The 62,671-nt window shown below is 41.3% G+C and overlaps 1 protein-coding gene across 2 annotated transcripts; it reads right to left on the reverse strand.

Annotated features, from left to right (window-relative positions):
• Nucleotides 1-7,333: 7,333 nt before the first annotated feature.
• LOC137332474 (tetraspanin-17) lies at nt 7,334-59,774 on the reverse strand. Of its 2 annotated transcripts, XM_067996349.1 has the most exons (9): nt 59,437-59,774; nt 41,342-41,392; nt 33,837-33,983; nt 25,746-25,916; nt 17,405-17,530; nt 15,392-15,439; nt 11,193-11,309; nt 10,829-10,890; nt 7,334-10,181 (listed from the first exon to the last, which is right to left on the reverse strand). In XM_067996349.1, coding segments are annotated over exons 1-9 (804 nt in total). In that variant the 5' UTR covers nt 59,518-59,774; the 3' UTR covers nt 7,334-10,180. The 2 variants fall into 2 exon arrangements, with proteins under 2 accessions (XP_067852450.1, XP_067852449.1); XM_067996348.1 differs by having other exon boundaries at nt 7,334-10,890.
• Between the last annotated feature and the right edge of the window lie 2,897 nt (nt 59,775-62,671).

A 62,671-nucleotide genomic window follows, 5' to 3' on the forward strand; every position in this document is an offset into this window, starting at 1 on the left:
TAAAAAATATTTGCCAGGAAGACCTAATATTGTCCACATTTTGAGAACTTTTTTTATATAAACTGGTTGTTTGTCATACAGTAAAACACCCCATGCATAATATATAAGCATTTAGATTCCAGCTCTAACAAAAGCAAAACATTGTATAAAGCACCAATAGAAAGTTGAGAGACACAGAATTATACAACAACAAATCAAAAACCTACATATAGCTGTGACCAAAGCAACTCCAACAAGAGCAAACTACAAGGAAGTACTGCAACAGTACAAAAGGTCACAAGGAAGGCCATGGAAATAAATCACTCTCCTCATGACAAAACAAACTGCCAACATGCTGATTGCCACCTTAAATTGGATTAAATTCATTTCCGTCAATAATGCAATTGTACAGTTGGAAACTTAAAAGCTTTTAGCCGGTACCATTATAGACTGTAGGCAATGAATAATGATCAGCTCTAGTCGCATTTTGTCTTCATTCACCCTCAGTGATCACAATTTTTCAGACTGGCCATCTTCCATAGAACCCTGAACACTCTTGGCGAATGGAGTTTGCGTAGCTACAGGCAAAAAAAAATTCTGCCATTCTTAGGGTTAATGAGTGTCACTATGTGAAGCTCTAGGAGGCAGTTTGATGGGTCTAATCAGACAGTTAGTGGGATAATTTCATGATTTTCTCTATTACTGCTTTCCACTAGGGCTGAATCTTGAGCACATCCAGCAGACATATAGGGCTCGATATTAGGAGGGAGGCGGGTTGGCAGCGGGGGGTCGACTGGGCGCGTGGGTAAAGTGCCCAGTGAATTCGGGGTGCTCCGCACGCGTTTGCAGCCCAATTGAAGCCACTTACCTTGGCTTCCGGGTTTCGCGCTGGAAAGCTGCGCAGCGGGCGGACTGCGCACCCCCATCATAGACTGTCAGCTGGAGGAGCCCTATTTAAAGGGGCAGTCCTCCACTGACTGATGCTGCAGAAAGGAGCCAAAATTACAGCATGGAGCAGCCCAAGGGGAAGGCTGCTCCCAGGTTTAATGATGCCTCACTCCAGGTCCTATTGGATGGGATGAGGAGGAGGGGGAGGACAGATATCTTCTCCCCAGCGGACGGGAGGAAGTGGCCTGCCGCTGCCACCAAGAAGGCCTGACTCGAGGTGGCAGAGGAGGTCACCAGCACCACCAACATATCACGCACCTGCATATAGTGCAGGAGGTGCTTCAATGACCTAAGTAGGTCAGCCAAAGTGAGTACACTTACTCATTTCCCTACACTCTGTCTGCCACATCACCGCCCCCACCCCACATCTCCTTCTGCACTGCCAACACTACTCTGTCACATCACCCCTCACACCCACTCAAAGCTCATCCTCATCTTACCTGCACTTACTCACCTCGCCAGTACTCATCCCGCCACTACCACTCAACACAATCTTCATACAATCTCATGGCTCTGTCTCACACCCTCTCATGCATCTCTTTCACAGTCAGCCTCACCCAACCTGCCACTACCTGTGCTGCAGCCACAGGGCATGCTTCACATATGTGTAGTAGGAAGCGTAAGGTGTCGTGAGCATGAAGGGGATGCACAAGGGTGCTTGAGGGTTTGTCATGGTTTTTACTTATATTTGATTTCTGATCAACTCACATTACCCCCATACCTGTCAAATGGATCTTTGCAGCTGCCACAGGCTGGTGGCTGCAACACGTACATTTCAACTGGGAATGTTTCCCCCAGTACGGGAAACACGCTCAGTTGAGATGAAAATCACACCCCTCCTAAAATATCCCACAAGTCAGGTCTGCTAATGACCTGAACTATCACATTAATTGCCTTAAGTGGGATCCCGCCAGCGGGAGTCCCACATGCGGGGGCTGCAGCGCATCTAAGCACGTCACTGGGGAACCCGGAAGTGGGCAGGTTGGAGCCGGGCTCCGGACCCACCCCGGGAATCCCCGATTTTCTGAGCCCCCCCCACCACGAACCCGCCGGCTCGGACGTCCTAAAATTGAGCCCATAGAATCCTATGGCAGAGCACTTGTTCACCACAATCCTCTATTTAGGCCTGATAGCTTTTTCCCCAACCCCCCAATTGAACTTAGCCCAAGGACACAATAGAATAAGCGCTTACTCCAATTGAGAGACATATAACTGGTTGAAGAAGTGACTTTAACCTTAGTGGCAATCTGAAACACTCGGTGCATTCAATTTCATCAGTCCCAGACAATATATATGTCTGTGTGTGTGTATATATACTTATCACTATAATTACATCCTCCCATGGTCTAACTAACTACTTCTCTGCTTCCCAAATGTGTAGGTTTTGCTGAACTGTGTTTTTGTTATAAATTATCGTAGGAGTGTTAGTGATATTTTTGGGCTTGAATTTTATGGTTATGTTCATAATTATATGAAAATGGTAAGTCAATGGGTCTTAATTACTATTAAAAGCTCATTTAACTAAGTGGTTAATTTATAATCTTAGGTTTTTTTTTAAAGTTCAGGATATAGTAGGTTACATCACAGGGCAGAAGATTTAAATTAATTGTTAGTATTAGTTTTGCCTGGAAAAAGCAACCATGATGAACTCTAAAAATTACTACATTTGTAGTCTGATGTTATTTAGTGCATTAAGTATTATATGGTATAAAGAACACTATTGTTTGTATTTCTAATAATCTGCCGAGTAACTTGAAGTGTACAAACACTGCTTAACATTTGGATGTAAAATGTCTCCCTCTTCTGTCAAGAGATGGCAAGAACTTTATGTGATATTTATAAAATAAGATTTTGTGTTTTTATTCAAGTCTTAAGATCAGCTGAATTGATATTCAAAATTTTGCCCAACTTAGTTGCAGTTCATTCAATAAACAACTTATGGAGTCGGATAAAAAATTTCAAGCCTAGACAAGACCATAGGCCCAAATTAGTTCATATTCTAACTGCTCCATCAGTTGTAACTGATGGCATGTTTCTCTTCAAGATATTTGCCTAATTTCCCTTTGAGGAAATCTGAGCTACTTCACCCTACAACTTTTCTTGATAAAGGAATCCAAAAACCGCCCATCTTCTCAGTGAAATAATTGTGTTGCGCCCAAAACTACCTCTCTTCAGCTTATATTCTACTATCCTGTACCAAATTTAGTCTGAATGACTAATCCTTTACATCACTTGGCTTATTTTGAATACCTCCATCATATTTCCACCTCTCTAATGAGAAGAGCCCAAGCAAATATTTTATACTCTAGTCCCATTACCATTCACATAACTCTACTGTGCACCTTTCAAAGCTTAGCTACATCCTACCTGTAGGGAGAGTTCCAGAACTGTACAGAATACTCAATACAGTGGCAGAATAATTTCCTTCAATCTATATTCCATTCCTCTTTTTACACAATCTAACATCCCATTTGCTTTCTTGACAATAGCGACATTGGCATGATTTATTGGGGGATTTATCGACTCTGATTCCCAGGTCCCTTTCCTGATTTGTTTTTGTCAGTATTTCCCCATTACTCCTATAATCCCCTCTGCTTATTTCCTATGTTTAAGTGCATGACTTTTCACTTAGTTGCATTAAGCTGTATCTTCCAATTATAAGTTCACCTGTCCAAATGCCTCTGTAACCTGTTTCTGCCAATACTGTAACCTGCTAATGTACTCAACTAGTTTTGCACAAGACACCTTATGGAAAGCATTACTAAAATCCAAGTAAGCCACATCTACGCTATCGCCCTTATCTATGCTCTTAGTTACTTTAGCAAGAAATTCTATTAAATTGGTTAGACTTCCCTTTTGTAAATCTAAACTTGCCAATTAGTTTATATTTCTGCAAATGAATAACCAACTTATCCTTGACAGTTGATTTGAGAGGTTTCCATAGTATAGATGTAAAATTAACTCGGCTACAGTTCCCCAGAGCTCCTGCATTTTGTTAACTTTGTAGCAGCAAAAGTGCAGTTTTATGTCGTACAAGTAATACATCTCCCTTGTAGGAGGCAATGCATAATTTCTTGCACAGCCCTGCTGTGGAGGCATAAATGGAAGCCTTGAACACTGTCACTCTAACGTTTATTATAGTGGTTCACAAGAAGCTATAGAATCATAGAATGGTTAGAGCACAGGAGGAGGCCATTCGGCCCGTCGAGCCTGTACCGGCTCTCTGCAAGAGCAATCCAGCTAGTCCCACTTCCTCACTTTCAGACAGCGCATTCCAGATCATAACTACTTGCTGCGTAAAAAAGTATTCCCTCATGTCGCCTTTGGTTCTTTTGCCAATCACCTTAAATCTGTGTCCTAAAGGTGTTTCAATATCAATTTCTCAAGTGTATAAATAAAAACCATACCAGGTCCTGGATTTGTTTTGGGTGATAATCTGGACTAGAACAACAATACTTTTGCAGTTTAAGTTCTCCATTCAAACATGGTTGGAGTCCTATACTCAGAAGGATAGAACGATAACCATGTGTTCAAAAGGCATCATAGAACAGGTGGGGGAATGAACTAGACACACGTTCTCACCCAAGAGGATTGTCTGTCCTCTCCACACCATTAGCAACAACTCTTAAAATAGTAATCTAGTGTCAAAAGTCTGCCAGGTAGAAAATTAAAACAATCATACATACCAACTACTGCCAGAGATGGAGACGGATGAAAATTGATTTGCTACTGGAGGCAACTCAATAGACTGGTTCGGAAATATTGAACTCAAATCTTGTCTCAAGGACCTAAGTTTCTCCTTAGTGACCCATATGACTGAAGACAAACTATTGATAATGAAAAAATGTTCTCATCAGCATATAATATTGACTGCAGAAGGAGGCCGTTCAGCCTATCGTGCCTGTGCTGGCTCTTTAAAAGAGCTATCCAATTAATCCCTGCCCTTTCCCAATAGCCCTGCAAAACTTTTCCCCTTCAAGTATTTATCCAATTCCCTTTAGAAAGTTATTATTGAATCTGCTTCCATCATCCTTTCAAGCAGTGCATTCCAGATCATAACAACTTGCTACATAAAAAAGTACTTCCTCATCTCATCTCTGGTTCTTTTGCTGATCACCTTAAATATGTGTTCTCTGGTTACCAACTCTTCTGCCACTGGAAACAGTTCCTCCTTATTATCTCTATCAAAACCTTTCATAATTTCGAACACCTCTATTAAATCTCCCCTTAACTTTCTCTGCTCTAAGGAGAACAACCCCAGCTTCTCCAGTCTCTCCGCGTAACTGAAGTCCCGCTTCTCTGGCACCATTCTAATAAATCTCCTCTGTGCCCTCTCCAAGGCCTTGACATCCTTCCTAAAGTGTGGTGCCCAGAATTGGGGACAATACTCCAGCTGAGGCCTAACCAGTGATTTACAAAGGTTTATCATAACTTCCTTGCTTTTGTATTCAATGCCTCTCTTTATAAAGCCCAGGATGCCATATGCTTTTTTAACAGCCTTCTCAACTTGTCCTGCCACCTTCAAAGATTTGTGTACATATACCCCCAGGTCTCTCTGTTCCTGCACCCCCTTTTAAAATTGTACCATTTAGTTTATATTGCCTTTCCTTATTCTTCCTACCAAAATGCATCACATCTCTCTGCATTAAATTGCATCTGCCATATGTCTGCCCATTTCACCAGTCTGTCTATGTCCTCCTGAAGTCTATTATTATCCTCCTCACTGTTCACTACATTTCTGAGTTTCGTGTCATCTGCAAACTTTGTAATTATGCCCTGTATACCCAAGTCCAGGTCATTAACATATCAAAAACAGCAGTGGTCCTAATACAGACCCCTGGGGGACATCACTGTATACTTCCCTCCAGTCTGAAAAACAACTGTTCACTACTCCCTGCGTTCTGTCCCTTAGCCAATTTCGTACTCGCGCTGCCACTGCCCTTTAATCCCATGGGCTTCAATTTTGCTAACAAGTCTATTATCAAACGCCTCTTGAAAGTCCATATACACACCAACCGCACTACCTTCATCAACCCTCTCCATTGCTTCATCAAAGAACTCAATCAAGTTAATCTAACACGATTTGCCTTTAGCAAATCCATGCTGGCTGTCATTTGTTAACCCATATTTTTCCAAGTAACAATTAATTTTGTCTCTGATTATTGTCTCTAAAAATTTCCCTATCATAGACATTAAGCTGACTGGCCTGTAGTTGCCAGGTTTATCGCTCTCCCCTTTAAAACAATAATTTTCCATATTTAACAGATTGTAAGTTTACAATATTGTTATTCATGAAAATACCTCACCCAATGCAATCCTATTAAGTATCTTCTGTACATTTGTGTATTGAAAGCCAAATAAAACATATAATTAGGATAATTGCAATAAAAAGTGTGGCTTCCTGTGATATAGAAATAACAGGAACTGGGATGGAACAATCAATATATTGCAAACCTCCAACTGGGTGTGCAATCTTTATTGGCTTTGTCCTCAAAGAGAAAGTGGTTCTATAGAAATTATATCATCTTTAGTTTGTAATGTGCAATTGACTGATGTGGTTTGTGATTATCAGTGTAACTGGAATTTTTCAAAAGTGCTATGTTTCGAATAGATATATATTCATTTCCCTTTGTGTGTTCTGGAATCAATTATCAGCAGTAAACTTGAGAAATATCTGTACAATAATAATCTAGTAAACAGCAGTCAACATGGATTCAAAGGGGAAAGATCATGCCTTGAGTTTTCTGAGGACGTGATATTCCAAGTGGACCGTGAAAAATCCTACAATGTGGTGTACCAAAACTTCCAAAAAGAATTTGGCAAAGTTCCTGAAGGAAAGCTGACCTTAAGCTCAAAGCAGTGGGGATACGGGACAGACTTTAGGAATGGATTTTAAAAAATGACTGGTGTAAGAAACAACAGGTACTTGTTAGTGGAGTTATGTCACAGTAGAGAGGGCTGATTGGAGTGCCCTAAGGATTAGCACTGGGCCCACTATGGTTTCAGTGAGTTAGATTCAGAAACTCAATCAAAATTGATCAAATTTGCAAAGGATACCAAACCAGGAAAGGCAGTTGATGCTGAGCTGACAATTTTTTTCCCCCTCACAGTTAATCATTCTTGATGGTCACTGGACAGTGAATGCCCAAGTTTGTTCATACACATCTATTAACAAATGTCTGTAACTTGTTCGTCATGGTCTTCATTTGTCTCCATGTTACTGGTCCATACAAAGGCTCAGATTGGACATTGATGTTAAAAAAGCAAAGTTTGTAAATTCAAATCAAACTTTTTGTCCAATGGACTTTTGTCAAAACTAACAGGAATTGAAATTAATACTTAATCATAAATGGGGAAGAGGAGCCCTTAGTGTCACATGTAGCGATATAGAAACATTACAAATTGGTTGAGAAATACAAAGTTTTTATTGTTGTCTAACTTGGGACAGTTACAAAAGTAAATTCACATTGAACTGACAATCCTTTCATTTATATCATTCTAAAACATAATGCATAAAAGCAATCATCCTAATGCCCATATTGTAACGGTTAACTCAATCCCATCAACAGAAGCCAAAAAGGTTGGCTGCTAGTAGGACACAAAGTAAATAATGATACAGCTTTATTGTAGTCCTGAAACCTCTATCTTCACACAAAGAATGTACACAACAGGTTAACAACTATGATAGTTTTCTAAAACTTTAATACTGTGCGAAAAGGATGTTACACAGCCTTTTATATACTTTGGGAAGTACTCAAACTAGACAATAAACTTCATAACAATTATCTAGATATTCTGTACAAAATAAGGACAGGATAAGAATTAGTTACACAATTAATTTTTTTGTGTGGGACCAGGCTTGTAATACAATAGTAAAATTATTAACAATTTTCTAAAAGCTTCAAAATGAAGCTATCACTTTGAGCATAACTTTTAATTATTGTACATCAAATGGAAAATCAAAAATGAACAACCATAAAAAGTAGCTTTAGAGCTGGACTGGATTCCTTTGTATTCTGTTTTAACAGTTACAATTGCGTTTGAGTTTCTAAAGGTCTAAAGGTAGCTATGACAAACATTACATTACCACAAAGCAGGTTACAAATAAAACACTAATGTTAGCAGGTCATAAGCTGGGTCCACTATGACTACCAATTTGCTGACCCAAGTACTGATTAGAACGTGCAATGACCACAAATTTGTAAAAAAAATTTCTAAGATTCCCTATGGCAGTTGTGATCAGGAATCAATTTCTGTTGCTTGGAAATACAGCTGTGCAATATTCCAAAGGAACTCTGAGGCAGCTGTACCAAACTGCATTAACACTATTAACGTCTATTCAAGTTACATTCTACAAACAATGATTCTGAAAAGTGCAAGTATATGAACTGAGCTTGTGAAAGATAGTACTGGTGGTATTTGTCACAGCAGAATACCAAGCGAGCATGTTTTTGGTCTGATATTGTGGTAGACCAGCACCACAGATTTCTTGCAATATTGCTGTGATGCATATAAAACTGAACATTTACAATCATAAAAGGCCTTTTAAAACATGGCTGTGGTTTACAAATCTATTTTTAAAATGGTACGGTTCAGATCAAAAAGTGAAACAAGTTGGCAAAAAGAAAGTTTCAACTTAACTGTTTAGGGACACTTTTACTTTTGAAAGGAGATGAATATGGGTTTATATGACTAATTTTACGGGGAAGCTGTATTAAGCAAACCCTGAATATTAACGGGAAATGTGGGCTAGGTGTGACAGTTCATTTTTTACATCATGTCAATGCAGACAAGCCCCCTATCAGTATAACAGTAATTTAATTCACAATGTAAATTCATTTATTGAATAAAAATGTTTTAGAAAGATTTTATTTTATTTACATTCAAACTGACTTATTAACACAGTTACAAGATGGAAGTAATTTCTTTACTGGAGACTTGCATGACAACTGAAGTATAAATCACTAAACCTGTGAAGTAATTCTTCAGCCAGAAAGTTAATATCCTAGTTTGATAAACTTAATTTGCTTTAACTGTATGTCCTCACCATGCTTTTCACTTAAAAGAATAGGAAGGATGCTGTGAAAGCAAAATGTTAAACTTGAAATGCAAATAGTACAGTCCGAAATTTCTTCTAAACGTGTGCTGAAACAATGGCGTTAATATAGTATGCCAATTTTCAGCGGAAAAGATGGAGGAAATTTGCACGTAAGCGGTTTGCAAGATACACCCGAGCGTGCTCAATTTCTTGCGCCGATTCAGCAAAACCTCCACCTGCTGCCGCTCATTACATGGCTGCAGCCCACCCCCCCCACCATGCAAATTATCAGAGAAGGTAAGTTTCCTGCATTTACGCCAGTACCGAACAGACTGTAAATTTACACCCAAAATTTTAGGTACAGCAAGGCCAGTCATATTCCTAGTGTTTTATGTGATTTTTTTTGTTTCTCCTGGCATGGTATTTTTTGCATTTTTGCATTCTTATGGCATCAGAATGAGTTACATTAAAAATTGAAAAGCTCCCTCGATTGCATTTTCTTAAACATGCTGTGCCTGATGTGCATTAATGATGGTTTGATGACTACAAACTTTAATTTTCATGCATAAAGAAGGACTAAAGGAAGGAATATAGCTGAAGTTCCATGTTTTCCTCAGGCCCCAATTGTTTAAGCTGACTTCCCTTGCTTACACTGGTTTTTACGATCCGGCATATGCTAGTAAGATTCTCAGGAAATTTCGGCGCAAGTACTAGTCGGCAGTTACGCCATTTACGCCATTCAAGGAAATTCTGGGCCTGTATATCAAAATTGCAAACTTGTACCGACAGCAACAAGAAATATTCATGCAAATCCCAGACAGTTTAAAGTTCAGTCATTTAAAAGTAGCAGCAGACATATAGGTGTTTGTGTGTTCTTCACTTTGCAGTCTTGGGAGACTAAACAGAACAGTGTAGCGTTTAATACCATGTAGAATAATTTACGGTAAACTTCCTGAGTAGACAAGTTTGCACTACCAGTTTAATGGACATTTTAGTGCAAACAATGTGGTAAAGTTACTTACAAAGAAACAAACAAGTAACACTTACATATTTACCATCTGTAAATCTATTTTAATAAGCCTCTGACACTGTTGACCTTCTTACATTCCTTCTTCCTAATATGTAAATCCTGTTAGTGCTCGTTGGAATAAAAACCATCTGCAATAACCTAAGTTAATGCTGAAGAGTCGGTATGGTAAAACACCACTCATCTTTTCTATAATATAACAAAGAGGCACAATTAAAAAAATGTAGGTTAAAACAATATTCATTTAAGTTCACTGTCTGAATCATTTATAAAATGTATTGTCAATTTCTACTACATGGATCTAAACCTTTAAATCTGTATAGGCTATTTATTCTGCCACTGGATATTATTTATATTTATATCCAATATAACAAAGCTTGCAAAATTTCCACATTATAGACAGGATTGGACTATTTAATAGCCCAAAAGTATTATGTTGACTACAAATTGATCAGCAGTTGTAGCAATTTAGCAAATCATTCCCCCTCCCTTCAGAAAAGGTCTAAACCACATTATCTTTAATAGTAACAAACTTAATACATTTGTGGTAGCCTCTACACAAGAGACAAGGAACATTTCAAAATATCCATTAACTACAAATTGCTAATGATCCCTTTAAAACCGTTAACAACAAAAGTTAAGGTTTTTCTTGCTGTTATTGTAAAAAATCTAATTGCTGTACAGCAGCCTCATGGTTTATATCCACAGGTCTCATAGCATCAGAGATTAACCAGTGTTATATAAGTGACTTTCATCCGCTGTGCTTTTACAAATGTGCTTTTCACAGTTCTGTCAAAGTTTGCTACTTGGCTTGATAATTTTCAGTGAAATTTTACCAGTTGGCTTTAACAGCTTTAATGTCAGTCACCAGATTCTGCGCCAGGCAAATTCCAAATATCTGAAAAAAAGCAAAGCAAATAAATATATAAACTTTAACCACTACTGCAATTCTAGTAAGAAAAGTAAACATTGAGACGACCACTATATTATGATACATAAACACATATTGGTTCCCATATCAAGATAAAAAGAAAAAAGAACTGCAAATGCTGAACGCCCCCCTCCCCATGCCAAAATATTAGCCTGCCTTTCTTTTTCAGATGTTGGACAACCTGTTCTGTGTCCTTACCATTTTAAATTTTTTTTGTAGATTAATACATTTAGCTTTTGGATTCTGTATTTTCTGTATAAATGGCTTACCTGCAGTAAAGCAATAGCAATGAAGATTCCAGCAACCACTATCAAGTTTTCCTGCAGCCACTTCTCAAACTGCCCAACACATCCTTTGGTATAAATATAATCTTGTTGATCTATTTCCTACAAAAAAAGAATTTGTACTTGATTTGATTCTGTGACTTCTACAATGCAGCACAAGCTCAGTCTCAATTCATCTTCTTTGGTAATAGTTCACCTGCCAGATAATTATAACAGCATTCAGTAGAATGAATGGATAAATTACTATGTTCCTCAATTTCTAAGTAGTTAGAAATAGCACTATTTTCTATAGTTAAGATTGTCAGCTTTTCACCTATACCAAGACAGTCAAACTGGACTAGCGACTGGCATTGGACATATTAAAAGGTACTGTAAAACAGTATTTTTTTCAATGAAACACCCACTTTCTGTCAACAAATGCTATTGTAGCCTTGGTCTAATGGCCACATATCAGAACAGCAAGGAAAAGTTGGTGATGGTAATAACCTGAATTGGAATGTCAAAATTTGAACAAAAGTTCAGATACTTTATAAATCAAAAATCTGTAAATTATAAAATATATAGATTGTTTGCTTATATACATGTTCTATTTGTATAGTAAATGACCTGTGGTGAACAACTGTCAATTTTCTTCTTCTTGCAGTCGTTACAGCATATTCCCACCATACATCTGACAGGAGTGCAATGGAAGGGACAGGAATGAAGCCACAACCTGAACAAGCTGGGTCCCAGCCTTCCCTGCTGTAATTTGTAATTATATATATATATATATATATATATATATATACATACACACACACACACACACACACACACACACACATTATTTAGACTAGGTTTTGTCAATGTCAATGTTTTTGTAATGATTTTCAACATTAAGTGTTGACATAACTCAAAATCATGACTTGGAAGTAAGGTTTATGGAGAGGAAGTACACACTAGAGTCACAGCCTTGTCACAAGATTTAAGCCATTTGTCTTTTTAAATGCAATGTTTCACTTAAATATTTTTCTGTGTTAATTTACAGTTTTTTAAGGTTCTGAATAGTTGTGGCTCTTTTCTCCCATGACAGAATGGAAATGTAACTACTATCAATGGGACAGGGATGATACTGGTAAACAGGCAAGATAGATTGTTAATTTGTAGTAGATAAGGATGTTCACTAAGCAGCACATCTTGTACTGAGCTGTATGTTATGGGGCATGGAAAAGAATATTAATTGGTGCTTTCATACAAATTGGGCAGTTGCTTCCTTCAATTAGTTCAAGCTAGTCACTTTTGACTAAGTTCTTGTAAATAAGATAAATCAATTAAGGAGATTTTCCTGAGCTGTTTGTGGGATATCCATAATTTTACACAAGATGAGACACTGGATAAAGGCAAGTGATTGGGCAGACTGATAAAGTGGCTGAAAGTCTCAAGTCTGAACAACTATACAATAAATTCACCACACTATTGTTGTGGTTTGTATTTGTTTTAAACCAGACAGTATGGCTTTGGATCTTTCTTTACATGCCCCAAATCAAAACTGTGATGTTACAACATTGTAATCTACTTTTATGTGCATCTCAGAACATAAGAAATAGGAGAAGTAGGCCATACGGCCCCTCGAGCCTGCTGCGCCATTCAATAAGATCATGGTTGATCTTCGACCTCAACTCCACTTTCCCATCTGATATCCATATCACTTGACTCCCCTAGAGTCCAAAAATCTATCAATCTCAGCCTTGAATATACGTCACGCTACATGTAAGCCCACCAGCGAACAAAAGCTATCTGTTTTTAATTTAACGGGTCATTTGCTGGCTTTCTCTGCCTTCCGGATGTTTCTGCCTCTCTCTCTTTTTTTTTCCTGTTTGTTTTTTTTTGTTGAATGTATATTCGGGGGTTCTGTAGGCAACACCTCTCTGTCTGAACACAGTGATTGCCTTGGCAACGGGCAGTTGCAAAGGCTGTCTGTAATCACCATGTATTGTTCTGTGATTTATAAATGCGTAGGCTTCGAGGAGTTCCTGACATTTACCTGAGGAAGGAGGAAGCCTCCGAAAGCTTGTAAATTTCAAATAAAATCGTTGGACTATAACTTGGTGTTGTAAAATTGTTTACAATTGTCAACCCCAGTCCATCACCGGCATCTCCACATCTTGAATATACTGATGCAGTTACATTTTCTTTTATTCTAAAATGTCACTGACATATTCAGTACCCGTTCAGTACAATTCAATTCAATTCACTGTATGCAAATCTGATTAAAAAGAACTTGATCTGTTCCTTAATCAGTCATCCATGCACCCTCATACATGGCAGCTACAGCAAGAGACAGGAAGAAGCCTGAGAGAAGGTCAACTACAATGGCACAAGAGAATAAAATGGAGAGAAAAATAATTTCAAAATTTGGGAGAAAATATCAACTGGAGACAAAACTTTCCCTTTACTGGATCAATTTCTGATAATCACAATATTTTCATGACCGTTCAATCACTGAACATCCATCTAGTTATGGTTCTGTTAATCTTAGCTATTTCTAACAAGATATTGCAAAACAATACTATATCGCTATTAAACAAGAGGCTAACTTTAATGATAACTCAATATCCATGGTACTGTTAAAATTATCTTTCTCCTTAATGGTTATGCAAATGTATGGTGTTTACAAAATATTTTGTTCATTTAAATTTATTAACTATAAACCCATTCTTTGAAAATTCTGTTCAGTATAGGGATGGGTAGAGCAGAGTGTTATAATATTGTTCTATCTATCTCTGGGGCCTGGGTCTGAGGTAGACCGACAGAAGTTTGCAGCAGAGGAGGCAGCCATTCAGCCGGTCATGTCTGTGCTGGCTCTTTGTTAGAACAATCCAAAACTAATCCCACTGCCCTTCTCTCTGCATAGCCCTGCAGAATCTTCTGATTCAAATATTTATTCAATTTTCCCTCAACAGATGTAATGGTCTCTGCCTCAATCACTCCTCGTGGCGAAGAACTCCAAAATCCCTTTATGTAAAGAAATTTCTTCTATCCTCTTGTCACTGGCTCCCCAACCAAAAGTGGCTTTTACCTATTCACAATCAAAATTCTTCATAGTTTTATAAAATCTATATTAAATCTCCTCTCTGTTCCAGTGCAAGCAGTTTTTGTATCTTAAGTCTCTTCTAACTGTAATCTTCCATCTCTAGCATTATCCATAATCCTGGTGAATCTATGCTGTCTATGGCATTAATGTCCTTTCTATAATGGGATGCCCAAAACTGCAAACAGTTCTCTAACTGTGGCCTAACTAATGTTTCATTTAAATGTATTATCTCTTTATTCTTGTACTCTATTCCCCTATTTAGAAAACCCAAAGTGCGGGTGACTTTTTTTTAAAATGGTTTTATCTACTTGCGTTCGCACTTTCAGGAAATATGATGAAAATTTCCTCTCTCTACTGGCTACGGATATAAAACTCTGGGCAGTTTCAATCCAGTTTTTGATGACATGGGTCTATAACATAAAAGTGCTTTGTACTCAGCACTAGATTGGCAATTTGCTCAGCAATGTCATTGGATTGCTGGTTTGGGAAATGGAAATGTCATACTGGAATAGTCACGGGGTGCTCTTCAGATTTTGGATTAAAGCAGTGTAGAAGGTATTTTGAAACTTTCATCTGGCTCATGCTCAACACTGATACTGGATGTGCAAACTGAAAACCGTTCTATTACCCAGCATATTGATGAGCAAAAGAAAAACTGTACTCAAGGGCTCTTTCCCCAATTCAGGCTTTTAAGTCAATTTTTTGTACTGCTTTTATGAATAAAGTGAAACAAAATGTCACACACAAGTGAATTCACTGAACTTTACAATTTCATCACAAATAAAACATACTCATTGCATCTTAGGACTTGATGCTTCAGTGCACAGTAATGTCCATGTTTTTCAGAAAGGTGGAAAGTCTCAGCTAATTTGATGTTAATATTTTTCAACAATGCTGAGAAAGGAAATAGAAAACTGCAGGTAGGATGAAACCCAAAACTGCTTACAAGAGTGTCTAATATATACACAATGTGCACAGACCTATACTTTTTCCTATAAAACAAAAACAATATGAACATCTGTTTCCCAAGATAACAAGAAACGTTATTTATTTGACCAGCAAATTGTAACCTTTGTCCCTCCCTTCAACAAGGAATGAATTATACACTTACCATTTTCAATCTAACATCATATCCACACTGAGTGTTGATGACATCCTCCTGCAGAAAATAACATTTATTGGCAATGTTTCAAAGTCACAGTAAAATATTTAGTGGGAACTATTTCTTGAAAATGACTGAGTTTGGTACATTTATTTATCTGATTAAGAACTGGGTAATAAGGTGCCAATGGCAGCACTCTCAGGCAGCATTATGGTATAAAGAGTACAGTAGTCCAACCGCAACTCACTCAGAAGTGCTGCATGCAGCTTGCCCATAAAAAAGATAAGGTAGTAATTTTAAACACTTGGGCCCGGAATTTCCTGAAATGGCATAACCAGAAAGTTATGCCGAAATTTACACCGATGTTCTTGTTGGCGAATTACGCCAACATTTCCTGACCATCTCATTAATGTACACTGGAACATAAAAACGGGCCTAAAATTGGTAGAAATCAGCACAAACAATTGGGACCCCAAGGACAGCGCCAAACTTATGCCAAATTCCTTCTTTAAGTCCTTCTTTATGCATGAAAATTAAAGTTTGAAAATATCAAATCATTATTTATGCACATTTAGCACAGCATGTTTAAGAATATGCAATCATTCTGATGCCATAAGAATGCTTTCAAAGATACATAAAACATATTGTAGGTCTCAGTGAAGAGAAATAAAAATTGCCATAAAGCACCAGAAATCTAACTGGGTCCTGTTGCACCTAAAATTTTAGGCATAAATTTACAACCTGTTTAGAATTGCATGAAAATTCGCATGAGCTGCACTTTTTCCATTGGGGGGCGGGGGGGGGGGGCGTGTGGCAGGGCTATTTCAATGAGCGGTAGAGGGTTTTGACGGAGGTTTTGCAGAATCAGCATAAAAGATTGAGGACATTCGGGCAGGATTTGTACAGGTTACAACCTTTGTAAAATATCCCATCTTTGAGTAACACATAGCCACAAAACTATTTTTTTGTATGCAAGAACATGAATCATATTCTACCCCTAATTAAATTATTCATGCTACCTTTCTTCTGATCTTTTTTGATCATGTAACAATTGCATTTGAGAAGGAAATCAAGCAAATTGATACGAGGCCTCTGAGATGACATCATGGAGATGGACAAGAACTGCCTGTTGACTGTTTCTGCAGTTTTCCTTACTCTCTAGGCTCTGCTTGGCATAGCCAGTACATTGTTGTTAATTTTCTTACTCATTCACCTAACAAACACACCTTACAATACTATTTCTTCACTGGAGAAATTCTGTCTAACATGAAAGCATGTTGGAAGATAAACTGATTACATCAAACAAAACAAGGACTTGTGCCTTGTACCTTGTATAAAATAGCCATTTCTTGCTTTACCATAATACACATAGTGCATCAACACAGGTGTTGAAATAAAAGAGAAAACAATTCTATCAAGTGCAGCACTTCAATTTAAAACGAACACTGTGCACCAGTTAAAGTTTCTGCAATTGTCAAATTTTACTTTTTGTTCCCGATTAGGACGTAAAGACCATCTATTTGAATTCAATATTGAAAGTAGCGAAAGACTAGCATGGCATCTTTTCAGTACACATACCCTTGCAAAATTTCAGATTTCACACCAAGCAAAAATGGTGTCACAGCAATGAAGTAACTTCTTCTTCCATGTCCAAGTGTTTTTATTTTTTAAATTATGTAATTTGTAGCAGTGATTTGTAACTTAGTCAAGTGGGTCAGGAAAATTTACTATACTGGAAGGCTAAACATTTAAAGTACCTACAGCAGCTCCTTGTAGGGTCACCTGTACTAAGTGCATTCAATATTACAGCATTCCTTTTTCTTTGAGCAGCACTTTTATGATACTTTAACATGCAAGTAAGGATTCACAATGCTATGATCCACTATCAAGGCTGAAAGTTCAAGATCTTGGATCTTATAAAGACTTTTAATCCCTAGCTCATTTTCCAATTCATGGAAGCAATGTCTGTTCCACCAATCTCAGCTATAATCTACATAACCTCAAATTTATAAGTATTCATACCGCAGGGTCTTTGATACAGCAGGAAAATGGAACACCACATCGCTCTCTGCTTGGGTTGAAATCTGTACAGTTAAAGTAAATATTTAGGTCCCAGTCGATAGGTCCTCGAGCACCACAGCACAACCACTAAAATAATAAAGACAAAATAAAAATGAAATGTCAACTCCATGTAAACATCAGACTGCAATGCCATCCTTGAAATATGCTACTGAAGTGCAGTACAGATATGTATACAAGGTAAATACAGCTGTGCTAAATTCTGTCAAACATAAACACTGATTCAGATAGAAGGTGCTGCTAGAACTTTGTAAGTCATCGCCACAGTGTTAGAAGAGTCCGTTTCTTCCCAATTCTCTTCATCTTCTAACTGGAAAATAAAGTTAGCAAAAATCTCATGAAGCTGATGTAGCAAACTTTTTATCGCGAAAGGACAAACGAAATATTGGCCTTTATTTCTAGGGGGATGGAGTATAAAAGCAGAGAAGTCATGCTACAACTGTACAGGGTGCTGGTGAGACCATACCTGGAGTACTGCGTACAGTTCTGGTGCCCTTATTTAAGGAAGGACATAGTTGCTTTGGAGGCAGTTCAGAGAAGGTTCACTAGGTTGATTCTGGGTATGGAAGGGTTGTCTTATGAGGAAATATTGAACAGGTTGGGTCTATACTCATTGGAGTTTAGAAGAATGAGAGGAGATCTTATTGAAACATACAAGATTCTGAGGGGACTCGATAGGGTAGATGCTGAGAGGATGTTACCCCTCATGGGGGAATCTAAAACTAGTCTCCGAATAAGAGGTCGCCCGTTTAAGACGGAAATGAGGAGGAATTTCTTCTCCCAGAGGGTCGTGAATCTTTGGAATTCTTTACCCCAAAAAGCTGTGGAGGCTGAGTCATTGAATACATTCAAGGCTGAGTTAGACAAATTTTTGATCAGCAAAGCAGTCAAAGGATATGGGGAAAAGGCGGGAAAACGGAGTTGAGGTAAAAATCAGATCAGCCATAATCTCATTGAATGGCGGAGCAGGCTCGAGGGGCCGAATGGCCTACTCCTGCTCCTATCTCTTATGGTCTTATGGACATGGTGTCACATGTAAGGCACTTTCCCTATGGGGAAAACCACTAATGTATATTTCTTGTAGCATAAGGAACTAAAAGCAACATTTAAAAAAACCTGTCCAGTAGCCCAAATTCCTGACAGTACTTAAACCATTCCTCTCCTTCACAAATCATTTTTGTTGCAGGCAGAACTCTTAAAAATTCTTTCCTCCTTTTCCACTTTCTTGGGTCCTCCCATACCATGCACTATCCCCAACCCATAAGGCAAGAAAGGGAACCTACTTCCATGTCTCCACTAATGTCACTTTAAACCACCAGTAGGTGTCCAAATGTGGTTTAGGATGACTACCGCTCACCACCGCCTTCTCAAGGGCAATTGGGGATGGGCAATAAATGCTGGCCTTGCCAGCGACGCCCACATCCCATGAACGAAAAAAAGGGAAGTTTCGACTCTGTTCAATAACTTCTCCACAATTGCATAGCTGTAATTAGTAACACAGTATGTGGAAATTCACAATGCAAACAGGTGTTTCTTTCTTGGTATATGGCATTGTGACTTCACCTCCCCTCGACCCAAGTCATTTCAATTTACTATCAGTGAAAAGGGAACATTTTTTAAAAAACTATAAGTCACAGACACTACAGTATGACTTGTGTAATATTTCATCTTCAGTGTAATATAACTATCTGTGCCTAGGCATTTGTACCTCTAACAGGATATTCCATTAAGGCTTTTATCAGGAAAGGACATGAACAGTGAAGTCTTTGTGATTTTTTTTTCAAAAGTAGACCAAAGTTTAATCCAAGGACAGGCGATACCAGCAAATTTGTGAGAACATTAACAATGAATAAAATCAAAGCATTTTCCAGCCCTCACTCTTTAACGTCAGTGTACATATTTACATAGAACCATAGAACGATTATAGCACGGAAGGAGGCCATTCGGCCCATCGAGTCCGAGCCGGCACTAAGCAAGAGAAATCCAGATTGTCCCACCCCACCCCGCCCTTTCCCCGTAGCCCTGCAATTTTTTTCCTTTCAAGTACTTATCCAGTTCCCCTTTGAAAGCGACAATTGAATCTGCCTCCACCACCCGTTCCCGCTGTGCATTCCAGATCATAACCACTCGCTGCGTAAAAAAGTTTTTCCTCATGTCTCCTTTGGTTCTTTTGCCAATCACCTTAAGTCTATGTCCTCTGGTTCTTGACCCTTCCGCCAATGGTAACAGTTTCTCTCTATCTATTCTGTCTAGAAACTTCATGATTTTAAATAACTCTCTCAAATCTCATCTCAACCTTCTCTGTTCCAAGGAGGATAACCCCAGCTTCTCCAGTCTATCCATGTAACGAAAGTCCCTCACCCCTGGAATCATTCTAGTAAATCTTTTCTGCACCCTCTCTAAGGCCTTCACATCTTTCCTAAAGTACGGTGCCCAGAACTGGACACAATACTCCAGTTGTGGTCAAATTAGTGTTTTATAAAGGTCCATCATGACTTCCTTGTTTTTGTACTCTATGCCTCTAATTATAAAGCTCAGGATCCCGTATGCTTTTTTAACCACTTTCTCAACCTGCCCTGCCACTTTCAACGATCTGTGCACATATACTCCCAGATCTGTCTGTTCCTGTACCCCTTTTAGAATTGTGCCCTCTAGTTTATATTGCCTTTCCTCGTGTATCCTACCGAAATGTATCACTTTGCATTTTTCTGCGTTAAATTTCATCTGGCACGTTTCCGCCCATTCCACCAGCCTGTCTATATCCTCTTGAAGTCTATCACTATCCTCCTCACTGTTCACTACATTTCCAAGTTTTGTGTCATCTGCAAATTTGGACATTGTGCCCTGTACACCCAAGTCCAAGTCATTAATATGTATCAAGAAAAGCAGAGGTCCCAGTACCGATTCCGGGGGAACACCACAGTACACCTCCCTTCAATCCGAAAAACAAATGTTCACCGCTACTCTCTGCTTCCTGTTACTTATCAAAGTTGACTTGTTATTCTAAACTCAGTTCATTTCCATCAGCAAATTAAACTACCAATGTAGCCCATACCACATAGTCTTTCTTTGTAATGAACTAAAATGTTGCTTGCCTAATCTGGCATATTGCTTACAATTGACAGACATACTCAACTCAGTTCAGCACAACTGCCAAACATTTTAGATGTCTTCCTGCATAGTGCTTAACAGATAACATTTATATTTACAGAAGTTTCTTGAGAAACTTTGCTTATAACAAACATGCATTATCTTTTTTGTAGCAATGCTGCTGACAATTCGTAACTTGCTCACTGTCAAATGAGCAAATCTCCATTCACATTTGCAGTGTGACCTTTAGGTCTAATTAAGTTTGTATCATCATATTCTTGGTATTCGATGCACTGGATAACTTGTGAAAACCTTTCAAATCATCAATTCTTTTGCTACTACTCTTTTTGGTTAGGAACATTGCATGAAGATTCCATTACTTTGCAGATAAAACACAAATTAAGAAGTCATATTCATGCACTTCTTGAATATGAAGTGCATGTGACTAGGAAACCTTTTACCGAGGGTTTCAAAACATAAGGAAACGGGTACAACAGTTGTTATATCTTAATAATTTGTATCATTGAATTATATCAGGAAAAGTAAGCAACAGAACAGCATTTTTCAAATGGTAATCTTTCATTTTCACAAACTTAAAACCAATCAACTCCCATGTGCACTTGCTGTGTTGAAACTTCCAGGTAATAACTAAGACTGCGGGTGCTAAATTGGGCCGTGTAGCAACCGTTGTTTCGGCGCGACACGGCCTCGCCAACATCCAAGATGGACTCTTGGATGCGCACGCACGTTTCCAGCATGACGTGTGCTGGACGCCATCTTAGTATAGGAGTTAGCACAGATGCAGATAACAAACGCTGGAATCATGTAAAGTAGGGAGAAAATGGCTTCAATCAGTGTGCAAAGCTGATTTAAAGTGATAGACACCATTTTGGGACTTGATGCTCAACTCAACGCAGAGTCATAAGTCTGACCATCTGAACGTGTCTTAGAGTGCCTAGAGGACCCACCACCAGCACTATGTAAAGGAACCATTTAGGATTTACAGGTTAGTGGCTGGATTATAGCTTCTGGCTGCCTAGACATTTGTAACTGTTTTTGGAGGTCTCCTAGACTTCAATACTAGGATGCGGGGACATAGCCTAACATTTAAAGCAAGGACATGCAGGAGTGAAGTTAGGAAATGCTTCTACACACAAAGGCTGGGAGATGTTTGGCACCCTCTTCTGCAGAAGGCAGTTGATGCTAGCTCACTTGAGAATAGTAAATCTGAGATTTCTGTGAACCAAGGGTATTAAGGGATATAGGGCTACGGCAAGTATATGGAGTTAGGTCACAGGTCCACCATGATCTCACTGAATGGTGGAACAGGCTTGAGGAGCTAAATGCCACTGCCACTTGCTGCCTCCTGATATACGCCACCTTCTCCTGCAAGAAAGCGGGACATGTGCCTGGGTGATGTGCCTGTCATGGTTGAATAGTTGCCAGTGTGTGTGGTCTGTGAGTTGTGGGTGGGCAGCTTTAAACAGTGGTAATGTGTAAGGGTGAGAGGAAGCATCTGATTGGAAAAGTTGAGTACTGATGGAAAGAGTTTGTTGGTATGTGGGGGATGGGGGGCGTATTGCGTGATGCAGTTGGTAGGAGACACCACTTGACCTCACTCACCTTGACCACTCATGTCAAAGCATTGAACTTCTTCCTGCACTGCATCCATGTTCGTGATGCTGTACGCCTCGCATTGACTTCGTCCCCCACTGCCTTTTGAGTACATGTCTGGAGGGCCTCTTGCGCCCCGCCCCTGCGGATATAGGACGTCCCTCCTTCTGTCCACCTCTTGCACCCAAGATCTCCAGTGCATCAGCAGAGAACCTTGATGCATGCACTCCCCCAGGTCTGGTACCAACTCAGATTGGTAGATTGGAGGATGTGGGATTTAGTAGTGTGCAACCTTTATTCAATGTTTTAACATAACTCATCAGTGTGTAACCATAGGGATGGGACCTGCATCTGTGCTTTACGTGTGCGATGTCTGATCTCCATTCAGATTCCGTGCAGACAGTAGACTGTTATTTTCAGCAAATAACAGCTACCAGCTACCTTTAAAAGATTTCTAAGAAACATCCTCCCTTTTTTTTAAAATTCATTCATGGGATGTGGGCGTTGCTGGCAAGGCCAGCATTTATTGCCCATCCTTAATTGCCCTAGAGAAGATGGTGGTGAGCCGCCTTCTTGAACCGCTGCAGTCCGTGTAGTGAAGGTTCTCCCACAGTGCTGTTAGGTAGGGAGTTCCAGGATTTTGACCCAGCGACGATGAAGGAACGGCGATATATTTCCAAGTCGGGATGGTGTGAGACTTGGAGGGGAACGTGCAGGGGGTGTTGTTCCCATGTCCCTGCTGCCCTTGTCCTTCTAGGTGGTAGAGGTCGCAGGTTTGGGAGGTGCTGTCGAAGAAGCCTTGGTGAGTTGCTGCAGTGCATCCTGTGGATCTCCCTTTAAGAGATTGAGCTCCCTCTCATGGTGGAAAGTGCAAATTGCATTGATTCCACGTGCAAGGCCTGGAAAGTAATGCTGATTGCAGGTAAGTCCTCGGGTCGGTCGAAACCTGCGTCCTGAGTGCGAAGGGGCCATTGAGCGGGGGGGTAATAGCACATCACGCTACCTGCACCGAGAAACAGCCCCTATCGAATTTCTCCCCCTCTGTGTGGTCTAAAATCTAAAGTTTCAAGGTGTGCCCTAGGGCTATTAATTGCCAATGGTTAACATTACAACACTAAAATAACCAAGTTCCATTGAATGTACAAGTTAATGCTCATCATGATTGGGGAGAGGAGGTAAACTGTTATTCTCAAATTACAGCCAGAATAAGTGTGCATTTTTTTCTTTCCCTTATTCTTCTCTGGTCTACTGCACTATGTACAGATCCTAAAATGAAGAGAGCAGATGACAATCTCAGCTATGGAAGCCCCCTACCTTAAACTGAGTGTGAGCCAAAGCTAGCAGTTCATATGGACCGTCAAAGTCTAAATAGGCTAACCAGGGTTTGCATTAAAAATATAGAACATTTTGCTTCTTTTTAAACTGAGGAAGAAAAAACGAAGGCCCAAGGCCCATACAGAACACCACCAGAATGAAAAAAGATGGTGCTAACCAGAAAGTAGAGATTATATGATGTCAAGTTTGAGTTTTAAAAAGCCTGAAGATTGTAGAAGGAAGGAAAGAAGTAAAGAATTGCAGAATCCGGGGGAAAGATTAAGTTAGAGGAGGAGACTGTTCGATGAATATTGATTTTAAGCAAGGATCGAGGAAAAAGAGCTCGTAAAATGGTTTACTTGGAGCTTATAAATAACGAGAAAAGTTCAAGAGCACTGACCATAGCAGTAATGATAAAATAAAGGCTAGAGTGAGGTTGGAAGATAAAAGCGAGAGACAAGCTTTTCTTGTACCTGGCCCAGGAGTGAGAGAGATGCTACAAGAGCCCCCCAGATACGACAGCAGTATTCTTTAGAGTTAAAAGTTGTTGAGGAAAATATAAATATTTGTGATGAAAATGGAAACTGAGCTTTTTGGAGGCAGCTTTATGGGAATTCCATTTCCGAGTAGAGGAAATAGCATAATCAAGATAGTCAATGAATGAAGACTAAGGATGGAGACAAACGTAAAAGCTGTTAATTAGACTTGCAATAAACATGAAGAAACTCTTTGAATAACAAAAACAAGATTTTCAATACTCTACTGAAGGGCATGGAGAAGAGTTAGATGTAGTGTGATTCAACCATTGTACTGCAAGAGGACTGAAGATGTGTCATCTATTGGAAGTTGGTGTACATAGAATGCAATCATCAGCAAAAGGGTGAATAAAGTTGGACGGGTGGAGGAAGTTGTTATGAACAAGGCTTAGTGAGAAAGAAAAGAATATGGGGGCAAAAAGTCAGCCATAAACTACAAGGGTGATTTGAGAAGATAGCTAAATGTGAAAGGAAACCAGATAGCTAAAGTATATAATTATATTAAAAAAAAACATATCCCAGTGTGCTTCTTTATAGAAGCTTCAGAGATTCTGGCACTTTTGACAATTTCAGATTAAATTAGACTTGTACAACATTAACACTTACTCCATACACAATAAGGTCCTGGTATGAAAATCTCTTGATACTGTGCTTAAAACAAACAAATAAAATAGACCAGGAAAAAACGGGAAGCACTATTAAAATCTGACACTGTGTGGACTTGCAAACTGAAATAAAGGGTGTCTGAAAAGATAAACAAGCTAACCTTCAACCAGCACCACTACTCCATTGTAATCAGACTATATATACTATTCACTATCATTAGACATGGAATTGAATCTGGGACCTTCTAGCTTGTATAGTTTAATACTAGACCAAGTAGTGCCTTTACTCATGTGGCCATCAGGAAAATTTGTTTAATGTTTTTAAAATAGCTGGTATATATAAATATAATTATTACTTTTTGGCGCAATTTGATACGCATTACATTTTTTTTCTTTAAAATAAATGAATGCTAGGTACTCGGTGTAGCCAGTGTTAGTATCATGCATTCCCAGATCAGGAATAGCATGGTTCAGAAGCAGAGCATAAGCTTCCTCTACTCTATTCCAACAACATGCCTTAACCCAATCCCAGAAGAGCTCCTGCACTGTACCAATGTGATTTACTTACTCATTTTCTACATAGTACATCCTCAAGTCTCTGAGTAAAGGTACAAATATATACTCACTATTGGGCAGCTCTAGACTGCCTACTAGGAATTAGGTTGAACCTCTTCCAAATCAATCAACTTTGTACTCCCACAGCCAATAGATTTTTACCCCATCAGTTTTGTCTGTAATCCCATGGGAGAAATGTAAGTGAAAGGCCAGTTATACACAGAGACATGCACTTCCCCCAAAATACAAATAATTATAAATACAAGGACAGTTAAGTAATATGATATTGAAGATAGAGATAAAACCCTGTTAATTCATCTTCAACAATTTTTTTTAATAACTGCATATACAAGTGGGGAGGGAATGAGAGTAGACAAACTAATTTCAAGACAATTCCTATGTTGTCACCATACATGCTGTGAAGCATTGTATGAATAAAAATACTTCATTATACTACAATTACTGCCTCCTAAATGTAACCATGTTATTTCAGGTACCCATTTTGAAGGCTTAGTTGAAATTATTTTGAAATTTCACCCTGTTAAGACACAGACAATTCAATTTACTTACGTATTCCTGTGCAAAATCAATAAGGTTTTGAAGATCTATGTCATCCCTATAAGCTTGAACATTTTTGTTGATAAATAAATTGAGCTGGTCCTTGATCCAGTCCTTGAAGACAAATGCTAGTATCCCCGTCGTCAACTCCAAGAAGAAAATTAGACCCAAAAATACTGAAAACTGAAAAATAAAACTTTTAATACAATGCACCTTACACCAAAATATAATGTAAATTCAGAAGTGTGGCATGTTTTCTCAGCTGGCATATCATTTTCACATTTAAATTTTCAAAATGTCAGAACATCTGGAATTTTTTTTTAATAACCAACAATTTCTTCTTAATGTATTTGATATATTACTGAATGAGAAAATAAACACATGGTGTAATTACTCCACAAAATTAGGGGAATTAGCAAGGTTCACAGAAATCTCCCTTGCCTGCTTATGCTGTCCCTTTCCCTCCCCTCCTTTCCCATGTGTTCATAGAGCTAATTTTGGAAAGTCAAAATTATTCTAAATCCAAATTTAAAAGTATTTACTGAACTAAAAATATAAATGTAAACAGAAAAACAGCATATTATTTATTTCAAATTTAGCATCTTTAATTTTAAAATACTTTTCTTTTAAATTAAGTGCCTCTCAAAGCTTCTTCAATCCTGATAGTACAGTTGCTAGCTCTTTTGAAGAGGAAGGTGATTATTTTCTCTCAAAGTCAAATCTCCAGGACATTGACAAAGAATTTCTGCCTGGTGTTCCTTTCTATTTCATCATTATGACTGGCACAGTTTCTCTCTATCTACTCTGTCTGGACCCTTCATGATTTTGAATACCTCTATCAAATCTCCTATCAACCTTCTCTGCTCTAAGGAGAACAACCCCAGCTTCTTCAGTCTATCCGCGTAACTAAAGTCCTTCATCCCCGGAACCATTCTAGTAAATCTTTTCTGCACCCTGGTTCCAATGGTATATTTTCCGTCATTCTAGGATGTGTGCCCTGCCTTATGTCAGCTCTTCAATTACGCTTATTCCCGGTTCACTTGCCTTCTCCTCGGAAATTTGATCTTGTTCACCCTGAGAATGTGATCCCTTACCCATCTAACTACATCCTACTGCCCTTAGTGGTACTTTCTGAAACCACAATCAACAGCATGATTTTCAGCATGACCAGTCCACTGCTGATCTTGATCAGCTGCTTGAAGTTTTCTATGTTTTCCATCTCACACATTTTCCTGAGATCTCCCACTACCGTAGCTATTCACACATCTGTTGTTTCTTTGTCTTATATTTCCTTAATGCTTCTTTATCACTTGACTCCATTCTGTTAGATCATCCACCAATCATTCAATTAATACTCCCTCATCGTGTTGGTCTTTTTAAAAAAAAAATTCTCTCCCATTGTCCCTTTATCTGAGCCTATAAGTCACCCGGTCCGGATGGGATGCATCCTAGGTTGCTGAGGGTGGAAATTGTGGATGTACTGGCCATAATCTTCCAATCATCCTTAGATGCGGGGGTGGTGCCACAGAACCAGAGAATTGCAAATGTGACACCCTTGTTTAAAAAAGGGTGTAAAGATAAACCCAGCAATTACAGGCCAGTTAGCTTAACCTCGGTGATGGGGAAACTTTTAGAAACAATAATCCGGGACAAAATTAACAGTCACTTGGACAAGTATGGATTAATTAAAGAAAGCCAACACGGATTTGTTAAAGGAAAATCGTGCTTAGCTAAATTGATTGAGTTTTTTTGAGGAGGTAACAGAGAGGGCTGATGAGGGCAATGCAGTTGATGCGGTGTATATGGACTTCCAAAAGGCATTTGATGAAGTGCTGCATAATAAACTTGTCATCAAAGTTGAAGCCCATGGACTAAAAGGGACAACATGGACCTGAAATTGGCGAAGTGACAGGAAACAGAGAGTAGTGGTAATGGTTGTTTTTTGGACTGGAGGAAGGTACAGTCGTGTTCCCCGGGGTCGGTACTAGGACCACTGCTTTTTTTGATATATGTTAATGACTTGGACTTGGGTGTGGAAGTGTCGTGAACAGCGAGGAGAATAGTGATAGACTTCAAGAGGACATAGACAGGCTGGTGGAATGGGCGGACACGTGGCAGATGAAATTTTGATAGGAAGGACAAGGAGAGGAATTATAATCTAAAGGGTACAATTCTAAAGGGGATGCAGGAACAGAGAGATCTGGTGGTATATGTGCACAAATCATTGAAGGTGGTAGGGCAGGTTGAGAAAGCGCTTAAAAAGGCATACAGGATCCTAGGCTTTAAAAATAGAGGTATAAGAGTACAAAAGCAAGGAAGTTATGATGGACCTTTAGAAAACACTGGTTCGGGTACAACTGGAGTGTTGTGTCCAATGCTGGGCACCGCACTATGGGAAGGATGTGAAGGTCTTAGAGAGGGTGCAGAAAAGATTTACTAGAATGGTACAAGAGATGAAGGACTTTCGTTACGCGGATAGACTGGAGAATCTGAGATTGTTCTCCTTAGAGCAGAGAAGGTTGAGAGGAGATTTGATAGAGGTATTCAAAATCATGAAGTGTCTAGATAGTAGAGTAGATAGTGAGTAGATAGAGAGAAACTGTTCCCATTGGCGAAAGGGTCAAGAACCAGAGGACATAGATTTAAGGTGATTGGCAAAAGAACCTAGGGCGAGATGAGGAAAAACTATTTTACACAGCGAGTGGTTATGATCTGGAATGCACTGCCTGAGGGGATGGTGGAGGCAGACTCAATTGTGGCTTTCAAAAGGGCATTTGACAAGTACCTGAGGGAATAAAATTGCAGGGCTATGGGGAAAGGGGGGGAGGGGGGGGTGAGTGGGACTAGGTGGATTGCTCTTGCACGGGCCGAATGGCCTTTTTCTGTGCTGTAACCATTGTATGATTCTATTCTATAATTCTATTAATATGATTGTCTGCCTCTTATTTTTCAGTTCCGAAGAGTACAAACCCAAAACACAGCTGTCTATTCTTCCCACAAATTCCAATTGACCTGCTGTGTGTTTCTAGCTTTTTCTGGTTTTGTTTTACATTTTCAGCATTTGCAATATTTTTCTTATTTCCCTTGTGATTTAGTTCCCGAAGTTACACAAGTCTTGAACTCTGCACCTTAACACTTTGGTGAATCATCAGTCTTTGTTTCGTTTGCCACTACACACTGCTAAACAAGTTACCATTATATGGCCTCCCACCAAAGTTACATTCATGACCATCTAGGTTCCTTTCAAATCATTAATGCTGTAGTTGATGGCTCATCCACTGACTTTCCATATTTCACATAGGTCTGTCCTCTCTCCCAATTCATTGTTTCTTTACATCAATGATATAGGAACAGGAGAAGGCAATTAAGCTCCTGGAGCCTGTTCTGCCAATCAATTAGATCAAGGCAGATCTGTACCTCAACTCCATTTCCCCGCATTTGTTCCATACCCCTTGATAACCTTACCTAACAAAAATCGATCGATCGGTCTTGAAAATTTCAACTGACCGAGCACCCACGGCGTTTTGCGGGAGAGGATTCCAGATTTCTAGATTTCCATTACCCTTTGTGAAAATATTTTTCTGATTTCTCTCCTGAATGGACTAGCTCTAATTTTAAGCTAGCGTCCCCTAATTCTGGATTCCCCCACTGGAGGAAATAGCTTCTCCGTATCTATCCTCTGGAATCCCTTAATCATTTTAAAGACCTCGATTGGAGCATCCCCATACCTACTAAACTTAAGGGAACACAAACTAAGTTCATGTAACATCTTCCATTCATCATGCATGTATATCCACTCTTTTCCTAATGATTCCACTCTATATTCCATCAACTTCCTTCAGATTGGATACCCGCAGTGCTCACTGTCTCCAGTACTCTCTTAGTGTAATAGTGAATCACTGTATCGCGATTTTGTCTAATGGAGCAATGTACGTCTTGTTTCTTCTTTCTTGTTGGTGGAGGCTAACCAACAGCTACCAACTATTACCTTTCATGTTTCCACCCTTAGGTGTTCTTCACATTGGCGTTCTTGAATTCACTATTTGCTATGACTTCAATTGTTAAAGCTTCCTCTTTTTCACCAAATATTTAATTGCTTTGTAACTTTCTATAGTGTCCAAGTTCATACCAAGACTTGAATTTAACTTGCAAATCCGGAGAAGCTCTTGCAGCACCATTCTTGCACTCCTGAACAGAATACAAGAACATAGTCGCCAGATGGGCAATCCAGGTCTCGCATCTAGCCTCTAACCTGTCGCTTTCACTAGCATAATTTTTCTTGTCTTTCTCTATTTTATCAAACTATGGTCAGTGCTCCTCTGAACTTTTCTTTCTTGTTCCTTCTGTTCCAAATATTAGAAGCTCCATGCTCTTCATCCTCTCTACATCCACACCGAGTTTGAGTAGTAGACTGTGTGAGCCTTGATTTTAACACATTCTTTCCCAGAACATCTGCCCGCTTGGGTGGACGCAAAAGATCCTATGACACAATCTGAAGAGCAACAGAGTCCTAATGATTTCCCGGCCAATGTTTTTCCCTCAACCAACAGCACAAACAGTTTATCTGGGCAATGATCTCACTGCTGTTTGCAAATTGACTGCCACGTCTGCCTGCAACAACAACTAGCATTTATATAGCGCCTTTAACATAGTAAAATGTCCCCAAGGTGCTTCACGGGAGTGTTAACAAAAAAAAAATTGACACCGAGCCATATAAGGATATTACATGACCAAAAGCTTGACCAAAGAAGTAGGTTTTAAGGAGTGTGTTAAAGGAGGAGAGAGGGGTAGAGAGGCAGTAAGGTTTAGGGAAGGAATTCCAGAGCTTAGGGCCTAGGCCGCTGAAAGCCAATGGTAGAGCAGTGAAAATCAGGGATGCACATGAGGCCAGAATTGGAGGAGCACAGAGATCTCGGAGGGTTGTAGGGCTGGAGGAGGTAACAGAGATAGGGAGGGGCGAGGCCATGGAGGGATTTGAAAACAAGGATGAGAATTTTAAAAACAAGGCTTTCCCCGGACCAGGAGCCAACGTAGGTCAGCGTGCACAGGAATGATGGGTGAACGAGACTTTGTGCGAGTTAGGATACTGGCAGCAGAGTTTTCAGTGAGCTCAAGTTTCTGGAGGGTGCCAGGTCGGAAGCCTGCAAGGAGAGCATTGAAATAGTTGAGTCCAGAGGTAACAAAGACATGAATGAGGGTTTCAGCAGCAGATAACATGAGGCAGGGGGGAGATGGGCGATGTTAGGGAGGTGGAAGTAGGTAGTCCTGGTGATGGAGAGGATACAGGGTCGGAAACTCAGCTCAGGGTCAAATAGGATGCCAAGGTTGCAAATGGTCTGGTTCAGCCTCAGACAGTGGCCAGGGAGAGGGATGGAGCCGATGGCTAGGAAATGGAGTTTGTGGCGGGGACCAAAGACAATGGCTTCGGTCGTCCCAATATTTACTTGGAGGAAATTTATGCTCATTCAATACTGGATGTCTGACAAGCTGTGTGACAAAACAGGGGCAGTGGAGGGGTCGAGAGAGGTGGTAGTGAGTTAGAGCTGGGTGTCGTCAACGTACATGTTACAATAGTGACTACACGTCAAAACTACTTCATTGACTGTGAAGCACTTGAGACGTCCAGAGAAGATAAAAGGTGATAAATAAATGCAATGGCAATTGAAAGTAGTTTTTTTTGCTCAAAATCTTTGAATTCTCCAGAAATTCAAATTAGACAATTTCTTTTAAAAAGAGCAAAAGAAGTTGTTGCTCAAAAAAAAACTGAACTAACACAATTCCAATTAAGTGATTTTTTGAATAAAAGTAGGCTGTAATAGTTCCTTCAATTCTCTCCATTAAATAAGATCTTTTTCCCCCCTAATTACAAAAAGGTGTGTACACCAAACAATATTATCCGCAGCTACCTAAACAGGACTAACAGGATAAACTTTATATCGGTGTAGATTACTTCTAAAGCCAAGGAATACTACATAATACACAGGCTACTGTATCGTTGAGTTAAACAAATTCTGGCATCTTGTCAAATTATGTGAGGCAAGATCACAAAGTCACAAACTAACAGTGACACTAATTGGAAGAGCTATCTGTCCATTATTTTTCTCTCATGACACCCTCATGAATGAAAAACGGAGCATTGATATATACTGAGGTACAACAGACTCTGTTCCAAACCAGTAATATAGCTTGATTGCGATAATGTTGATAAACTGTTTTAGCTTCTCACACTTGGTTCATGGTGTCATCTTAACCCCTTTAATGTATTGCTCCTTTGTAACATACAGCAGACTATGTTTCCAAGCAATAACATACTCAAAGGTTATTTCACTAAATCAGCAGTAATAACATTGCAATCACCACAAGTCAAGGATGTAGAACATAACCATCAACATCATCAAATACCTACTGCTGGTAGAAAATAAAACCAAAACCAGAAAATTCAACAAAATTGAAAGTGCATAAAATAAGAGGTCAAGGATTTTTTTTCAAATTATTTCTCACACAAACATACACAACAAACTGGCAAAAAAATAAAATACTGCAAATGCTGGAAATCTGAAACAAAAATAGACAATGCTGGAAACACTCAGCTAACGTTTCACATATAACAGTGTGTCAGAACAATAAACTGGTACTCTTCCTTAAAAGCAAAGTTAGATCCAAAGTTTCCTTATATCTCATCTATTTTGCAAGTTTATTGCAGACACCAGCCCGAAATCAGCACCAAATCACACAGTGCACAATACCACAAAAGATATCGGCCTGATATTAGCATCATAATGTCTTGTGTTGGAGGTCGCCATGTCTTTCAGCTGCAGCTACCTGGGTGATTGAAGCGCCAACACCCGTGAAAGCTAATAAAGCCTTTTCTAACCTTCCTATTCTAGATTTTTTTCATAGGTGAGTTCCAACCTCCCATACCTTCAAGAGTCTCTATGCTTGTCTTGACAGCTTTCAGTAACATGCCTAGGTAATAAACAGCACAAACCATGTCTCGTAACCACGTAGCTTTCAGCTGCTGGACTATCCCATGCCTCTAAGTTCTTCAGTATTTGAAAGCAGTAAAGCATCACAGCAGAACGAGCAAACAAATAAGTCATATAGTTACATATTTACAGTAGACATTTCTTCCACTTAACTCAAGTGGACAAAATTACAACAAGATTTCAACTCTAAAAATTAAGTTAACCATTTGTAAATCACTGAAATAATTGTCTACCTTTCCTTGAATTTCTTATCAAACTGACCAGTTCCTTCTGAGATTTTAAACTGCACCAGCACCAATTCAGACAGAATCAGTATTTTATAAGTGCAGAAAGAAGTTAATGCGACTTCCTGGATTTTGAATTTTCCACCACTCAAATTTAAAAAGGAACTGTCAATATATACTATATACACACACAATGAACCAAACTTACAGCGGTTGAAATTTGAATTATTCACCTCTGACAAAACTTGCCACACTATCAAAATAAGCTTGGTACAAGAATTTGAACTGCAGTTAGTTTTTAATTGTTTATGTGCTTTGAATAGATTTAAAGGAACAGCCATTAAATCAAAACTGGACAAAAAAATCTAATTTTTGTCAAAAGCAGTTTAACTAGAGATAATCAACAGGGTGATTTCTACAGCACAGGGAGCCAAAGGTAGTACTGCTAACTGCTCCTTGATGCCTCGGATTTTAACATTCACAACCATAATGATCAATTTATACATGCATGTCTTGTCAAAAGCAGTTAGCTTCTGAGCAATTTCTAAAAAAAATGATTTATTTTTTCTAACAACAAAATCTGTTGTTTTATAATCTTTTTGCACAGAATTTTCAAACCTGTTCAAAATAGTCAATGATAGGTCAAAGTATATAAATCATGCAGTAAATATTGGGAGGAACTCAAACTTGCAGTATTAGGTTTGTTTTCTAACTTACTAAATTTATAGAAAGAAAATCAATTAAAACCATCAAATTTGTTTAAAATTTTGAGAAACCACTTAAAATGACATAATTGTTCTTTCAAGAACTATTGAAGAACTTAATTATAACTTTATAAATACATTAAGAAACCACGTATTATGTAATTTTCCAATACATTAAGACATACTTACAAACTTCAATAGGAATGTGTTCTCACGGAGTGCACCAATACAGCCAGCAAATCCAAGAATGAACATCACTCCACCCACCACAATGAACAACCAGACTGGGTCAAATCCTCCCAGGTCTGTGATAGAGGAGATGTTGGAAAGCACACCCTGAAAAAGAGTATTGTATGACATTATCATTATGCAAAGATACGTCAATCATGTTAAGTAGCTTTCTATTATACCACAATTTACCCTAAATTTCTCATTTCAAAAATCAATAAACTAATTTATCTACAAGATACAAAAGAGCTGATATTAGCAATCAAGGCTCACATATGAATAATGGTCACTTGGGTTTTTTTTTCCGCAATAAGGTCTGCATTTATTGCCCATCTTTAATTACCCTTAAGGAGGTGGTAGTGAGCCTCCTTCTTGAACCGCTGCAATCCGTGCAGTGAAGGTTCTCCCACAGTGCTGTTAGGTAGGGAGTTCCAGGATTTTGACCCAGCGACGATGAAGGAACGGCGATATATTTCCAAGTCAGGATTGTGTGTGACTTGGAGCGGAATGTGCAGGTGTTGTTGTTCCCATGTGCCTGCTGCCCTTGTCCTTCTAGGTGGTAGAGGTCACAGGTTTGGGCGGTGCTGTCGAAGAAGCCTTGGCGAGTTGCTGCAGTGCATCCTGTGGATGGTACACACTGCAGCCACGGTGCACGGTGGTGAAGGGAGTGAATGTTTAAGGGGTGGAGGGGGTGCTAATCAAGTGGGCTGCTTTGTCCTGGATGGTGTCGAGCTTCTTGAGCGTTGTTGGAGTTGCACTCATCCAGGCAAGTGGAGAGTATTCCATCACACTCCTAACTTGTACCTTGTAGATGGTGGAAAGGCTTTGGGGAGTCAGGAGATGAGTCACTCGCCGCAGAATACCAAGCCTCTGACCTGCTCATGGAGCCACAGTATTTATGCGGCTGGTTCAGTTAAGTTTCTGGTCAATGGTGACCCCCAGGATGTTGATGGTGAGGGATTCGGCGATGGTAATGCCGTTGAATGTTAAGGGGAGGTGGCTGGACTCTCTCTTGTTGAAGATGGTCATTGCCTGGCACGAATGTTACTTGCCACTTATCAGCCTGGATGTTGTCCAGGTCTTGCTGCATGCGGGCACGGACTGCTTCATTATCTGAGGGGTTGCGAATGGAACTGAACACTGTGCAATCATCAGCGAACATCCCCATTTCTATGATGGAGGGAAGGTCATTGATGAAGCAGCTGAAAATGGTTGGGCCTAGACACTGCCCTGAGGAACTCCTGCAGCAATGTCCTGGGGCTGAGATGATTGGCCTCCAACAACCAGTACCATCTTCCTTTTTGCTCGGTATGACTCCAGCCACTGGAGCGTTTTCCCCGATTCCCTTGACTTCAATTTTACAAGGGCTCCTTGGTGCAACACTCGGTCAAATGCTGCCTTGACGTCAAGGGCAGTCACTCTCACCTCACCTCTGGAATTCAGCTCTTTTGTCCATGTTTGGACCAAGGCTGTAATGAGATCTGGAGCAGAGTGGTCCTGGCAGAACCCAAACTGAGCACCGGCGAGCAGGTTATTGGTGAGTAAGTGCCGCTTGATAGCACTGTCGACGACACCTTCCATCACTTTGCTGATGATTGAGAGTAGACTGATGGGGCGGTAATTGGCCGGATTGGCTTTGTCCTGCATTTTGTGGATTGAAGTCAAGCTAATTGGTCAATTACCTGTTTCTGACTTATTGGAACAACATTAGCCTCCTTTCAAACCATGGGAACAATCCCTGACTCTAGCAAGTGGTTAAATATATAAGTAAAGGGTCTATTTCTTTGAGCACCCTTGGGTGAATGCTGTCAGAACCAGCATCCCAATCTGATTTAAGGCACCTTGCTCTTTCCAGGATTACACTGCCATCCACTTTGACATTTACAACTTCAGTGTCAATTGTACATTGCTTTAATGGTAACTAATGATAGTCGACTGGTGTGAAGGCTGATACAAATTAGCCATTTAAAACCTTTGCTATGCCTTGGGAGTTCAGCTGAATTTGCCTTCAGGAATCCTTCAACGGCCCAATGCAGTTCTTTATTGTCTTCTGACTCCTAATAGAACTAAAAAAGATTTTACTATTGCTACTGCAGTTATCCAGTACCACCTTCTCCAGTGACCTTTTGGCCACTCTGACAGCAGCATAGGAGCAGTGTTCTTGTGTAAATTTTTGTTGAAACATGTGCCCAAATGCTGAATTCAATATTTATTAGATACAAGTAAAATATATTTTTGCACCATATGTGTGAACTTGTAATGATGGAATAACTTCCACTAGTTGTACTTTCAAATCACTGAAGTATTGTGGCGAATGGAAGTACACAGTAATATTATCAATAAAGAAATGACATGAGGGATTTTTATTTGGAAAAAAATGATTTTTTTCTCTTGCCACTTTTCTCTCCTTCCCTCCCCAGTTGTGATGTAGCTGTTGACTCCATGACCGCTGGTTGCCCACTGGTATCTAACCAGTGGGCAACCAAAGGAAGATGGTCGTGGCTGTTGGAGGCCAATCATCTCAGCCGCAGGATATTGCTGCAGGAGTTCCTCGGCGCTGTATCCCAGGCCCAACCATCTTCAGCTGCTTCATCAATGACCTTCCCTCCATCATAAGGTCAGAAATGGGGATGTTCACTGATGATTGCACAGTGTTCAATTCCATTCGCAACCCCTCAGATAATGAAGCAGTCCATGACCACATGCAGCAAGACCTGGACAAGATCCAGGGTGGGGCTGATAAGTGGCTAGTAACATTCACACCAGACAAGTGCCAGGCAATGACCATCTCCAACAAGAGAGAGTCTAACCACCTCCCTTTGACATTCAACAGCATTACCATCACCGAATCCCTCACCATCAACATCCTGGGGGTCACCATTGACCAGAAACTTAACTGGACCAGCCATATAAATAATGTGGCTACAAGAGCAGGTCGAGGCTGGGTATTCTGCGGCGAGTGACTCACCTCCTGACTCCCCAAAGCCTTTCCACCATGTACAAGGCACAAGTCAGGAGTGTGATGGAATACTCTCCACTTGCCTGGATGAGTGCAGCTCCAACAACACTCAAGAAGCTCGACACCATCCAGGACAAAGCAGCCCACTTGATTGGCAACCCATCCACCACCCTAAACATTTCCTCCGTTCACCACTGGCGCACAGTGGCTGCAGTGTGTACCCATTGACAGGATGCACTGCAGCAACTCGCCAAGGCTTCTTCGACAGCATCTCCCAAACCCACGACCTCTACCACCTAGAAGGACAAAGCCAGCTGGCACATGGGAACACCACCTGCACGTTCCCCTCCAAGTCACACACCATCCCAACTCGTAAATATATCGCCGTTCCTTCATCGTCGCCGGGTCAAAGTCCTTGAACTCCCTACCTAACAGCACTGTGGGAATACCTTCACCACACGTACTGCAGCGGTTCAAGGCGGTGGCTCACCACCACTTTCTCAAGGGCAATAAATGCTGGCCTTGCCAGCGGCGTCCACATCCCATGAACAAATTTTAAAAAATCTCTCTGAACACCAACATTGAATAATTTCACACCATTTAAAAAATATTCTGTTTTTCTATTCTTCCTGCCAAAGTGAATAACCTCACATTTCCACACATTATCCTCCATCTGCCACCTTCTTGCCCATTCACTTAACTTGTCTATATCCCTTTGCAGACTCTTTGCGACCTCCTCACAGCTTACTTTCCCACCTCGCTTTGTATCATCAGCAAACTTGGATGCATTACTCTCGGTTCCTTCATCAAAGTCATTAATATAGAAAACTGGCTACTAGTAGAGTCCCACAGGGATTGGAGTTAGGACTGTTACTCTTCACAATCTATATTCATAATCTGGATGAAGGCACTGGGGGAACTGTTTACAAGTTCACAGACAACAAAGATTTATGCTCGTGTTGGAAGCTTGGATGAGAAAAATAACTACAATCAAATCTAGATGCAATGGGGAATTTTTTTTATTATTATTCATTCATGGGATGTGGGAGTTGCTGGCAAGACCAGCATGTATTGCCCATCCCTAATTGCCCTTGAGAAGGTGGTGGTGAGCTGCCTTCTTGAACTGCTGCAGTCCGTGTGGTGAAGGTACTCCCACGGAGCTGTTAGGTAGGAAGTTCCAGGATTTTAACCCAGGGCCTGCGTCTGGCAGATGACATTTAATGTCGATAAATGCACGTGGATAAGGCCAACGCCTGACATATATGCATCATGGAGGGCTCCAAACTAAAGTCTGTTGAGTAGTAAAGAGACCTAGATATTATAGTGCATGAGTCTCTAACGGTTCATGATCAGTGCCACAAAGCTATAGTTAAGGCTAATAAAGTGTTGGAATGTACTGCTAGGACAATCCAATATAAAACAAAGAGCATTATGTTGTCCTTGTACAAGACCTTACTTAGGCCTCATGGAATACAAATTACAACATTTGGCCCAGCCAGTCCATGTTGGTACTTATCCTGCACATGAGCAGTAGTCCTAATCCTATGTGTCTGCTCTGTTCCGATATCCCTTTATTCCCTTTTCCTTCACCCACCTACCTAAAATATTCTTAAATGTTGACATGATCACTACTTCAACCATTCTGGTAGTGCATTCCATAGTCTCTCAACCCTCTGTGCAGAAAAACATTTCTCCTGCTCTCTGTTCTAAATCACTTACATTTAATCCTATATCTATATAGGTCCCCTTGATCTAGACCCTTCAATTACCGAGAAAATTGTGTCTAGTTTTGGTCCCCTCACATGGTGAGCGATATAGACGCCCTGGAAAGGGTTCAGGAAGGCAACGAGAATGACCCCTCATTTAAAAGCCTTTAATTATCACAATAGAGAACAGGGTCTTTTTACTCTATAAAAGCATGGACTTCAGGGAGATTTGATTGAGGTACATAAAACAATAAAGGGATCAGACTATGTCTGTGTGGATAAACTATTTGAACTTTATAGGTCAAGGTGAAGCATGGGACATGAGTATAAGATATTGTAAGCTCAAAACTAGGTTACATGTTGAGGTTGTCTTTTCGAAAAAGATCAACCTCTGGAATAAGTTGCTGGCTCGTGCAGTGAATACGGATTTACTACAAAGATCGAAAAAGGAGCTGCAGGAATTCCTGGCTGATATCACTACATAAACAAGGTAGGTGAGCTGTTGGGTCATATGCCTCAGCCACCGAGGTCTCCCAAACTTGTTTTGATCGCCTTTGGAGTCAGAGATGAATTTCCCAGAATTCTTTTACGTTCCCTGAATTGGCATAGGGTTTTTTGTCTCTCCCAGGAGATCACATGGCTGCTGGTGGGTGGGAGCATTGTGGCTCGGGGGGGGGGGGGGGGAGTTCAGGGGTCATAAGGTTTATTTTCAATGTGACTATATATGATTACATGGACCAGCTGATCTTTTCCTGTCTGTAATTTTCACATGTTCATACGATAGGTTAGACAGACTGGGACTTTTTTCCCTGGAGAGTAGGAGGTTAAGGGGTGATCTTATAGAAGTCTATAAAATAATGAGGGGCATAGATAAGGTCGATAGTCAAAATCTTTTCCCAAAGGTAGGGGAGTCTATAACGAGGGGGCATAGATTTAAGGTGAGAGGGGAGAGATACAAAAGGGTCCAGAGGGGCAATTTTTTCACTCAAAGGGTGGTGAGTGTCTGGAACGAGCTGCCAGAGGCAGTAGTAGAGGCGGGTACAATTTTGTCTTTTAAAAAGCATTTGGACAGTTACATGGGTAAGATGGGTATAGAGGGATATGGGCCAAGTGCAGGCAATTGGGACTAGCTTAGTGGTATAAACTGGGCGACATGGACATGTTGGGCCGAAGGGCCTGTTTCCATGTTGTAACTTCTATGATTCTATGATAGGAAAGGATGTGGTGGGGGGGGGAAAGAGAGAGACCGCAAGAGGTGGGAGAGAGAGGTACAGACAAGAGTGAATCAGCAACACAAAGACAGAGGCAGGTAAGAGTGACCATATACTCTGGCTTACCATGTGCAATGATTGTGGGTGCCATAGGGAAGGGTGAACTGCATTAAAAGATTACTTACAAGGGATGATGGGTAAATTAAAAAATATATACATATATTGCAAAGTCTATTTGGGTAGCAAAACTCAGTTACTGGCACAATAAATATAGAAGTAGGAAACAAAGCCTGTGACCAAACAGTGGAGTGGTGCGGCACTCTATCCCCCATTTTATGGTGGTGCAGAATGGGTGGTAGCAAGGGAGGGTCACTCTGCTTTGCACGCCAGACACCCTCCCTATAGGACAGCATCACAATTAGTCATGAAGCCAGAGCAACAGGACTCAATGACGTAACAAATAATGGGCCAACGATGAAACCTTGTGGTAGTCCCAAGGTAATAATGCGGGGTGGGAGAAACTGCCCTTGTAGAAAATGTACTGGAACCAAACGAAGGTGAACCACAGAGGCACACATGAAGATGAATTACAAACTGCAGGTGGATCCCTTAATAACTTCACTTTGTCAAAACAAAATCTGATCTCAACACAATAGTATCTGTGATGGTAACATCAAATTAAAAATGAACATAAGAACATAAGAACATAAGAACATAAGAAATTGGAGCAGGAGTAGGCCAATCGGCCCCTCGAGCCTGCTCCGCCATTTAATAAGATCATGGCTGATCTGATCCCAACCACAAATCTAAAGAACACAAGAAGTCGGAGCAGGACCCGGCCACATAGCCCCTGGGCCCTCTCCGCCACCCACAGGGCATTGACCGATCCGAACTCAGCTTCATGTCCAATTTCCTGCCCGCTCCCCATAACCCCTAATTCCCTTTACTTCGAGGAAACTGTCTATTTCTGTTTTAAATTTATCTAATGATGTGGCAGTCTTCATAGGATCATGAATTTAGCACACATTTAGTATGGGATATGCATGAAGCTGTATAAATCTGAAGACATATTTGTGTTGAAGTGTGGAAATGAGACATATTTGAGATAAACAATCAAAATTGTGACATTCCAATTGAAGCAAAGCCTGGATTGGCACAAGGTTAAAAAAAGTCCAAGTTATTAAAAGGATAGCTGTTAACTTTAAAATTCTGACCTATGCATACAAATTGACATTTTCTATATTATGAAATTTTTAGTACTTTCCAAGGTAAGGTGAAACATGATCATATACATTCTTTGCTTTGTTTAAAAAATGGCGCCACAGGGGACACTAAATGTTTTAATAAAAGATTCTGTGTGGCATAGATGCTACATCCTAATTATTTTTTCTTACTCTTTACAGTGCTCGAGTAACCTGAACTGAATCCAAATTATATGTACTGCAACAAATGATGCTTTCACCTTCATCTGTGACTAATTCTTACAACAGATAATGTATTTTTTTCTAGAAAAGTAATAATTACACACAAAAAATTAAATAAATGAGCTTCACGTGCATCTTGTACAAAGTCTATGCTTATGCAAAATACCTTCTCAGCCCACGCCCAGAGGCCTATTCCTAGAAAAGCCGCTCCCAGCAACTGCAAAACAAAACAGAATACAATGACACATTGTATGTGAACATCTGCTGTATATAGGATAACAAACAACCTTGGTGTTACCATCCTGTAACTGTTCTGAGCAAGGATGTGTAGCCTTTGGAACTGTTGCTGGGTATATATGGCAAAACCAGAGAGTGAGTGAGCTACATATGATCACACAATACTCCAGATTATAGAGCATGTTGTGCTTTATACATAAGATCTTTATACTTTCGCTTTTTACGAATGCATCTTAAAAAAAACTCACCCCCCTCCCCACCCCACTTTTCATGTTTATTTTTTAATATTGCATTTTCTGATAAAGGTCCAGAATTCATGAACTGGAAGTGCCACTTCCCAGATTCTGGTAACAACCTGTCCTTTCCCTTCAGCCAACCTCATGCTCTGCTTTATTTTTCCATCAGTGAATGGAATGCTGTTGCACAATTGGTTTTCCCAGTCAATTGTATGCAAAGGAAACCAGGCTACCCAAACATGCAAGGGTTTGAAACTGAATTTTCTGAATCCATTGTGAATTGGAGTGGATCTTTGGCTGCTGCATTTGCCTACATTACAACAGCGACTACATTTCAGAAGAACTTCATTGGTTGTGATGGGCTTTGGGACATCTTGGGGACACAAAAGGCACTATGTATATGCAAGTTTGTTTTTTTCTATTACTTGAAGAAGCCATCTTGAGATATGGGTGACAGGAAAGACTAAAGGATGTGATCGAGTGTAAGACAAGGAATGGGTGAACTATAATTACATTGTAAATGCTTTCACTCCCCATACCAATGACTCGCCACTTCTCGCCTGAAATGAGAGAAAAAGGATAGACAGAAGTAGAAGATGACAGTGGCAAAAGGAAGTGGAGATGGAGTGTGAATATGACAGGAAGAGGTAAGAGAGACACTCCGCTGACTTACAATAAGCAGCAACTTGGAGGAAACACTAATATATCAAAAGTCTTTGATATAGTTTGCACTCAACGTAGGCAAGTGTGAGGTTATCCACTTTGGACCTAAAAAGGATAGATCAAAGTACTTTCTAAATGATGTCAAGCTCAAAACAGTGGAGGTCCAAAGAGACTTGGGGGGGGTTCCATGTACATAGATAATTAAAATGTCATGGACAAGAACAGAAAATAATCAAAAAAGGCTAATGGAATGCTGGCCTTTATATCTAGTGGACCAGAATACAAGGAGGCAGAAGGTATGCTACAGCTATACAAAGTAGTCCTGGTTAGACCACACCAGGAGTACTGTGTCCAGTTCTGGACACCGTACCTTAGGAAGGATATACTGGCCTCGGAGAGAGTGCAACGTAGATTTACTAGACACCAAGAGTTAAATTACGAGGAGAGATTACCCAAACTAGGGTTATATTCACTGGAATTTAGAAGATTAAGGGCTGATTTGATCAAAGTTTTCAAGATATTAAGGGGAACTGATGGGGTAGATAGAGAGAAACTATTTCCATTGGTTGGGGAGTCTAGGATTAGGGGACATAACCTAAAAATTAAAGCCAGGACTTTCAGGAGTGAAGTTAGTAAACACTTCTACACACAAAGGGTGGTAGAAGTTTGCAACTCTTCCTCAAACGGCAGTTCAATTGTTAATTTTCAAATCTGAAACTGATAGATTTTTGTTAACCAAAGGTATTAAGGGATATGGGACTAAGCAGTTAGGTAACAGATCAGCCATGATCTCATTGAATGGTGGAACAGGCTCGAGGGGCGAAATGGCCTACTCCTGTTCCTACGTTTCTCGCTGCAAATGTCATCCTTACTTCTATAACTTTCCCCTTCAGACTCTTCATTCACTGTGATTAACATTGCAACCGATCTTTTTTTTAAAATGTTGCTACTTGGCTGTCATGCAGACAGCAGCAGATGATCAGCTCAGCGTGTCTACACGATTTGATCGGATATGTATTACATGATGTGATTTAACCAAAAGTGATATTGCAATTTATTATAACAGCGGGTACTTAGAAATATCACATCTATATAAAATGCTTTTGTCTTAAATTGGTAGAAAATATGTTTTAAAAAAAGTATCAAAAAGATACCAAAACAAACAGCATTTACTAAGCATGCAGGACCCAAGGACTCCTGTTTTTATTAATTCTTAGTCGCAGTATTTTGACAAGAAGGCAGTACAGGTCTCCAGAATAGAGCCACTTGCTTTCCATTAGGTGAAGAGTTAACAACACTGAATGTATTGGAGTTAACAGTACACAGCATTTCTCCAAGTGAGCACTGTAACCATGCAAGGTTTTCCATTCCCATTTCAAACAGGAAATTTATCAGGACAAATATAGGCAGCACTTTTAATACACTTCAAAAATTGCATTTGGAAGATGAAGTTAGCTGGTATTGCTTTAGATAATTGCATTCCACTTAAATTACAACAGAATTACATTTATATTTAACTGTTTTGTTTCACTTTTACAGTAAACACATGTATAATGCAATATTTTGACATGAATTTTGGAAAGTAAGGGTTCTTCCCTGGGATATGTGCCAATAGAAAAAAAACTTGCCACAACTAAATAGAATCATAGAAGTTTACAACATGGAAACAGGCCCTTCGGCCCAACATGTCCATGTCGCCCAGTTTATACCACTAAGCTAGTCCCAGTTGCCTGCACTTGGCCCATATCCCTCTATACCCATCTTACCCATGTAACTGTCCAAATGCTTTTTAAAAGACAAAATTGTACCCGCCTCTACTACTGCCTCTGGCTGCTCGTTCCAGACACTCACCACCCTTTGAGTGAAAAGATTGCCCCTCTGGACCCTTTTGTATCTCTCCCCTCTCACCTTAAATCTATGCCCCCTTGTTATAGACTCCCCTACCTTTGGGAAAAGATTTTGACTATCTACCTTATCTATGCCCCTCATTATTTTATAGACTTCTATAAGATCACCCCTTAACCTCCGACTCTCCAGGGAAAAAAGTCTCAGTCTATCCAACCTCTCCCGATAAGTCAAACCATCAAGTCCCCGGTAGCATCCTAGTAAATCTTTTCTGCACTCTTTCTAGTTTAATAATATCCTTTCTATAATAGGGTGACCAGAACTGTACACAGTATTCCAAGTGTGGCCTTACTAATGTCTTGTACAACTTCAACAAGACATCCCAACTACTGTATTCAATGTTCTGTCCAATGAAACCAAGCATGCTGAATGCCTTCTTCATCACCCTATCCACCTGTGACTCCACTTTCAAGGAGCTATGAACCTGTACTCCTAGATCTCTTTGTTCTATAACTCTCCCCAACGCCCTACCATTAACGGAGTAGGTCCTGGCCCGATTCGACCTACCAAAATGCATCACCTCACATTTATCGAAATTAAACTCTATCTGCCATTCATCGGCCCACTGGCCCAATTTATCAAGATCCCATTGCAATCCTAGATAACCTTCTTCACTGTCCACAATGCCGCCAATCTTGGTGTCATCTGCAAACTTACTAACCATGCCTCCTAAATTCTCATCCAAATCATTAATATAAATAACAAATGACAGTGGACCCAGCACCAATCCCTGAGGCACACTGCTGGTCACAGGCCTCCAGTTTGAAAAACAACCCTCGACAACCACCCTCTGTCTTCTGTCGTCAATCCAATTTTGTATCCAATTGGCGACCTCACCTTGGATCCCGTGAGATTTAACCTTATGGAACAACCTACCATGCGGTACCTTGTCAAAGGCTTTGCTGAAGTCCATGTAGACCACGTCTACTGCACAGCCCTCATCTATCTTCTTGGTTACCCCTTCAAAAAACTCAATCAAATTCGTGAGACATGATTTTCCTCTCACAAAACCATGCTGACTGTTCCGCATCAGTCCCTGCCTCTCCAAATGTCTGTAGATCCTGTCTCTCAGAATACCCTCTAACAACTTACCCACTACAGATGTCAGGCTCACCGGTCTGTAGTTCCCAGGCTTTTCCCTGCCGCCCTTCTTAAACAAAGGCACAACATTTGCTACCCTCCAATCTTCAGGCACCTCACCTGCAGCTGGCGATGATTCAAATATCTCTGCTCGGGGACCCGCAATTTCCTCCCTAACCTCCCATAACGTCCTAGGATACATTTCATCAGGTCCCGGAGATTTATCTACCTCGATGTGCGTTAAGACTTCCAGCACCTCCCTCTCTGTAATATGTACACTCCTCAAGACATCACTATTTATTTCCCCAAGTTCCCTAACATCCATGCCTTTCTCAACCGTAAATACCAATGTGAAATATTCATTTAGGATCTCACCCATCTCTTGTGGTTCCGCACATAGATGACCTTGTTGATCCTTAAGAGGCCCTACTCTCTCCCTAGTTACCCTTTTGCCCTTTATGTATTTGTCGAAGCTCTTTGGATTCTCCTTTGCCTTATCTGCCAAAGCAATCTCATGTCCCCTTTTTGCCCTCCTGATTTCTCTCTTAACTCTACTCCGGCAATCTCTATACTCTTCAAGGGATCCACTTGATCCCAAGTGCCTCTGCATGTCATATGCCTCCTTCTTCTTTTTGACTAGGGCCTCAATCTCCCGAGTCATCCAAGGTTCCCTACTTCTACCGGCCTTGCCCGTCACTTTATAAGGAATGTGCTTACCCTGAACCCTGGTTAAAACACTTTTGAAAGCCTCCCACTTACCAGACGTCCCTTTGCCTGCCAACAGACTCTCCCAATCAACTTCTGAAAGTTCCTGTCTAATACTATCAAAATTGGCCTTTCCCCAATTTAGATTTTTAACTTTTGGGCCAGACCTTTCATTCTCCAGAGCTATCTTAAAACTAATGGAATTATGATCACTGGTCGCAAAGTGATCCCTCACTAACACTTCTGTCACCTGCCCTTCCTTATTTCCCAAGAGGAGGTCAAGTTTTGCCCCCTCTCCAGTCGGGCCATCCACATACTGAATGAGAAATTCCTCCTGAACACACTCAACAAATTTCTCCCCATCCATCACCATCCCTGGGTATGTCCTGTCCCACCGGCAGGACAGACCCACCAGAGGTGGCGGTATAGTGACATACAGTCAGGAGGGAGTGGCCCTGGGAGTCCTCAACATTGACTCTGGACCCCATGAAATCTCATGGCATCAGGTCAAACATGGGCAAGGAAACCTCCTGCTGATTACCACCTACCGTCCTCCCTCAGCTGATGAATCAGTCCTCCTCCATGTTGAACACCACTTGGAGGAAGCACTGAGGGTAGCAAGGGTACAAAATGTACTCTGGGTGGGGGACTTCAATGTCCATCACCAAGAGTGGCTCGGTAGCACCACTACTGACCGAGCTGGCCGAGTCCTGAAGGAAATAGCTGCTAGACTGGGCCTGCGGCAGGTGGTGAGCGAACCAACATGAGGGAAAAACTTACTTGACCTCGTCCTCACCAATCTACCTGTCGCAAATGCATCTGTCCATGACAGTATTGGTAGGAGTGACCACCGCACAGTCCTCGTGGAGATGAAATCCCGTCTTTGCACTGAGGACACCATCCAACGTGTTGTGTGGCACTACCACCGTGCTAAATGGGATAGATTCAGAACAGATCTAGCAGCTCAAAACTGGGCATCCATGAGGCGCTGTGGGCCATCAGCAGCAGCAGAATTGTATTCCAGCACAATCTGTAACCTCATGGCCCGGCATATTCCTCACTCTACCATTACCAACAAGCCAGGGGATCAACCCTGGTTCAATGAGGAGTGTAGAAGAGCATGCCAGGAGCAGCACCAGGCGTACCTAAAAATGAGGTGCCAACCTGGTGAAACTACAACTCAGGACTACATGCATGCTAAACAACGGAAGCAACATGCTATAGACAGAGCTAAGCGATTCCACAACCAACGGATCAGATCAAAGCTCTGCAGTCCTGCCACATCCAGTCGTGAATGGTGGTGGACAATTAAACAACTAACGGGAGGAGGAGGCTCTGCAAACATCCCCATTCTCAATGATGGCGGAGTCCAGCACGTGAGTGCAAAAGACAAGGCTGAAGCGTTTGCAACCATCTGCAGCCAGAAGTGCCGAGTGGATAATCCATCTCAGCCTCCTCCCGATATCCCCACCATCACGGAAGCCAGTCTTCGGCCAATTCGATTCACTCCACGTGATATCAAGAAACGGCTGAGTGCACTGGATACAGCAAAGGCTATGGGCCCCGACAACATCCCAGCTGTAGTGCTGAAGACTTGTGCTCCAGAACTAGCTGCGCCTCTAGCCAAGCTGTTCCAGTACAGCTACAAGACTGGCATCCACCCGACAATGTGGAAAATTGCCCAGTTATGTCCTGTCCACAAAAAGCAGGACAAATCCAATCCGGCCAATTACCGCCCCATCAGTCTACTCTCAATCATCAGCAAAATGATGGAAGGTGTCGTCGACAGTGCAATCAAGCGGCACTTACTCACCAATAACCTGCTCACCGATGCTCAGTTTGGGTTCCGCCAGGACCACTCGGCTCCAGACCTCATTACAGCCTTGGTCCAAACATGGACAAAAGAGCTGAATTCCAGAGGTGAAGTGAGAGTGACTGCCCTTGACATCAAGGCAGCATTTGACCGAGTCTGGCACCAAGGAGCCCTAGTAAAATTGAAGTCAATGGGAATCAGGGGGAAAACTCTTCAGTGGCTGGAGTCATACCTAGCACAAAGGAAGATGGTAGTGGTTGTTGGAGGCCAAGCATCTCAGCCCCAGGACATTGCTGCAGGAGTTCCTCAGGGCAGTGTCCTAGGCCCAACCATCTTCAGCTGCTTCATCAATGACCTTCCCTCCATCATAAGGTCAGAAATGGGGATGTTCGCTGATGACTGCACAGTGTTCAGTTCCATTCGCAACCCCTGAGATAATGAAGCAGTCCGAGCCCGCATGCAGCAAGACCTGGACAACATCCAGGCTTGGGCTGATAAGTGGCAAGTAACATTCGCGCCAGATAAGTGCCAGGCAATGACCATCTCCAACAAGAGAGAGTCTAACCACCTCCCCTTGACATTCAACGGCATTACCATCGCCGAATCCCCCACCATCAACATCCTGGGGGTCACCATTGACCAGAAACTTAACTGGACCAGCCATATAAATACTGTGGCTACGAGAGCAGGTCAGAGGCTGGGTATTCTGCAGCGAGTGACTCACCTCCTGACTCCCCAAAGCCTTTCCACCATCTGCAAGGCACAAGTCAGGAGTGTGATGGAATACTCTCCACTTGCCTGGATGAGTGCAGCTCCAACAACACTCAAGAAGCTCGACACCATCCAAGATAAAGCAGCCCGCTTGATTGGCACCCCATCCACCACCCTAAACATTCACTCCCTTCACCACCGGCGCACTGTGGCTGCAGTGTGCACCATCCACAGGATGCACTGCAGCAACTCGCCAAGGCTTCTTCGACAGCACCTCCCAAACCCGCGACCTCTGCCTCCTAGAAGGACAAGGGCAGCAGGCGCATGGGAACAACACCACCTGCACGTTCCCCTCCAAGTCACACACCATCCCGACTTGGAAATATATCGCCGTTCCTTCATTGTCGCTGGGTCAAAATCCTGGAACTCCCTTCCTAACAGTACTGTGGGAGAACCGTCACCACACGGACTGCAGCGGTTCAAGAAGGCGGCTCACCACCACCTTCTCAAGGGCAATTAGGGATGGGCAATAAATGCCGGCCTTGCCAGCGACGCCCACATCCCGTGAACGAATAAAAAAAAAGCCCCTAATGCTATGGCTGTCCCAGTCAATGTTGGGAAAGTTAAAGTCCCCTACTATTACCACCCTATTTTTCTTGCAGCTGTCTGTAATCTCCTTACATATTTGCTCCTCAATTTCCCTTTGACTATTTGGGGGTCTGTCGTACAATCCTATCAAAGTGATCTCTCCCTTCTTATTTTTCAGTTCTACCCATATCGACTCAGTGGGCGAACCCTCGGATATATCCCCTCTCACTACTGCCGTGATGTTCTCCCTAATCAAGAACGCAACTCCCCCTCCTCTCTTACCTCCTGTTCTATCTTTCCTATAGCATCTGTACCCTGGAACATTGAGCTGCCAGTCCTGCTCCTCCCTTAGCCATGTTTCAGTAATAGCTTTAACATCCCTGTCCCATGTACCCATCCATGCCCTGAGTTCCTCTGCCTTGCCCATCAGACTTCTTGCATTGAAATAAATGCAGTTTAATCTAGACTTCCCTTGGTCTTTGCCCTGCTTTCTCAGACCATCTGTCCGGTCATGTTTTGTACACTCTCCCTTACTGCCTTTTGTTTCTGTCACCACTTTACTTCCCACTGACTTCCTGCATCGGTTCCCATCCCCCTGCCACATTAGTTTAAACCCTCCCCAACAGCACTAGCAAACACTCCCCCTCGGACAATGGTTCCAGTCCTGCCCAGATGCAGACCGTCCAATTTGTACTGGTCCCACCTCCCCCAGAACCGGTTCCAATGGCCCAGGAATTTGAATCCCTCCCTCTTGCACCATCTCTCAAGCCACGTATTCATCCTAGCTATCCTGTCATTCCTACTCTGACTAGCCCGTCGCACTGGTAGCAATCCTGAGATTAGTAATTTTGAGGTCCTACTTTTTAATTTAACTCCTAACTCACTAAATTCAGCTTGTAGGACCTCATCCCATTTTTTACCTATATCGTTGGTACCTATATGCACCACGACAACTGGCTGTTCACCCTCCCCCTCCAGAATGTCCTGCAGCCGCTCCGAGACATTCCTGACCCTTGCACCAGGGAGGCAACATACCATCCTGGAGTCTCGTGTGCGTCCACAGAAATGCCTGTCTATTCCCCTTACAATCGAGTCCCCTATCACTATAGCTCTGCCACTCTTTTTCCTGCCCTCCTGTGTAGCAGAGCCAGCCACGGTGCCATGAACCTGGCCGCTGTCACCTTCCCCTGGTGAGCCATCTCCCCCAACAGTATCCAAAACGGTATACCTGTTTTGGAGGGAGATGACCGCAGGGGACCCCTGCACTCCCTCAGTAATTTTTATCTGTGGTGTGACCAACTCACTGAACGTGCTATCCAGTCGCAACAACACTCAAGAAACTCCACACCATCTAGGACCAAGCAGTTCACTTGATCTCTCCCATTGGTCACACATCAAGCAATTGAGAAAATGTGGGCAGTGCACCCATGAATTCCCAATGTGCAGAGCCAGTGGACAAGATTCGTCACAGTCAGCACAAACTTTCTCTCTCAATATTAGTATGCAAAATGCTATACGAGTTCATTAATGACTTCAATTAAGAAAAAATTGGTTCTTTACTTTTCACTCCTGGTCATTAATCCACTTCAAGGAGGAAGAATCCCCAGAACAGTACTAAACGGTTAAATAGTCAGTTACCATTTTAAAAAAATCAATACTATAACTATAAAAGTCAGGGCAGATGAAAGCAATACCATAAATTTAATCATATATTCTCAAAGTGTTGTAACCCCAGAACGTGCTGCTGCATGTCTTTGAGGGTGGAGAGAAAAAAAGACTGCGAGATTCTTAAGTGTGATCATTTTTAAAGCAAGCAGGAAAAACCATCCAAAATCCTGCTGTTACTTTTCCTAAAGTCTGTTTGCTACCCAATTTTTCCCCACAGATTGCTCAACAGCTAGCACGATGTCCAACTTTGCCAACACTAACTCCACAGCAGTGAGGCCAATTGTAGCACCCTAACCTCCAAATTAGAGAATGGCTAACTCAACATTGAACAAGCCTGGGACATTTTTGGTCAGCTACTCACCACGTAAATGTGCTAAACCAGTGGATGAGCCCTACTTTGCCAATTTTAATTAATTAAGGTGCTGCCATGTTAGCTATGTTTTACTACATTTATTAATTATTGCTTTGAACCCTATATAAATACCTGGGCAGTTAATATATAGATGCAATAGGTATGTAATCAACAGAACTACATAACTTAAAGCAGTCGTCACTTGTATAATTATAGGTCCAGCATTTGATAAATATCATATCCCCTCCTGGAGGTGACTGACAAGGACATACAGTTCCATGTGACAGGGGCCCAATAGTAACTTACATAAGTAGTAATAATTTATGTGTAAACCTAGTCAGTAAGTGCTGACAAATACATTGCTTTTTTAAAACATTATTTAAAAGTAACTATCACATTGCAAAATAAAGGTCAAAGAATATAGCATCATGACTCAACTACTATATCAAATTGCTGTTTTGAAAACATTTCTCTGTCTTGCTAATTGGATGGAAATTTCATCAGTTAGTTGCACATGGCATGGCAGCCAAACTGTGCTTGGTCAAGACAAAGCACATGGAAACTTACAATTGTCATTGTATGTTGTATGGAATGAAGCACAGGCAGAATCAACAATATGCGCTGATGAAATGGAGAATACTTGACTAAGCAGTTGTAGGGAAAGTATATCCCAGATGCTTTTGCAGGTATGAAAGAAACCCTGCTAAAGTTGTTCAGAAGTTCAGAAAAGGCAGCAATAATGGACTATTTTTAGCAATTCAGGCAGGCTTCTTTCTGAAAAATCAAAATTGAATTTCTACTGTTTGAACTTAAGAGTGTGATCCTCACTGAGGTAGCAGGTTTAACACTTAAGAATGGCAATTTTCCATTGTCAACTTTCCATTTGCTCTTGCTTCAATAGGATGACCTAGAAGTAATTTTGCAAATTAAAGCATTTGCAATAAATTACTTATGATCAAGACCAATGACATGATTTTCACAGAAAAGGGGACTGAATCCTGGAATCCAATCCCCAAAATACTAGTAAAAATCCAGGAATCACATCTTACTTCAGTCACCATAAGTCAGTGGGCCTACATACACGGTTTATATTACATGCAGTTAGATAAAACATTCAATATTTCAGAATGAAAAATATACCATGTTTCTAACATGCTCAAACTATCATTTTAATATTTCAGTGCTAATAGTAATGGCTTCAGTGCAAATAAAATGTTTTTCTAATGTGATTGCAACAATATTTTTGAAGTTTGGAAGTAGTTTTCGCAAGGCACGACACCCCTAAGAACTTATTTCTAATTAAAGTAAACCATTTAGGTACGGTCCTTATGCTTTAAAACTACCATGTTGATACTCCTTAATTACAATTCTTGAATTGATATATCTGAAAATTCAGATCCACCTGCATCACAATCACAGAATCACCTTTTCGAAAAGTGGCATAATTAATTTGGGTAGATTTCATTATAGCATGTACTGCCAGTCAACAGTATTGCAACCACAGCCAGTATAAAATACAGGCGTTCTACTGAAAGCAATTAAAACCATCTGTCAAATCTATCACTAAAGCCACATCCTGAGGTAAACGGAGTATTTCTCAACAAACCAGTTAACAAATTGGATACAGGCGAGGATGGCTTTCGGCCCATCCTGGTTCATCCACCCAGAAAGTCCTTTTATTATCTCATATCCCTCAGATAACAGAAAAAGTTACTCAAAACAAAAACAGAAAATGTTTTACTATCTTATATTTATCTGTAAGTCCCCTCCCAATCACTTTCATGACTGAGAAGACCAATATTTCAAGTCTTTCCTCATAAATTAGTCTTTTGTCCTGGCGAACAGAGACCGAAGCTCCAGCTCTGAATTCTGGGTTGACATTCAGCGGGACACTCTCGTCCTGTGGGTGTGGATGCCCGCACCCCCCTCCCCAATTGAATGGGTTGAGGGAGCCATATAGGACTAACCACCCTATCAGTTGGTATGAAGATGGTTACAGCCATGGAAGGAGCGTTCATGTTGAGGCCTGTCAGACTGTTAATCAGCCTGCGAATCCTTCCACTGCTTCACATAATTTTCCAAGGGAATGATGTGGAGATACAAAACAATAATCAGTCCTTTGACGTTCGGGATCTGCATCATGGCTCTCCTCCAGGGCCTGAATGTCTCCCTTGATCCTCAATGGCCAAAAATGAACAGTACTCAACATGCAGTCTGACCGAAATGCTGCACAGTTTTAGCATTATATTAAACACATATGTGCTCTGATTTGTACCGTATTCGCTATATAGTTCAACATTTTATTTGCTTTATTGATTGCTGCTCCACGGTGTCTTGGCATGTAAAGTAGTGTCTACTAATGCTGTAGATCTTTTTCAGCTATTTGAACACCATTTTATGATGTACGTATGTTGCTCATTTCCTTTTTTTAAAACACCTATCTATATCGATTTATTTTAAAACAAGCAGCCATCAGAGGCCTGGCTCAAAAAAGGGCAGGATTGGGTACTAAATATTCCTCGATACAAGGTGTTCAGGGAAGACAGGCAAGGAAAAAAAACCTCTACCACCTAGAAGGACAAGGGCAGCAGGCACATGGGAACGACACCACCTGCACGTTCCCCTCCAAGTCACACACCATCCCGACTTGGAAATATATCGCTGTTCCTTCATCGTCGCTGGGTCAAACTCCTGGAACTCCCTACCTAACAGCATTGTGGGAGAACCTTCACCACACGGACTGCAGCGGTTCAAGAAGGCGGCTTACCACCACCTTCTCGAGGGCAATTAGGGATGGGCAATAAATGCTGGCCTTGCCACGATGCCCACATCCCATGAACGAATAAAAAAAAAGGTTGGCAGTATTGATTAAAGAGAATATTGCACTGCTAGAGAGAGAGGATGTCTCTGAAGGGTCAAGGACAGAATCTATTTGGTTAGAGTTAAGAAACAATAGAGGTGCCATTACACTACTGGGTGTATTCTATAGGCCACCAATTAGTGGGAAGGAAATAGAGGAGCGAATTTGCAGGGAAATTACAGAGATGCAAGAACAGTAGTGTAGTGATAATGGAGGACTTTAACTATCCTAATATAGACTGGGATAGTAATAATGTAAATGGCAAAGAGGGAGAGTAATTTCTGAAATGTGTTCAGGAGAACTTTCTTGATCAGTATGTTTCCAGTCCAACAAGGAAGGCGGCGTTACTGGATCTGGTTCTGAGGAATGAGATCGGTCAAGTGGAGCAAGTGTTAGTAGGGAACAGTGATCATAGTATCATAAGGTTTACATTAGTTATAGAAAAGGACAAGGAGCAATTTAGAGTATAAATACTTAATTGGAGAAGGGCCAATTTCAGTGGGTTAAGAACAGATCTGGCCCGGGTAAATTGGAATCAAAGAATGGCAGGCAAAACTGTAATTGAACAATGAGCGCCCTTTGAAGAGATGGTTCAGGTACAGTCTAGGTACATTCCCACGAGGGGAAAAGGTATGGCAACCAAAGCCAGAGCACCCGGGATGACGAAAGAGATAGGGAGCAAGATGAAGCAGAAAAAGACATGACAGATGTCAGGTTGATAATACAAGTGAAAAGCAATCTGAATATAGAAAGTACAGAGAAGTAAAAAAGGAAATAAGAGGGGCAAAGAGAGAATATGAGAATAGACTGGCAGCCAATATAAAAGGGAATCCAAATTTTATATGCCTATAGAAGTAGTAAATGGGTAGTAAAAGGAGGGGTGGAGCCGATTAGGGACCAAAAAGGAGATCTACACTTGGAGGCAGAGGGCATGGTTGAGGTACTTAATCAGTACTTTGCATCTGTCTTTACCAAGGAAGAAGATGCTGCCAAAGTCACAGTAAAAGAGGAGGTAGTTGAGATACTGGATGGACTAAAAATTGATAAAGAGGTACTAGAAAGGCTTGCTGTACTTAAAATAGATAAGTCACCTCGGTGGTGGGGAAGCTTTTAGAAACAATAATCCGGGACAAAATTAATAGTCACTTGGACAAGTGTGGATTAATAAGGGAAAGCCAGCACGGATTTGTTAAAGGCAAATCGTGCTTAGCTAACTTGACTGAGTTTTTTGACGAGGTAACAGAGAGGGTTGATGAAGGCAACGCAGTTGATGTGTATATGGACTTCCAAAAGGCGTTTGATAAAGTGCCACGTAATAGGCCTGTCAGCAAAATTGAAGCCCATGAAATAAAAGGGGCAGTGGTAGCAAGGATACAAAATTGGCTAAGTGACAGGTAACAGAGAGCAGTGGTGAACAGGTGTTTTTCAGACTAACAGAAGTTATACAATGGTGTTCCCCAGGGGTCAGTACTAGGACCACTGCTTTTTTTGATAAATGTCAATGACTTGGACTTGGGTGTACAGGGCACAATTTCAAAATTTGACATAAAACTTGGAAATGTAGTAAATAGTGAGGACGATAGTAATAGACTTCAAGACGACAGACAGGCTGGTGGAATGGGCGGACACATGGCAGATGAAATTTAACAGAGAAGTGTGAAGTGATACATTTTGGCAGGGAGAACAAAGAGAGGCAATATAAACTAAATGGTACAATTCTAAAGAGGGTGCAGGAACAGAGAGACCTGGGGTACATGTGAACAAATCTTTGAATGTGGCAGGACAGGTTGAGAAAGTGGTTAAAAAAGCATACGGGATCCTGGACTTTAGAAATAGAGGCATAGAGTACAAAAGCAAGGTAGTTATGTTGATCCTTTATAAAACACTGGTTCAGCCACAATTGGAATACTGTCCAATTCTGGCCACCGCCTTTTAGGAAGGACGTGAAGGCCTGAGAGAGAGTGCAGAAAAGATTTACTAGAATGGTTCCAGGGATGAGGGACTTCAGTTGTGTGGATACACTGGAGAAGCTGAGGTTGAGAAGGTTGAGAGGAGATTTGATAGAAGTGTTCAAAATCATGAAGGGTTTAGATAGAGTAAATAAAGAGAAACTGTTCCCGTTGGCAGAAGGGTCAAGAACCAGTGGACACAGATTTAAGGTGATTAGCAAAAGAACCAAAGGCCACATGAGGAAAAACATTTTTACGCAGTGAGTAGTTATGATCTGGAATGCACTGCCTGAATGGTGGTGGAAGCAGATTCAATCGTGGCTTTCAAAAAGAAATTGGATAAATACTTGGAGGGAAAAAATTTGCAGGGCCACGGGGAAAGAGCGAGGGAATGGGACTAACTGGATTGCTCTTACAAAGAGCCGGCACGGGCTCCATGGGATGAACAGCCTCCTTCTGTGCTGTAACCATTCTATGATTCTAGCAGTAGTCGATAATGTTTATAATTGTTCAGACTTTGAAATATGATCAGTCTCATGTGGCATAAAATGTTTTATAAATTCAACATAAATTAGAACACCTCAGTGGCACAGTATTGCATTTTCCAGCAGAAAGTATTATAAAGAAATTGAAAAAGTAACAAATTGTCAGTCCATCTCTTGTCAAATCACAAAGAGACAGCCATTACTACCTCTTCCCAGTCTAAACCCAAAAAGAACACTAGAACTTGAAATCTCTCAATCCTGAACAAGCACCTCAATGACCCCCATCTTACTCCAGTCAGGATTTATGGGCCGGATTTTCCTCTGAAAATAATGGCGAGGCTAACAAGGCTCACCGTTATTTCTGTGCATCTGGTACAGCAACATCCAGTGACCGCACATGCATAGTCAAACTGAAAATCTGGTAGCTGCTACACTAGATGCCCTGCTCCTCCGTAAACTCCGCGCGAACATCTCCCCGGCTGACTCACTGTTCAAATGAATGGAACGGCATAAAGTTGCTGTACTGCCCTGATGGATACGAGTTAATCTCACCAAAAAAAGGTACGATAAGTTATTTAACTCTAAGCAGATTTTTAACAACGTGGTAAATCTTAATGTCTGCCAAACAATCTCTCTGGCACTGAAAATTAACTTTTACAAGTGTGGAGTCTTATTCCTTCAGATTTTAATTGTTATTGGACATTTAAAGAAAATTTTTTACATTTTTTTTTACTTTTTCTTTTTGTCTCTTAATTCAATATTTCTGACAAAAGGTCATCGACTTGAAACGTGAAAACTGTTTCTTTCTCCACAGATGCTGCCTGACTTGCTGAGTATTTCCAGCATTTTGTTTTTATTTCTTACCCTCTCTTTATTTCGCTTTCTGTACCTGATCTGACATTGAATTCACTGTTCTAATTTATACTTCCTAGTTCTGACACTTCGCTGCTCATCAGATGCTTTAGTCTGATTGGTTATGGGGATAGACAGTTGCTTGCCCTGTTCACACAGGTCTCAGTTGCACTGTACAGGGCGCCGTTTTGGATTCAGCGCCCCATGAGAGGAACTTGACGTGAAAAAAAACAAGAAAAGTTTACAGGTAATTGCAAGTCTAACGAGTGGCGGGTTCTGTTCGTTCACCGCCCAGAGGAAAATCCCGGCCATTATCTCCATTCTCTCTGTATCTTTCCAAAGCTGATCAGGCTCAGTGGCCCACTGTCACCAGGTCTTTCTGGTTGAAATTACTACATAGCTTTATTACTACTAGGTCTTCACCACAGGCTCAGATATCCTGGAAGTTTCAGAAATTATTTGTCCCTATTCCAATAAGCACAATTCGCAATTGCACAATTTTAAACAGCATCAAGAGCAACTAGCTGCAAGAGTGGAGAATCCATATATCTTTATTAATAATTTAATATCTGCGATTGCTATACTGTAACTTTTGCAGATTGTAAAGTTCACAGCATCTGTTGGTTCATAACAGCACAATACCACAAGCCACATGACACCACAAACTGTTCAGGTCCTAATATTGACCCATGCTCACCATGTGACACCATGGATCAATGAGGCACCACAATTAATTGGACAGTAAACCCTAGGCTTTAAAACTTTAAAGCTTTTTTAAAAAAATTACCTTGTACTCAAGATTGGGCAGTACCACATCTTCAGGTAACTAAAAGCATACTGTTATTTCCAAAGTGAAGAAAAGTGACGACCACTTTGCTGTCGCTACCATATTCACTTTGTGCTATCTAAATATATGCATATCATGATGTATAAACAAATTACTACCTGTCAGCACTTGGCAGTGAAGTTAAACTCTTGCAAATTTCCAACAATGTAAATTAGCAAATAGATTAAAGGTTACAGTTCAAAGTAATACTAGAGATAGGGCTCTCCTCCTTAGAGTAGTTAAACAAAGACCAAAAAGGTGCATATAGTTTTACAATCATTGCAACACAAGGCAAATAGTGCTAAGGAACTGCAGTAACAATCTCAATACAAACGCTGGTTCATTATTTGCACTGTATCTATTTTTCATCTTTTGTATTTAAACAAACTAGTTTAGATCGTATAAATTCAGATCCATTAGGTGCCTTATGAAAATTATCAAATAGAACCACTTCTTGGCAATTCATTTTAATGAAAATCGACACAGGACACAAATACAAATGTGCATCCTATTCACAACCAAAGAAGGCTCAGAGTGCACAACAAATTTAATCTAATGCTTTTCAGACTATTGTTAAAAGCATCCTTATTAGTCTGCACATACTTAATTTTTAACCCTATGCCTATTTAAAAAAATATTTTAAAGCATTCTTTAAAAAAAATTAAAAACATTAACTTGAACCCAAGAGCTTTCACGATCGGGCAGTGCCACATATTCAAGTGACTAAAAGCATAGTTATTTCCGAAGTGAAGAAGAGACTACCATTTTGCTAGCCCTACTATTTTAATCATCGACCAGATGGTCTTAATTTATAAATTACTATTTTAGAAATGTTGGCTGTTGAAATCTACACACAGTAGTTATGGAATAAAAAACGTGGAATTATGTTCTTTCTGACCGTTTGCCCATCTATGTTAAATCAAACAAAAGAGAGGCGGCAGCGGTCAGTCAATGGGCAAATAGCTTCAAGCAACTGATAAGCAGGAAACTCAAACTACAACACTGATAATAACGGTACCTCTTAAACTGGAATTGATGTTCGTGTTCTCGTTCGGCTTTTGTCACGTTTCTGCACTAAAACCGTCGGAAGAAGCTGCCTGGACCCTGCTGGTACCGACTGTAAAATATTCACAATCTATCACCAGCTGCGAACGGCGGACTTTTAATACAAATCAGTTTTAACTGGAGTGTTTTGAAGGAGAAGTTTTTGTTCTCTCCCGTCTAACACGGTCCTGCGGACAAGGACAAGCGCCGAGGGCCGGAGTCAGACAAAAGGTTCCCGAGTGCCCGATCACTCCGCACAAACACACCGCGCTCCCTTCGACACTTACCCAAAACACTATGTTGAAGCCGAACAAAACATATTTAACGCAACAGCTAACTTCAGGTCCTTTGAAATGTTTCCCGGACATGGTGAGCCGGGGAGCGAGGAGCCGGTCGTAAAACAGCGAATCCAAGAGACCGGCGACCGCCTTACTGAGGCTCGACGCCAAACATGAGAAGTGAGGGACCGAGGCCCGCCCGCCGCATCAAGACACCGAATGGACAAACATCGGGCTCCTGTCAGGTTACAGGGGGTGAGCGAGTCGGATCCGGCTCACAGCTCCATCCCGTTAGCGCCTGCTCGCCGATCCATCACCCTCAATCAGCGCCGCCGCCATCGACCTCATCAACATTGCGCCTGCGCCTTCCAGCGTCTGCACGCACGCGGAGCGCGCCGAGGAGGGGCTCGGCCGGCAGGGGGCGCGCGGAGTGGGGGGGGGAGGGGCTCGGCCGGCAGGGGGCGCGCGGAGGAGGGTGGGAGGGCTCGGCCGGCAGGGGGCGCGCGGAGGAGGGGGGGGGCTCGGCAGGCAGGGGGCGCGTGGAGGAGGGTGGGAGGGCTCGGCCAGCAGGGGGCGCGCGGAGGAGGGGGGGCTCGTCCGGCAGGGGGCGCGCGGAGGAGGGGGGGGGCTCGGCCAGTAGGGGGTGCGTGGAGGAGGGGGGGCTCGTCCCGCAGGGAGTTGTAAGGACATATCCTGAAATTACCTCATTGCCCCTATCCCTCTTTATTATATAAGAACTTGCATTTATATAGCGCCTTTCAGGCCAGAGAATATCTCAAAGCGCATCACAGCTAATGAGTTACTTTTAAAGAGTAGTCACTATTGTTGCATATCCAGGCGCTTTTAATTTCTACAGCCTGGAAGAGACTCTTCCCTGTCTATAAGGAGTGTGAGAGACTGCAACCCCTATTCTTATATTTAAGGGGGCTCTTGAACTTTTGGCTCCATTTCAGACCTACATTCCTAATCTTCTGCCACCCTGTAGATTGGAGGGTGGTGGCGGGTAAGTCGAAGGACCTTCTCAGAGATCTGCTTTTGTGTGCCACTAAAAAGGGTACGGTAGCATAGTGGTTATGTTACTGGACTAATAATCCAGAGGCCTGGACTAATAATCTGGATTTATGAAGTTCAAATCCTGCCATGGCAGCTGGTAAATTTAATTAACTAAATAAAATCTGGAATAAAAAGAACTAGTATCAGTAATGGTTCACCGTGAACCAACCGGATTGTCGTAAAAACCCATCTGCTCCATTAATGTTCTTTAGAGAAGGAAACCTGCCATCCTTACCCGGTCTGGCCTTTATGTGACTCCAGACCCACAGCAATGTGGTCGATTCTTAATTGCCCTCTGAAATTGCCTAGCAAGCCATTCAGTTGCACAATCTCGCAACAGAAAGTCACAATAAGAATAAAACCAGACGGACCACCCTGCATCCGATACGACAAAGGCAAACTAAGCCCAGTCGACCCTACAAAGTCCTCCTCGCTAACATCTGGAGACTTGTGCCAAAATTGGGAGAGCTGCCCCACAGACTAGTCAAGCAACAGCCCGACATAGCCATACTTCACAGAATCATACCTTTCAGCCAACGTCCCAGACACTTCCATCACCATCCCGTCGGCAGGACAGACCCACCAGAGGTGGCGATACAGTGGTATACAGTCAGGAGAGAGTGGCCCTGGAATTCCTCAATATTGACTCCGGACCCCTGAAATCTCATGGCATCAGGTCAAACATGGGCAAGGAAACCTTCTGCTGATTACCACCTACCACTCTCCCTCAGCTGATGAATCAGTCCTCCTCCATGTTGAGCACCACTTGGCAGAAACACTCAGGGTAGCAAGGGTACAAAATGTACTCTATCCGTCATCAAGAATCGCTCGGTAACACCACTACTGACCGAGCTGGCCGAGTCCTGAAGGACATAGATGCCAGACTGGGCTGCGGCAGGTGGTGAGCGAACCAACACGAGGGAAAAACCTACTTGACCTCGTTCTCACCAATCTACCTGTCGCAGATGCATCTGTCAGAAGTGACCACCGCACAGTCCTTGTGGAGACAAAGTCCCATCTTCACACTGAGGACACCATCCAACGTGTTGTGTAGCACTACCACCGTGCTAAATGGGAAATTCAGAACAGATCTAGCAGCTCAAAACTGTGATGTGGAGATGCCGGTGATAAGAACATAAGAAATTGGAGCAGGAGTAGGCCAATCGGCCCCTCGAGCCTGCTCCGCCATTCAATAAGATCATGGCTGATCTGATCCCAACCACAAATCTAAAGAACACAAGAAGTCGGAGCAGGACCCGGCCACATAGCCCCTGGGCCCTCTCCGCCACCCACAGGGCATTGACCGATCCGAACTCAGCTTCATGTCCAATTTCCTGCCCGCTCCCCATAACCCCTAATTCCCTTTACTTCTAGGGACTGGGGTTGAAAATTGTAAACAATTTTACAACACCAAGTTATAGTCCAACAATTTTATTTGAAAATCACAAGCTTTCGGAGGGTTCCTCCTTCCTCAGGTGAATGTGGAAATGAAATCCTCGAACCTTTCGCATTTATAAATCACAGAACAATACCTGGTGATTTATCAGATAGTCTTTCCAACTGCCCGTTGCCAAGGCAATCAAAGTGTTCAGACAGAGAGGTGTTACCTACAGGGCCACCGAATATACAAACAACCAAAAAATAAATAAAACAGAGAGAGGCAGAAACATAGAAACATCCGGAAGGAAGAGAAAGACAGCAAATGACCCGTTATATTAAAAACAGATAACTTTTGTTCGCTGGTGGGGTTACGTGTAGCGTGACATGAACCCAAGATCCCGGTTGAGGCCGTCCTCATGGGTGCGGAACTTGATTCTTTGCCGTGGGTCCATAGAAAGAAACAGCCACCCAACCTCAAACAGACCATCGTTAAGCTTAATTGTTTTCCCAAATTTATTTTGTTTTAATACAATGGTACATTTTCAATCTTTATGCAGGTAGAAAGCTGGAAGTCCTGTTCCTAGACCTGCTTCCTAATCTTTTCCAAGATTTCAGACCTTCCCTTTCTTGTATTATTGGCCATCACATGGACCACAATGACCAACTGCCCTCCTTCCATAATCTTTCCAAAATGTCCCCTATAGTAGCATATGGAACACAACAAAGCATCTAGGACACTGGATTGCAAAAGATAGGGATCATTTTCAAATTTGCCATCTGGGCACTAATTTGTGAGCAGATTGCCTGCCCA

The sequence above is a fragment of the Heptranchias perlo genome, chromosome 14 (assembly GCF_035084215.1).
Source record: "Heptranchias perlo isolate sHepPer1 chromosome 14, sHepPer1.hap1, whole genome shotgun sequence".
Lineage (NCBI taxonomy): Eukaryota > Metazoa > Chordata > Chondrichthyes > Hexanchiformes > Hexanchidae > Heptranchias > Heptranchias perlo.

Excerpts from the sequence above, each read along its gene's own strand:
- LOC137332474 (XM_067996348.1), bottom strand. The coding sequence starts at position 59,517 with ATGTCCGGGAAACATTTCAAAGGACCTGAAGTTAGCTGTTGCGTTAAA. Across the intron at positions 41,393-59,436 it reads GCTTCAACATAGTGTTTTGG|TTGCTGGGAGCGGCTTTTCT; the intron begins GTAAGTGTCGAA and ends TTTGTTTTGCAG. Across the intron at positions 17,531-25,745 it reads TTGATTTTGCACAGGAATAC|TGGTTGTGCTGTGGTGCTCG; the intron begins GTAAGTAAATTG and ends TTATTATTTTAG.